Below are 68515 nucleotides of genomic sequence, written 5' to 3' on the forward strand. Positions count from 1 at the left end.
GTTTTCAGTCTGAATTAAGATAACTCGAAATTTTCCGTGTTTAGAGCACGTCAATACACCATTTTCATAGGGAATGGATCAATGCCCACGAGAATCATGAGCATTCCGATGATCCAAATGGTGTTACTTTGCTAGGAAACTAACATACCTGCAGTAGAAACAAATGCTGAATAATCACAACTGAATAATCAGACGTTAAACTTAGAAGAGCACCAGCAAGCATTGAGACCGTACACGAACTTTTCAGGCCTGTCCAAAGTTTGAATCCATCCATTCTTCCAATCGCCTCGGCCGGCCGGTAGTCCTCAAAGGCTCAAACAATTCCCTTTCAGATAGTTTGTTCTCGCTTTCTAGTCCAACTGAATCTGCACAAGCAAAGGGAATCCACGTATAAAGCACCCCTGCACAAAAGCGCTTGGAAAGCTCAAACTTCTAAAGACCTCAAAAGGCAGGCAACCCGAACCCGAATGAGTAGCAAACTCAAGGTGCCATGACTCACTCCAGTTTGAACCATTGTCACCTCCTCCTGTTCTCAAGTCTCGACAGTGCTGGGCGGGGCCTGCTTGCTTTGTGCAATTGTGCACCTCTTTGTTTCTTGAGCTAGCTGGGGACCGTAGAATGCAGCAGTCATTTGAAATGACAGTTCCTGCTTAAAATGTATATAGGGGAATATGTACAGCATAGGTTTGTACTGTGCAGTGGTAGATGTACGCAGTAGAGCTAGAGCAGTGGGTCCTACTTGTCTGGTCCCCTTCTTTCACCACTAGTGCATGATGGAATGCGCATCGGGAAATATTTTATAAACTTGCAACATGATGCCATCTTCTTGCATGCATATATTAATCAGAGGAAAACACAGAATCATAGGCAGATTAAACTGACAGGCGAGGCAACATGACTGCGCCTGCAGTGGAAGAAGGCAAGAAGCCCCGGCCGGTTTGTTTAGGCCTTGTTTAGTTCACCCCCAAAATCTCAAAAAAAAAAAAATCAAAACTTCTTGTCATATCGAATCTTCAGACGCATACATGAAGCTTTAAATATAGATAAAAAATAACTAATTGCACAACTGTAATTTGCGAGACGAATCTTTTGAGCCTAATTAATCTATAATTGGACAATAATTATCAAATACAAACGAAAGTGCTACAATAGGCAAATCCAAAAATTTTCAACAACTAAATAAGGCCTTACTCCTGAAGATAACAGAGAGTACACAAGGCATCAATGATCGAGCACATGAACCATGAATGACCTTCAGTTCGGTGTAAGCTCCAGCAACTGCCGGCACTGTTCTTTACCTCGCCGGACGGTCTCTCCTGTCCTGTCCTAGCGTTTGTGACCGTGAGAAAAAACTGGGCAATTGGCCATGAGTTCATCGCATCAGCCCATCACATGGTCAGTAACTCCTCTTGGCCGATCGATGTCAACTTGTTTATGGCTGCATGGCAGGCTGAACTGATTACTCGTAGCTGGCTACTGACACGCAAATGATTTCCCCAAATTGAATAGTCTCCCCCTGTCAAGTGCCCTCCCAGCAAACCTGCAGTGACCTCATTTATTGGGCGGCTATAATTGTGATCTACCGACAGGAAAAGCCAATGGTAGGTCGAAGCCGATGAACAAACAACCGCTAAAACCTATCTACAAGTAAACCCATGGTTTTATTTCAGTTTTGCTGGTTTAGTTCCCCATTCAACTGCATTGACGCAAAAGTGCTGGTTGCGACAGGCCATGAGCTCTTGCTTGGCATCGGAGGAACAGAAAGAGATCAAAGCTTGTAAAGCAGGGCAAGGCTCAGGAGCTGTGCTTTGAGACCGGAGCAAGCATGATTGCCTGAGTTGGGCGGCCACTGACCACAGTCCTTATCAGAAATACCAGTGGATAATGAAGGAATGTCTCCGCGTACTGCACTCAGCAACAAACAAGCAGCCGTCGTCCCCGGCCTCGGCCTGGATGGAGATGGACCCCTGGGTTCGGAGAACCCATCAATCATGGCGACCTGTTTTGGAGTACAGACACACAGCGGTGCAGATCGTGTCCTGAATTTTTATGGCTCAACAACTGCTTTGTACTACTCACTGGGTTAATGGCACAACTGCTTTCACAGCCGCTCTGCAGATATATATATATAGATTATAAAATTGATTTAGTTGTTGTGACATTTGGTACAGCAGATCACTACAGTCTCACGAGCACTGGTAGCTTTACTACTCTGGGGAGAATTCAGATGAAAAGAAAAACCATTACCTTTTTTGTGGGATGGAAGTTACAAGACCCAAAATCATCACAAAAGGAAAATTCCGACGCATCTAATCGTCAGGTTTACTTACCGCCGACTGCTTTCTGCTGATAACCTGATCGCATGATAACCCAGTTGCTTGGCCTTCCAATTCCATGCCCTTGTCTGCACAAATGCAAATATGGCTGCAGGATGCAGAGGAAGGAACCGTTTAACGTTTTCAGCAGTAGATGCAGTATAACCTAATCAGCCATTTAGCAGTATTTTTCTGCCAGCTATTCAGTACTTTTACAATAAATTAGCCAATGGCTTATCAGCCCAACGAACAAAGCGACATAGACTGGTCGGCAGACCTGACGGGCTGAGTACGGAACAGCAATATAATGTGGTACTACTCCGTAGTATACGTAAAATCAGGAAGTCAGTGCAGATGGGCCTAACAAATGTGACGCCACAGTGCCATCCCAGGCCCATGAAGCCCAATAAATTAGGCCATACAGAGCCCGACTCCATCTGATCGTTAATCGTGATTCGTGCATCGTCACAGTATATATATGCATGTGTTCTCAACTTCTGAAGCTCTGATGAATCTTTACTGGTCATCTCTCAACGGTGTGTGTGAGTGAGGCTTGCTTGCAGAGTTAAACCATTTCTGTTAAAATGAAGCAGTTAGAGCTCCCATTCATTCACCAGGGATCTCTCGAGGTTTTGTTAAACAATTTCGCAACCGGATATGGTGCATTCGTTTTCCACATTAATTAGTTTAATTTCTTCATTGGTTTAAAAGTCAATATTTTTATATTAAAAAACAATAGAACTACACGACAGAATCGAAGTTTGTTGCAAGTATTCTTACTTCTTTCCGTTGTAACTTCTCTTTTTCATTGTGTATTCTAAAATAAAACATAGTTTTGAACATGAGACATGCAGAACATGATATTCAAACATAATTGTTCGAACTTTCAGAATAAAAGAATGTCTCTAAATCTAGCATGGTTTTTGATGAGTTTATGCCACAGTTTCCAATAATCCTAATTAAACCCTAGCCACATCTCCACTGTCACTGTTTTTAGGGCACTCCCAATGCAGAAACCATCATAGTTTCTATAGACATTAATTATGGTGCCACCTAAGCATTTTACTGATGTGGCAAGGTAGTTATTGAAGAGAGAGAACAAAAATCATAGAAACTGGATCTAACTTAGAAACCATGTCTACGCGAGATCCAAGACATGAAGTAATATGATTGGTTGAGAATGAAGAAAGAATGAATGTGATTGGATAACAAATTATTGTTCATTAGACTATAGTTTCTATACATAGTGTCTACTAAATGTAGTTTTTAGCGTTGGGAATTCCCTTTCCGTCACCATATCATTGTTGGCCTCAACACTTCGGTCTTTGCGTTTGGGTACGGAAGCCACAAACAACGCATGTGCTCTCTCTCTCTAGCTCACCTATAAACTCGAGCCACCTCTTTGAGCCCTGCACCGCTTTTTGGTTGTTCCCTGACGACAAGATCTCCCTCGTTGAGTTTGCTAGCTCAGAGATAATGGATAGATCTACATAGCTATTATTGCAAATGATAATTAGAGTATGATGTTTTGCAATAATTTTCAAGATTTATTGCATGTGTCTTATATGCGATGAATAATTTTGGAGAGACTTGTGTGGAGCATCGATTTCAATCCAATTATAGTAATGGAGCAAAATATCGCCATCATCCTACCTCCGATCGAGGTGTGGCATACATATACGATCCTCAAGAATTGGTAGGATCACAAAGGATCTTGACCCTAACATTAAATTCATCGTCTAAAATTGTGTAATATCTATGAAATTATGTTATATCAATCTAATTTGACGTATTTTTGTATGGAATGACATGTTGAACTAACGTAAGTTTGAATACATCTGACTCTTCAAAATGATTTATATGATTAACTAATGTGAAACATTAACGTCAACTGAGTTTGGCATGAATAAGTGGACTCTCAACTTTAGAATTTGATAAATTTATTATCAAAACCAGGGGCATAAATCTTCCAATTTTAGCAGATATTTACTGTTCATATAAAATAAAATATATGCATTTTCAAAATATGATAGAATCGTAATTCTGCAATTCGAGCATGTCAAACATAAGTGTACTACTCCTTCCATCCTAAATTAGAAGTCATTCCAAGAATCTTGGAGAGTCAAAGAATCTCAAGTTTAACCAAATTTATATAATAATATAATAATATTTATAATACCAACTAAGTATTATTAGGTTCTTCATTAGTTATATTCTCGTAGTATCTATTTAGTGTCATAAATCTTTTCAATTTTTCCTATTATGTTGGTCAAATTTGAGATGTTTTGACTCTCTAATATTCTTGGAATAACTTATAAATTAGAATGGAGGTAATACTTAGGATAGTGGTAATGTTAGTTGGACGTGGCTACAACAAACAACCGAAGCCTTGTTTGTTTGGCTGATAAGTCATGATAGAAAACACTGTTGGCTGATTTGTTATGAGAGAAAAACGCTGCTGAATCCTCGAGCTTGTCTAGAAATGCAAGTTTCGATTGGAGTAGGGTGTAATAATTAATTAATTTGGAAACGGCGTAGGCTGGTAGGCATATACTACTATGCCATCTCGTATTGCACTTGCACCTCCCATATTGAGAATTAGCACCACCCGGGAATGGTGTGGAACTCCGGGCTTTTCGGTCTTTGAATTGAAATTATCCAAACCAATCGTTGCATGCATCCTCAAGACGCTTGCTACTCCAACCGAACCTACCAGCAGGCAGCAACCCATCCATTTCCAAGGCCCCCTATCGGATCGACCACAGGAGCCACCTAGCTAGCCCTGTGTGAGGACGGAACGGCGGCGATGCAGGCGGCGGCCATGCGCGGCGCCCCGCAGTGGCTGCGCGGCCTGCTATCGGAGGAGTTCTTCGACGCGTGCGCCGCGCACCCGGGAGAGCGCAAGAATGACAAGAACCACTTCTGCATCGACTGCGCCGCTGCGTTGTGCCGCCATTGCCTCCCTCACGAACACGCACACGACGTCCTCCAGGTACCACACACCCGCGTCGCCGGCACGCCGTTCTTCTTTCCCACGTCGTCGCGGTTAATTCGACAACCGATCGACATGCATGCCGGCGTGATGGCCGGCCACACCCCACCTGCTTCTTCGAACAAACCGATCTCAAAGCTCTTTGTGTTTGTTTATTTGACGGTGGTGTAATGGATCGAACCCATCAAGATATGGAAGTACGCGTCCTGCTTTGTCGTGCGCGTTGACGATCTGAAGGTCTTCGATTGCACCGGCATCCAGGTACGCTACCGGCCGGTCACCGAGGCGCGGACACCAACCGCCGTCGTCACCGAGGCGGTTGATCAGAGGCACTCCGTTTCCATACGGGTCTTGATTCGCAGCGTTGCATGCAGTCGCACACGGTGAGCGACCACGAGGTGGTGTTCCTGAACGAGCGCACGGCGAGGAAGCGATCCGCGAGCGCGGAGAACCCCTGCGCCGCGTGCGCACGGCCGCTCCTCTCCGGCCACGACTACTGTTCACTCTTCTGCAAGGTAAAAAACACATCAGGTCGATAGGATCATAGACTCTTGATCCTGACCAGTGTGCGTGCGTATGTGTTGCGTTTACTGTTCGTCTGTTCGCTTAGCAGATGACTGAAAATATTGTTGGCTGACATAATGGGTCGCACGGATTGGCGCAGGTGAAGCATCTGGGGGAGAGCGAGCACGGGCTAAGGCGCGCACTACGCGTGAGCCGGCAAGAGGTGGCTCCCACGTCGGAGCCGCAGAGCGGGAAGAGGAGGCCGTTGTCGTCGTCGTCGTCGGACTCGGGGCCGAGCTGTAGCGGATCGTTCCGGAAGCGGAGTCGAAAGCAGTCTGAGCCTACGCAGGCGCCATTCTATTAACACCTGGGGGGGTTCTGTGGCTAGGTTGATGCATGCATGCATGCATGCTTGCCCTTGCGGTTGCCTGGCTAGACAAAATCGAATGCATTTACAGGCAGCATATTTCTCCCAGGCAAATGATTCAGGGTTACAACCATGCATGCCCTGTTTTACCTGAGCCGAGAATAACACTACATAAGGATGCGAGAATTGAATAGGTAGGAGATATGTCAAACAGGTTGTAAATTTGTTAGGAGGACGACAGTTAGTTACTTTTTTCGGACTCAAGTAGTACACGCAGAACTAGTACCAGGAGCTGGCTCTATTATTGATTCATTACCATATTTGATTATATTAAATCTAAATCGTTGGGAGGAAACATGAAAATTCAGAATGTTTAAGCACTATTTCTCTCCATCATGTAAACAGGTTGTAAATTCAGTTTATGGTCCACCGGTATATACTACATCTGTTTTTTTAAGTGTCACATTTGGTTTGTCCTAAGTTAAACATTGTAACCTTTGGCAAACTATTTTTTAAAAAATATTTATAATTTAATAATATATGAATTATATACTATGATAGTATCTCTTGTAATAAATCTAAAAATCTAAATCTTATGATATGAAATTATATAACTTTTTTAAAATCAATGATTAAAGATACACTTGACTTAGGACAAACCAAATGTGGCACTTAAAAAAATTTGACGAAGTATAGAATAAACCCTAACAATTTAAATTACCTCATAAACACAGCGCACTGCCATATGTGGTCGTGAAGCTAATGAGGCTCAGGCACAGGCACAGGCACAGGCACAGCTTTGCTAGCTGGATGTCAAGAGCAGGTGCCAAGTAAGGTTTTGTGTGGAGCAAACTGAAAAGTTCCAATTCTGAACAGAACGACGTGAAAGACCGAGGCCCAAAAAGTTGGACCGGTCACCCTGTTCATGGTTTGGGTTTTGCGGCTTTTAGCGGGTTCGCAACCCAACCCAGTTTTTTAGCGCATAGAGTGGGTTGGTCTGGTTTAAGGGCCTGTTTAGATTGGGAACGAAAATTTTTTGGTGTCACATCGGATGTGTCGGAAGGGGTTTTTAGAAACTAATAAAAAAACAAATTACATAGCTCGTCAGGAAACTGCAAGACAAATTTTTTAAGCATAATTAATCTGTCATTAGCATATGTAGGTTACTGTAGCACTTAAGGCTAATCATGGAGTAACTAGTCTTAAAAGATTCGTCTCGCGATTCTTAACTAAACTGTGTAATTAGTTTATTTTTTTATCTACATTTAATATTCCATGCATGTGTCCAAAGATTCGATGAGATGGATGAAAAAATTTTAGGTGGGGAACTAAACAGGGCCTAAGTGGTTAAAGAACGGCTCCGACGTCGTAGCCGGATTGGCTTGGTCTGGTCTGGCACACGGGCCTCCAACTCAAGGGCCTGAGCGAAGATGTCATGTTCAACGCCGCCGCTGCCGCGGTCGACCTCGCGCTCGCTGGCGCCGCGGTCGACCTCGCGACTGCCGGTGCTGCGCCCTCCTACGCCACGCTCGCTGATGCCGTGCCCTCTTGCGCCACGCCCACAGGCGCCGCGCTCGAGCTCGCCGGTGGCGCGGCCGCCGCCGCCGCTGCCGCGCTCGCTGGTGCTGCGTTCGCATGCGTCGCGCTCGCCTACACCGCGTTCAAGCCCGCGCTCGCCAGTGCTGCGCCCGCCACTGCCGCGCTCGAGCTCGAGCTCGCGCCTGCTGCCCCCACGCTCGAGCTCTCACCTGCTGCCGCCGCCGCCGCCGCCAGGCATTTTTTTGGGTATCGATGGTTTAGCCGGTTTTTTACCGTGACCAGGATAGAAGGCTCTCGAAGCCTAGTTGGATACACGGTTCTAGCCCAAACCAGGGAGTAACCATGACGATGGGTTTGGCTGGGCTGGTCATGGGCCGGCAGCCGGTTTTGTTAAACCGCTGTTCAGGGTGACGGACCGGGCCACGAATTTGTCGCACGAGTTAGATGGCTCTCAGTCTCAGCCCACCGCTGTCTCCCATCCTTCCCTCCAACTCCACAGAACCACCACCGACTTCCAAGCGGCGAACCAACCGCCGACACCAATCACCACCGCCGCGGCCTCCCCGGCCCCGCCGCAACCGCAGGCATGCCGCGGCCCCCGCCGCCGGGCCGCGGGACCCCGACGGGCGCCAGGCGGCCGATCCGGGACTTCTTCGCCGCCTGGCTCGCCACCCTCCGCTCCCCGCTCCTCCCGCTGCTCCGCCGCGCGCTCTCCTCCTCCTCCTCGTCCGGCTCCTGGGACGACCCGCTCTCCTCCGTCGCCGCGGCCGTCGAGGCTCACTTCCAGGCGCACTGGTCCGCGCTCGACGCCGCCGCACGCCAGGACCCGGCGCGGGTCATCGCCGCGGGGGACTGGCGGTCCCCGCTCGAGCTCCCCTTCCTGTGGCTCGGCGACGTCCACCCCTCCCTCCTTACCTCGCTCCTCCGCACTCTCTCGCCCTCGCCGCGACTCCTCGCCGCCGTCGATCGCGTCGACCGCCGGATCCGCGCCGCCGTCCCTGCCGTCTCCGACCGCCTGCGCCGGGCCCAAGAAGCCTTCGTGGCCGCCGAGGCTACCGGCGCCGCCGACGTGGAGGCGTTCTTGGAGGAACTCATGGGCGTTGCACTCCAGGCCAACCGGCTCCGTCGAGGCGTACTCTCGGACCTCGTCGCCGCCGCCGGGGGGTACCAGGCGGCGCTGTACCTCGAGGCGCTCTCGCGCTTCGTGTTGTCTATGCACGACCCCGAGGTGCTCCGCCGCTTCGACCAGTGCCGCGCCTCGCCCGGTAGCTAGTCACCTTTCTGTTCCCAAGGTTCGTGGCGTTTCTTTTTCTGTCGCTTCACTAAATCACTTCTTTCGGTTGTGCACAATCTTGGTTTCTGTATTTTGGGGATAACAGGTCCATGTATATAATTCAAGAAAATGCCGCACAAAAATATTGTACAATGGTTGTTATGTGTATAGCTTAGTGACAGTTTGTGTACAACCTTATTCTGCAAATCATTTGCTGAAATCATCGATGAACTCAATGAGGGAATGATACCTAGGCCCGGTGATTTCTGACAAAAATGCTGCTTATGTCACCACTGTTCAATGCTTATTTGGATACATTTTGGCATTCAATTGTCTGCAAATTTCAGATACTTTAATAGTTTGAGCACTTGGGCATCTTATTTGAACTTGAGCATCTTATTTGAAATGTGTATGCTGCAGACAACACATGTATAGTCTATAGGTTGCTCTATCGGGTGTTTAGTTTGAGGAATCACCTCATCTAGAATGGAATGGTTCATCATTGGTCATCCCATGAACTTTTAATGGGATGAAACCATTCCTCATTATTAAGCTAACCATGAAGCTTTGTGAGGGAAACATGGTGATGGATCAACCGATTTCATTCAAAAAACTGGACAAAAATGTCAGTCCGAAGGTGCAACTCATTCCTGAAACCGAACACTCCATTAAAATTTGCTCGCGTGTATATTTGTTTTGTGACATCTAAAATTGACTTATGCAGGTATTGAGTGACGTACAAAACACTTGTTTCATTGTGCATGTTTTTCCTGATTTTGTTTTCCTTCTTTAGTACAGCTGCACGTCATCGTATTGGAGATAAGCTATTAAGCTTTGCCTGGATTGCACTATGACCTCACAATTAGTATCTTTTATGTCTAAACCTGAGATCTAGTGTGCACTGGTTGCTTACAGTGCCAATGTTTTCCTATGCCAGTCCTTTGTAAGTCAGTTTTAATCGCCTCTTCTGCACTTTACTTGATTTGGAGTACATTATTACAGTTAAAAGTAATTTGGAAATACTTTCTGCCTGCTAGATGAATAGGATGACAACTCACCGTATCTTAGACAAATGGGTCTCAAGCGTAATTCACACATATAAGTGATATGCCACCAGCCCACCAGATAATTTCACTACAAATGATAAAGACAGCAGCGCTTCAATGTTGTCGTATTTATTAGGTATTGTTGTTTAAGTGCCTCTTTGTCCAACTCCATCAATTTGCCTCCAAACACATATAACTTGTTTGGTACATTGTTTCAATGGTCTAGCATGGTACTGGTATTCTGGAACAAGTATTTATGCCTGTGGTAGCAGAGGCCTTAACTGAGGTTCCTAGTATTTGCTGCCTACTGTTAATACGTCAATTGAAAGTATAGCCACCTATGAATTTATCATCACTGACAGTTTTGCTGGTTAGGTCCAGCACTTGGTTAAGCTATCAGTAGGGAGTCTATTACTTACTAAATTGTGGGTTCAAAAAATATATTATCAGAATCAGGAACTTTACTAGGAATTGTGCATTATCCGCAGAGCTGCACATGGTGGGTCCTACTTCATTAGCACTCTATTGCCTTGGGTTGTAACAAATCTCAAACATAATATAGATCATTACATCTAGGCACTACATGTAAGACTTCAAATGGATCATCAAGCCGTGGATTCTGATAAATCACATGGCTAGATCTGTGTCCAGATCTATCCTTCATAAAGGATCCTTAGTGGAACTTGCACATGCATACGCAAATTAATCCTGAGAAAATTCTTCGAGGTTAAAGCAGTTCAACCTACCACCACCACTACAATCTTTTTGAAGCAGCGAAGATATTTGGTAGGGACTTCTGCTAGTTACAATCTGGTATGTAGAGCTTTAAGAAAATTGGCGCTTTGACTTAAACTGAGCACTATTTCAAGGTGAAATGTTTATATCACCCGCTAAAATACCATGAAGAACAACATCAATGATTCATTTGCCTGCTCATATAGTGTATTATTCTGCTGAGAAAGGTATTGACCATAGAGCACATCTAAAAAAAAATATATTATTAGTGTTCTTATCACTTCAATGAGGAGCACAGCAAAGTTTACAGCCATGAAATGTCTCTGACCTGACACAACATTTGGTAAACCTTAATTGAAAAAACTCGATCAAGGGAGAATGCATCATGTCTTGGATGCACACTTATAGATTCTCAGTTCTACTTTGTCCTTTTGACCTTCCTTTGTATAACTGTATGCCGCTGGGCTAAATTTATCTGTGTTAGACTTCAGAATTATTTATCGAGAAACTGGACCAGTTGTAGCATGTAGAATTTGGTTAAAAAAGACTAGTTAGCACAGAATTCTATGCTTTATGTGGTCCAAAGCAGCAAGAATTCATAGTAGTACAAGAAACATGGAAATAATATGTATACTGGATACTTGTGGTCCAATGTAAGTTCAATATCTGATCTACGGTCTTATACTAAGTAAATAATGAAGTCTGTGTTGGTTAGCATCAGGAACTTGTCATGGTCATAAAGAACAGTATCTTTACAGTTCTTCCATGTGGCATGTGAACAGCGCACTGCTGGGTTAGGTGATGGTCTCCAAAAGTGCACTCAAAGGTCCCGATATTCACATAGTAGATCCATTGGTTGAATGGACCTACTTTGGAATAAAGGCCTCTGGGGTTCATGTAGTTTCCAGTCTGGCAGTTGCACATACAGGTGATTATAAGTTTAAAGCTGATTTTGCTGAGGTACTGTTCATTATTTTTGTTGTTTTCCTCTGGTTGAGCCTTAAGGTCAGAAATTGGTTCTCTTGCTTGGTTCATACAAATGTATACGGCAGCTGTTGATGTTCTTTTCAATTGTTGGTAATAAAGTGGTGGTGCATTTCTATCGCATCTGTTTATGATACATTTTGCCTTTTAAGCTATGAAAATTTCCTACTGTAAACATTCTAACTGGTTGCCTTTTGCATTTTATTCTTTATTTTTCCATAGATGCAAAGTGTCTAACTGTTCATTGTGTCTTCACATGTTGACATTTCTGTATCTTTTCATGAATCATTCACCAAGAATGCCATGTTTTAACACCATATTGAAGCTTTTAGGGTCTTATGTAATTTTCACATTATATAAGCGCATCAAAAAGGAATATCCTTCATATGCACATTTAGGTGTCAGAGTAAAGGATGGATGAACTGCACATTGAGTTATTTTCTGATCTGATCTGATCTGCCAAGTCGCACCAATTTGTCATATGGCCTAGCCTTGACTGTTGACTCTCAGTTTCAGTCATGAGCCTCCCCTAGTAAATGCCTCACCTGTATGCTGTTGCAAGCTGTTGCTTCTTGTCGCGTGGGTTTGTTTGCAGCGTGACAAGAGGAAACACCTGATTGTTTGCAACGTGACAAGAGGAAATACCTGAACCCTGCATTGCATTTGTCTGTTTCATTACAGGACATGTGGGGTTTGTAATCATGATAAGGTAAACTAAGACGATATAGCCAAAGAATCTTTGCCAGCTTCACTTATTTAGTCATCTATGCTCCATACTTATCTGAACTTGCACAGAACAATGTTCAAATGTAAGCAGTTAGTGCTAATATTTCCTGGCCATCATATTCTTGTTAAACATACTCACAACATTGTTCTTACAAGTTCTGGATGGACATATTACTACAACACTTCATGTTCTGCTCCAATTGGTGCTGATATTGTCGTTGGTTGTTAGATTCATCTATGCTGCTAGTAACTGAAGAATCAGTACATCTGGAATGCTTCGTGAATCGGATTTCAGAGTCTATTGACTACTTATCACTACGTATTGACTGCTTGTGCCTGTTGATTATGCAGGCATCTTTGGGAAGCACGAGATGGGCTAGCAAGTGCTGAAGCAGTGCGAACCAAACCAAGACGATTAAGTATAATATTGTTTGATACTCTTCTCCCAGTTATTAGATACGATTGGGTACATATACAATGGCTGCCAATTGTCAACATGCAAGTTTTCATAACCGATGCTCATCAGAGCTCATGTTCTTTGCTTGGCAGTGGCCAGTTGGGCGTTAGGTGGCGGTGAGCAACTCGAAAACGTTAGCAGCAGCATCCCCCTGTCCCTGTGGGCAGCTGCGCCCTCGTGCATCCGACTCGGACTCCAATTCCCTACAAGGAACCATGTCGCCAGCAGTCAGCAGAACCATGTCGCCAGCAGTGACGCTTCAGTGTTAACCCCTCCCCGAATTGACGTGATACCAGAAATCTTTTAGTTGGGCAATGCAATGAATAACGAAAGGCGATGCATGAGAAGATTTAAAGATGTCGCACGTTCGTTTACAATGACTTGGGTTAGCATCTGCATGAAATTGGCTAGCCACCGACCAATTAAGATTGCAGTACTCTGTTGTATCTTGTGCATAGTACTTTTTAGTTTTTATGGAGCAGAAGTTTCTTGACAAATGTTGACAGAGATATGCCATCGAATCTCTTGCATGGTCCCGGCGGCGGCGGCGGCGGCGGCGGCGAGACATATCAGTGACTCCTAATTGGCCATTGGAGGATTTGAAGGACACTTGAAATGCTGATGCTAATGACAGCATCAGCATGGTTTTGAGTCCCGGCAAAGGGAGCATCGGTTATACTGTTGAATGCCTTGTTTATCGGCACAAGATTGACATGAGCATTTGTTTATATCATCTTGTTCGTCGGGGACGGGGTTCATGCACTGCACGAACCAGCTGCTGTGGTGTCCGTCAGGCGCATTTGGCACCTCTTGTCTACCAGTTTCCGAAATAAACTTATCGCCGCGGCCTTCTCGCCGCCGAAGAGCCAGGCTTGCGTTGCCCCTGACGCACACAGGTTACAAGGAGGATACGCCGCCTCCTTCGCCATCGACCTCGCCGGCGCAGCGCTCGCTCGACCGACTGACAGTGGCATCGCCGCAATATCAGCCGCCGGCCCCCCTTCTGTGGAAGACTGACTGAAAAGACAGGCTACTGCAAGTTGCCGTCGTGCTCGAGACGACCACGTGCTGCGGACAGCCACGGCGCGGCGACGCTCTGCCTGTCATGTGTGTATTTTTTTTTTTATGATGAGGGCCGATGTGCCGCATTTCGCGGCGGTCGCGTCGGCGACGGCGACGCCGCACTCGGTCTCCACCGTTCAGCGGAACCCGTCGCGGTACAGGCAGTAAAGCGCTAAAGCGAACGCTGCCGTCAGTAACCGTGGACGCGGACGCGGACGCCGGCCGGGTCGGCGGACCGCGACTCCGTCCGCGAGGTGGTTGTTTCCTGGCGCCCCGCGGCGAGGGCCACGCCATGCCGAGGTGGCCGTGGATGGTGTGGTGACTGGTGTGGTGAGGCAGCGGGCTTCCCTCCACCGCGGCGGGCCCGGCGCGTCGACGCTGATGCGACGCCAGCTCCGTGCTGAGAAGGACGCGGCTACGGTCGAGGGCGACGTGGGTTGCGTGGTCCCGGTTGTCAGTGGACAGAGGTGGGCGACCCCGGGGGCGCTTTTGCAGTGGGCCCGGGCTACGGCTACGCGTCAGCCCGGGAGGTGGGTGGTGCCGTGGTGGTGTGCGGTTGCTGGCAACTAGTTCCACACAAAAAAAATGCTGGACGCACACCAAATGACTTCCCTGCTCGACACATGTACTCAATGCACTATCATTTTTTATATTATATCTACTCCATCCATTTAAATTATAAGTCATTTTGACTTTTTTTACATCTATTTTTCTAAGCATTTAGATATAATAATATACTTAGATACATAATAAAATAGAACAACTTATAATTTGAAACTATGATAGATATAACTAAAGTTTGAAAATAGATATGAATATTTATTTTCCCATTTTATACTGCTATAATATAAACATATGAGTTAATTAGAGTGCAATATAAATAACAAAAAATAGCATGAGCGCCCAGCTACACACGAAAAGCATGACACATATGTTTACCACTTATGTGGATTCACACTGACATAAAAAAATGCGTGACTTTTCCAAGTTACAAAAATGGGTGGTCTATAGTTTAGTGATATGATTGAAATAACTATAAAAGGACACAATTGTATGTGAAGACTGCAAGCCATTTTTTTCCTGATGTAACTCTAAATATTGAAATAATACATACATATTTACTAATGATGTCTTTGTTTGATATTTTTTCTTAGAAAATTCATCCAATGCATCAAAAATATGATCGCACGACCATAATTATTTGGATGCATATAGTCAATTTGCCTATGCTTATAAGATTAATATTAGATAGTTCAGATTTAATAAACTTTCAAAATTTAGAAATATTTAAGACAAAACCTTTGAGTTTCTCCAAGAAGAGTTTTGCCAGTTGCCACCACGTACGCAAAATCCTGTGGACTCCAAGCGGAGGGTTCCTAGCAATTTCCCCGTAACAAAACAAGCAGAGGCGTCATTGAATTCTTCAAAGATTTCTTCTCCTCCTTCCTTCCCCTCTTCTATATATAGCCCCTTGCATCGACGCCATTCTCCTGTCCTCCGGTTCTTCTCTCTCTCTCTCTCTCTCTGTGGGTTGCTTCATCACACAAACACACATCTCGTTTGCAATTCAACAAGCCCTTCACTAAGGTGTGCATCTCCTTCTCCTAGCCCTAGGATTCTTTAATTTCGGTCGTCTTGATTATTTCCTTTTGGTATGCGATATTTGTTCCATGTTCTTGGGAGTTCGTTCGTTCGTTCATGTTCTTCTTCTGCAAAATTTGGGCACAAAAAGTGTACAGACTACAGTGCCCCTTCCTGCAAAACAAGAGATGCATTATTTCTGTTTGTGGGGAGAATTTGGCTCAATTATTTGATGCTTCTCATGTAGGTCCGCAGATAATATATGTGAAATGCCACAAGTGGAGGGGAGAGGTACTTTCTTGTAGGTAACTGCGGTTATGTTAGCTGCTGTGTTTAGGGTTGGACTCTTTTCTGCTTAATAAAATACACGCCCATGTGGGGCGTGATCGCAAAAAAGAAATGCCACAAGCCTAAAAAAATGTGTCAAATCTGAAAATTTGCGTTAAAAAATATCTCATGACCAGAACTTGTTAGAGTGGGGAATGAGATCGATTTACTTGTGTCTTTGTCACCTGCAGGTGGGCCTGATGCTCATCAGACCCACCTGCCAGAGACAAATGCAACGTATGATTCCGCTAGAGGACTCAAGCCCCCCAACAGTTCTTGGAACAACTTACCATCTGTTGATCTACACAGCTACCCTAGAGGGAGAGATGCTGTTGTTTTGCTTCTGCGTGACTGCATTCAAAGCCACGCACTGGGCCATTCTCTTTTCTTGACCTGTTCCTGCATTCAAAGTCTAGTATTCTTCTTGACCTCTTGACGATAAAATTCATTCTGCACATGCCGTAGCACGGATGCATGCATTATGATTTGTCACCACGCGTATACAACGACTTGTGCCCATTTAACGAGTGGTTGTTTTCGTTCTTCTCAGTGTGCCTGTTTTTTCTCTCAAAAGAAGTCAACGCCAACGTTCTCATCTAATATTTCGCAAGTAATTGGTGAAACATTTTCTTTATCTAAAAATTTCTCTGATTTTTTTCCTCAATAAAGATCCGCACTCCGCAGCATGACGTTCTTGTGCTTACATCACATTTTTACTACTATAACATACAACTGACGTTCTCATATGTCATATATATGCTTTCTATCGCAGCTTAATTATAGCAATACAACTGCTTTTGCATGGTTGGCAGCAACTATTAAATTGTATACTGAACATAGTGTTAGGTTTACCTACCATAACTCTAGGTCGGAACACTCATCAAGACATTAAGCTAGCTATGGGCCCAACACACACATGGCCCTAGTGATTAGGCGAACATGTAGTTATGCTAGCTAACTCCTTTTCTCTATTTGTTTAAAAATGTATGCACAGTCAACCTTTTGAAACTTCAACAAATGAATCTTACGTACTTGTGACATAAAACATTTCAATAGATTTTCCATCAACAGCACGTTTTCTATGAGATCACGCTTTTAATGATGTTTTCCAGAATATATTTCCCTCCTAAAACTGTGTCAAAAGTGTATTACACGCACCGTGTTAATGTCCAAAATAAAGAATAAAGCAAGAGAGAGTGCAGTTAATAACTTACGTTAAGTCTCTAACTGCGCCGATGGTCACAGGTTTTAATTTTGCAAGCGTATTGCTCAGTTTCTCCTTAATTTGTGCAGTGAAACTTTATGAATATCAAAGTGCTGCCATAGAGCTGGACTTTTATGGCCATCCCTATGAAGCACTCCGGATTCCTGATATAGATGTTTCCTTGTTCTGAACATGAGAAGGTTCAGAACATATCCTCAGCCACCTAAACTCCTTTCTCATAGAGTAGTTGATGCACTTTCTCTGACATTATCCTTTTCTTCTCTGATCAGTTCTCAGGTATTCTGCTGTTGATGAACTGCCTCCACACCTGCAGTGACAAGAAAACGCTGAAGAAGTGGTTTTTCATCGACAAGACAGTAGGCTAAATTTCAGTTCAGAGAACAAAACAACACTCCACCACACAGCTCTTCTCTTCATTGTCCCGATGGATATGAGCAGCAGCTCACCTGTTATCACCGATCCAATATCAATAAGCCCACCACTGTTGGGAGGCTTGACATCAAATCTGATGCCGTTTTCAGTCATGTCTGGAGGTTGCTCCAGTCCTAGTATGACCGCCAGTAGGCGTAAAATTGAGGAGGTCCTTGTTAATGGCCTGCTAGATGCAATGAAATCCTCGTCACCGCGCAAGAAGCACAATCTCGCCTTTGGACAGGATAATTCACTCGACGAAGATCCTGCTTACAGTGCATGGCTGGTAAGTTGCATATGCAGTTCACGGTGACGTACTTTCTCTGAACATGAATGCATGGTGTAATGATGGGGTGTGATGTTGCAGTCAAAATGCCCTTCTGCGTTGACCTCCTTCAAGCAGATAGTAGCCAATGCACAAGGCAGGCGGATTGCTGTGTTCTTGGATTACGACGGTACCCTGTCACCAATCGTTGATGATCCCGACAAAGCATTCATGTCCCCTGTGGTAAATCAGAACAGCCTGTTCCAATTACTTAGCATTACTTGATCAATGAACAACTGCTTATACTTTGTCTGAAAACCTTCTTAGATGAGAGCTGCTGTCAGAAATGTTGCAAAGTACTTCCCTACTGCAATTGTCAGTGGAAGGTCCCGTAAGAAGGTACTATTGATATCTTTGCAGGTTCTTTTTGAACAATTATATGTTTGCATGTATTACTGTATGAACCTTAAGACAATAGTTATATGCAAGTTGTCTGATCTGACATCTATTATGTAACTTCTCATTTTCTTGTAGGTGTCTGAATTTGTGCAACTGAAGGAACTATACTACGCTGGGAGTCATGGGATGGACATAGTGACATCTGTAGCAGCACATGCTACTGAAAAGGTGAGGCCTTCTCGCTCATAGCACTGAATTCAACATTTTCCTTATTCACTGGCATACAGTTATATGCACAATACTTACAGTCCCTTGAATTCTACTTGCAGTGCAAACAAGCCAATCTCTTCCAACCTGCTTGTGAATTTCTTCCTATGATTGACGAGGTGTGTTTTGTTTTATAACTACTGCACTAATAAACTTCATTGCTTAGTCCAGTTGGTCACACTATCTCTATTTGATCTATCTGAAATTCTGTATCTGTTCTTGATGGGTCTATCAAAGCTATGTACTAATGCTGAGCCACACTTCTCTCCAATAGGTTTCCAAGTCCCTCTTGGAGGTCACGAGTGGAATTGAAGGTGCAAGGGTTGAGAACAACAAGTTCTGTGTATCTGTACATTACCGCAACGTAGCAGAGAAGGTAAAATAGTGTGCCACTAACTCTCATCTTTCAGTGCTCCTGCCTCTCTCCCTTTTTTAGAGAAATGGATGAAATTACGGTTTCAGCGTCCTCTTACTACTAGGATGCATCAGACCACAACTATTACAATAAAGTATTAGCAAAATCATCTGAGAGTTTTATGCTATTGTTTTTCAGGACTGGAAAGTGGTTGCAGGCCTCGTAAAACAAGTATTGGAGGCCTTTCCTCGTCTCAAAGTAACCAATGGGCGAATGGTAGGATCCTAGACTATTCTACTACGACTGTCATAAATATTGATAACTGCTCCAAGATTTAACGAAAAATCTTTTGCAATTATGCAGGTTTTAGAGGTTCGCCCAGTGATCGACTGGGACAAGGGAAAGGCCGTCGAGTTTCTGCTTCAATCACTCGGCTTAAACGACTCTGAAGATGTGATTCCTATCTACATCGGAGATGATCGCACGGACGAAGACGCCTTCAAGGTTGCTACATCTTCTCAGTGAACTTTGCGGTTGTACTTGTGCATCTCACAATCGCATGTTTGATTGTTTGAGGCGTTCTGAACTCAGATTCTTCTGTTGCCTCTCACTCCAGGTACTTCGAGAGCGAAAATGTGGATATGGAATCCTAGTTTCGCAGGTGCCCAAGGACACTACTGAAGCCTTCTACTCGCTGAGAGACCCATCTGAAGTAAATCTCTCGTGATGTTTTTTAAGTATTCCTTGATCCTTCTACCCTGCTGGCTTCGTTCAATCTAGTATAGTGACTCTAATCTGCGTTTGCTCGTCATACAGGTGATGGGGTTCCTCAATTCCTTGGTGAGATGGAAGAAGCACTCACTGCGACGAAACTGAAGAAAACAGGATGATCGATCCAGAAGTCGTAAAGTAACTGTAATTCGTGCGGCGGCAAATTTTGTAGAGTTGGACGCACCGGGTGGTGGTTCATTCTTTCATGGGTTTGTTCATTTTTTTCTATTGTCCGTGTTATTCGCCACTGAGATCTGAGAAATGATCAGTGGCTGTCTCATCCTCTTGCAACTGTAATTTGTAAGCAAGAGGCCCCTCTTCCTGTTCAGTCCATTGAATAATAAAACTGGGACGCTTTTTACCTTGCCCTGAACTTGTGTGTTGATTCGTTACCAGGCGTGTGTCATCAATCAAAACTTAGAAGTGTCATGCACTTGACCGTGGCATGCTGATGCTTTGCTTGCTGCTAGCCTGCTAAATGCTTCTGTGCCAATTGCCAAGTTAAACTGAAACGACAAGGGTTCATATGGCAAGAAGGGAACACAGGGACACGGTTTCTTGCGATGAATGGTGAAACCCAACAGCAATTGAAGTGGTTTTGCACTGCGATGAGTAAAGATTCAGAGTTGAGACGCCGTTCAGAAGTGTAGAACATTTGTTTCCCGAGAATTTGATCCAGGCGTACCCAGCCGTTGGATCGGTCGCTATTTGCTGCAAGGATCACGATCTGACGGCTGAGGCCTGCGAGCGGTCTCATCCTTTGCCTGCCGACCAGAAAAAGGAATCCGGCTGCTCTCTAGTCTATGGCTCTGCTCCCCCTCTCTCTCCCCCCGCGTGATTATTCACGCCCAAACCCCAAATCGCACGCGTCATCCCAATGACCGGGATAAGTTTTTAGTTTTGAGTTTTTTTATTTGAAATCTTGAAGATGCTAAAAAAGTTAACAACATATTTACATTTAAGGATTTTTTTAATATGTAATAAAACGTAAATAGATATGTAATATTTCTATGATATCTTTTTTTTTGTTACAACATATGAATATTTTTGCTAGTTTTAATAAAGTAATTATATAAACATAGATTAGTTGTGTTCCATAATTCGAATATCTTGTTTAGTTTCTCCCAAAAGCTAATTTTTTTTCAAGATTTCATATTACATCAAATCTTACGACATAAGCATGAAGCATTAGATATAGATAAAAAATAACTAATTATATAGTTTATCTATAATTTACGAGACTAATCTTTTAAATCTAGTTCGTTTATAATTATCACATACAAACAAAAGTGCTAGAGTAGTCAAGCAAGAAAACTAAAAAAAAGGCCTTAGCAAAACACAAAACCGAACCTTTTTCCAACTCGTACGTGCTACGGCTTCGAATCGAACCGCATACGGGGAGAGGAGGGCCTACAAGTTGCGATGAGAGGCCGCCGCCCCTGCAAGTTGCGATCTCCGATCTGGTGCTACAATCAGCTATCATGCCGCCGCCTCCACCACCGCTGATGGACGAGGTCGTCGAAGAGGTCCTGCTCCGGCTCCCACCCGACAGCCCGGCGAGCCTCGTCCGCGCCGGCCTCGTCTGCAAGCGGTGGTTCCACTTCCACCTCGTCTCGGACCCAGGCTTCCGGCGTCGGTTCCTCGACTTCCATGGTCGAGCACCACCCATGCTCGGCTTCATGATGTACTCTCGTAGCGCCACTCGCTTCGTTCCCATGTCCGCCTCCGGCGGCCTGCAGCCCCATGCCAACCTCTCCGGATTGAAGGCGTGCGACTCGCGCCATGGCCGCGTCCTCCTCCGCAACACTGGGTCCGAGTGCCACAGCTCCATCCACATCGTGGTCTGGAACCCTATCACCGGCGAGCAGCTGAAACTCCCCGAGCCGCCACGGTGGAATCCACACGAGTGGACCGCCGCGGTACTCTGTGCCTCCGCCGCCGGTGCGTGCGACCATCTCAACTGCCATCGCGGACCCTGCATCGTGGTCCTTGTGGGCACCGCATCTTACAAACATTTTGCTTGCATCTATGACTCGGAAGCTGGCGCATGGAGTGAGCCAACCTTTGCCCCGCACTCCGGTAGCTCCACTATTGACAGATCCGTGCGCAGCACCCTTGTGGGGAATACACTCTACTTCGTGCTCCACGAGTTTGGGAGTAACCAGCGAAAAATCAGCCCGTATAATTACCAGAATATCCTCGAGTATAATCTGGGCACAAGGAGAATAGCAGTTGTACAGCTACCTAGATCGCGCAGCAGCTGGCTAATACGCGAACCCTTTGGTCCAATTGAGCTCACAACCATGGAGGACGACGGTCGCCTAGGATTCGTAAGAGTGGAGCATTACTCGTCGCTTTTCCTCTGGTCGAGGGAGGTTGAAGAACCAGCAGGATGGGTGCTAAGGAAGACCATTCAGCTCGATAATTTGCTCCCTGGCATCCCATGGAAATGGGCTTGCTGGCGTTTTTTAGTTGGCTCTGCGGAAGGTGCTGGTACTGTATTCCTGACGTTGAAAGATGAGCTCTTCACGATTCATCTAAGGTCTGGCCGGGTGACCAAGGTTTATACACATCGGGGCTCATGTCTCACCGTTCCCTACATCAATTTCTGCACTCCGGGTACAAAAGCATCCATGACGACCTGACAATATATAGCTTGCTTATTATTAAATTCTTAGAGACGAATTAGTTTAAGTAAATACATTACGACATTGTAAATTTGATGATAAGCATGTGCTATGTTCTTGTATTGTATGGAGCATTCTAGAAAAATGGTTGGGTGTGCAGGGGGTTTATTTGTGTGTATTAACTTCGTACTGTTGGATGGTTAAGTCTTGATAAGACCTCTATATGACTTCGTACAATTTGGCCAAGCTGATTTCTCAGATAATTGGTGTTAATTTGAAATATCTTGTACTATATTTCTGTAGTATTCAGAGCGCCGTGTTCAGTCGATGGGGACTGAGTACCTCAAAAATAGTGTTTGTTGATATATTGTAAAAGAAAAAATACTATCGTGTCTCGCAGAAAAAATACAGTTTATAAGAAAAATGAATGGGCTAACTTAGCCTTTAGATCTGAAATCTTGTTGGATTTCGCTAGTGTAGCACTTTTGTTTGTATTTGGTAATTAATGTCTAATTATAAACTAACTAGGCTTAAAATATTCGTCTCGTGAAGTACTGTTGGCTGGTTTGTTATGAGAAAAAACACTACTGAATCACTAGCAGATTCGGCTGATAAGCTCAAACGAATAGGCCTCAATTAGACATCGAATCTTGCGACATATGCATGGAGCATTAAATATAGATGAAAACAAAAACTAATTGCACAGTTTGCCTGTAAATCGCGAGATGAATCCTTTAAGTCTAGTTACTCCATAATTAGATAATATTTGTCAAATAAAAATAAAAGTGCTACAGTGTCAAAATCCAAAAACTTTTTGGATCTAAGGCTGTCTCCAACAGGGAGAAGGCAAACATGACACCTATTCCTTCATTTGAGTCATGTACACGGAAATAGTTAGTCACCCAAAATCTCCCTTCTCCAACAGCGAACCAAAAAAACTCCCAGACAGCGCCGCAGTGGAACTCCTCTGCAAGTGCGGTGTTCCCAAGCACAGCGCGCGCCACGTCGGGAGCGAGCGAGGGGAAGGAGAGCACGGAGGCGACGACGGCGGGGACGTAGCGCTCGATGAAGGCGTACCTAGTTGAGCCCGTGGCCCGTGAGGAGGTTGCGGAGGAGGTGGAGGCGCAGGAGCAGGAGGCGCGACGAGGAGGCCGGGAGGAAGAAGAGGGTGTCATCGAGCACATCGGAAGAGGGCCGGGATGGAAGAGGCTTTCCCGGCCCTTCAGGGTCCTGGAGGCTTCTATGAGCGTAGCGAGGGTCTCCTCGCCGTTGTTAGCTTGCTGTGGCCACCGCCGGGACGAGAAAGTGTGATGCGGCCATGGACCGCCGCTGCCAAGTGAAAGGCGTCGCTGCCGGGAGACGAGGGAGGCGCCACTGTTGGGGGTGTGGGGCACCATCGTTGGGAGCGAGGACGGCGACGCCTCGACAACACCGAAGATTTGGGTCGTGCATTAGGAGGACGCATTTTTGCCTTCCCTCTCTCCTATTCAAAATGGGTTCTCTGATTGTCTACTTTGTTGGAGGAGTTTTTTCTACTGTGTACTATGCATTTTGGGTTTGGGTGGTCTTATGCATCTGCTCTTGGAGACAGCCACAAGGCCTCATTCTTTCATGTGTTTTGTTCAATTTTTTTATTGCCAGACGTCACGAAATGATCAGTGGTTGTCTGGTCCTCTTGCAGCTGTAATTTGTAAGGCCTTGTTTTAGTTATTTCCAAAAGTAAAAAATTTTTTTAAGATTTTCTATCACATTGAATCTTGCGGTATATATATGTAGCATTAAATATAAATAAAAATAACTAATTGCACAGTTGCTTGTAATTTGCGAGACGAATCTTTTGAACCTAGTGAGCAACTCCAACAGTTTTGTAAATTTTGTTTGGCAAATGTTGTTATTTGCCAACTGCCAAAACGATACGGAGAGAGAACAATTTACTTAGCAAAAAAATCCTGCTTCCGGAGATCAACAAAGAAGCATCAGATTGTCAACTTGCTATAAAAGCGCGTGCATGCAGTATGCCAAGCCTAGTCCAGGCGCGCATAAATGACAAGAAAAGAGAAGAATTTACCAACTTGCTATAAATATCAAGCCCAATTGTCAAACTGTTGAATAAGAGATTTTAAGAGTTTTGGCATGCAAAAAAAAAGAATGTCAAACCTATTTGTAAAACTGTTGGAGTTGTTCCCCAACCGTGTTGCAAAGTTCGTTTGGCAAATGAGGGAGTTTGCCAAGTCCCAAATAAATATGGCAAAGGTGAAAAGAGACAATCTTTAATGGTTTGACATTAATCACTTGGCAAAAAGAAAATCTGGCGGCGGAAGGAGGGAGTAGTCGGGCGACTACGCACGGGGGCGATAGATTTCGCGCGAGGAACGCGATGCCAAGCGCGGAGGGGCTTGGCATATATAAGAGTTATTCCCCTCTATTCGCTAAGTTAACAAAATTGAAAAACCCACTTGCAAAACTGTTGCATAGGTGTTTTTTTAGATTTTTTTCAAATACATGAATGCAAAGTCTATTTGCGAAATGGTTGGGATGTTCATAGTCCATGATTAGATAATAATTACCAAATATAAATGAAAGTGCTAAATTAACCTAAATTTTTTTCGTGCGAGAACTAAAACAAGTGACCCCTCTTCCTGTTCAGCCTATTGAATAAAACTCGGACGCTTTTGCCTTGCTCTGAATTTGCATCCTTCTCATGATCAACATAATAGATAAAAGTAGAAGAATAAATAGATACAAGATAGGGAGACTATTCTTTATTTCTCTGAATATCGGTGATTACAACATAGAGCTCCTACATATATATAGTCCTGCCAAGGCCTAAAAGTTTTGGTAAGAACCCACATACAAACGGACTAGGATTAAGATTTCTTCTCCTTTCCTTCTAGGATTAAGTCTGTATGTTTTACAACACTCCTCTTTGGGCGATTACCACGATATGCATGTGCAATACAATTAACGAATGTGATTACTCTTTTCTCCAAGAACCGTTTTTCCCATTGGATTTTCGGATAGAGTTTTTTAATGAGGCATGTGCATATTTTGTTAATCGCCCAAGGGGGAGTGTTGTAAAACATAGGAACTTAATCCTAGAAGGAAAAGAGAAAGAGGAATCCTAATCCTAGTCCGTTTGTATATAGGCTCTTATAAAAAAAATCTTAAGCCTTGGCAGGAGTTATATATTGTAATTATCAATATTCAGAGGAATAAAAAATAGTCTCTCTATTTTGTGTCTATTTGTTCTTCTACTTTCATCTACTATGTTGATTATGAGAGATGGAGAGGAAAATGTTCTAACCGGTGACAACATATTTTATAAACCAAGCGCGTGTCAAAACTTTGATTTGTAATTTGTATAGAAAGAAAAACATTGTTGAATATTCGACAGATTAGTCACATGAATTATCTAGATGACATTTGACCGTGGGATTCCTATGCTTCCCCGCTAAATGCTTCTGAGTTGAAGTGTTAAACTGAAACGACAAGGATTCCATGGCATTATATGGCATGGCAAGAAGGGAACACAGGGACATGGGACTTCTTTTTTTTTTTTTTTTGAAACTAGGGACATGGGACTTGCGATGCCGATGCATGGTTTGTTTCCGAATTTTATTCCAGGCGTACCCAGCCGCCGTTGGATCGGTCGCTATTTGCGGCAAGGATCACGATCCGACGGCTGCTGCCTGCGAGCGGTCTCATCCTTTGCTTGCCGACCAGAAAACGGAATCCGGCTGCCGCCTGTGTGCTCTCTACTCTCTGCTCCTCCTCTTTCTCCAGTCGCGTGTTTTTATTCACGCCCAAACCCCAAATCGCACGCGTCATCCCAATCCCAACCCAATTACGACACGCCTGCCGCGCCGCCCGAAATCCGGAGGGGAAGCTCCGGCCAGTGGCAGCTCGGACGATGGCCTCCTCCAACTCCAACTCCAACTACAACGCCGCCGCCCCGTCTGCCGCCGACGGGGGCGACGACCTCGACCAGCTCCTCGACAGCGCGCTCGACGACTTCACCAGCCTCGATCTCTCCGCCTCTGCTGCCCCCAAAAGGTACTAACCCCTCTGGCGTATCCTCGTCGGAGCCAGAATCTGCTCCCCGCTAGGATTTTGAGCGAATCACTGGCTCTCGTGTCTCGCTCTACAGCGCCGGCGAGGCGTCGGGGTCAGGATCGGGAGGCAAGGGGCCGGTGAAGGGCCTGGGCCTGGGGCTGGGGCTTCCGGACCCCAAGGCGCCGAAGCGGCGCGCGGGGGCGGGGAAGCAGCCGCCGCCGAGGGGCGCGTGCGCGAAAGAGGCGCTCGAGGAGCTGACGCGCGAGACGCGGGAGGCTGTGCGCGGGCTCGAGACGGCCACTGGTGGTGTCCCATCACTGGATGATGACGCCATGATCGAGGAGTTCGTCAAGCAGTTCGAGGAGTTCGCAGGGGCACAGGTACCGTTTCTCTTGCCTGTCTGTTCAAAGAAAATTACAAGCAAAAGTATCCTATTGCTTCTGCTCACTATAGTATCTACAGTTTTTCTTTTTCTTCAAAACAATAACTATAGTTTATTACTTGAAGCTTGTTGGATACTCCCTCTGCCCCAAATTATATGCCAAACTTATCCTAATTTTAACTAAGTTTTAGAAAAATACAGCAACATTTACAAATTATAACAACACATTAGTTTCATTAAATTCCCCATGAAATCTGGCTTGGTAGTGCATTTATTTGAACTGTAGATGTTAATATGTTTCTTTTTCAACACGTGGTCAAAGCTTGACTTAGGGCAAACGTAAACTGAACTATAATTTGCAATGGAGTATGACTGAACCATTGGATATTTCATGCTTTGTGTTGAAAGGTGTTGTCAGACTGCTTTGATGTCTGCGCGGTGGGGTGGGGTGGGGTGGACATTAGTACTTGTGTGCATTGATGTATGATGTATTAAGGTTTCTTTTCAGACTCTTTACTTGAAAAATGCAAAATGAAGCTACCTGCGGAGGGAGAGAGGTCAGTTTGTGAGCAGCTGCAGTTGTGATCTAACTAATTTGCTATTTATAAATTGGATGTGTTAGAGCATATCTAGAAGTTCGGTATAGTTTATCTATACTAAACGTTAACAGAAGAAATAGGAACCTTAAATTTTGTCCTTCTCCAACATTCTTCTATAATAGCTTCCTAAACGACTTTGCATTGGGAACCCTGAACTGTTTCTAACCAACTAAATTTTTTTAATAGTTTCTTTGTCTCTTACTGCTTTCTCATCTAGAACCCTTTATTTTCTTAATTTTTACTCATGCATCCAATTTACTCTGATCTACTGAGAAAAATGCCAGACAGGGAGCAGATACAGAGTTCCTCTTGACTGAGTTGGAGAGGATGGCAACTTTTTATTTTTAAGGTGCTCTTTTACCAAACTGTTGGAGGGCACTTTTTTTCCCTTTTTGCTAAAAAATCAAAATTGGGAGTTGTTTTACAAAACTCCGGGAGATGCTCTTACAATCACTCAAACAGCCATTTGATAAATTGATAAGTCCAATGGGAAAAAGAATCTGTAGCTGCACATTGGCAATTTGGTCTTGGATAATTATATTGATGTATAAGCTGCTACAGTTTACCCTGACCCTGTATTCAACCGTGCAATGAAACTGTTGCAATTATCATTCATGAATTTCGATACAATTAAGACAACACAAATAAGATTATGTGGCTTCCTATATGCAATAGGGTTTCTGCTTAATGTGCTCCATTTATGGGATATAAGAAAGCTTTTGTGGTACAACAAGTTCCTATCTTATTCTGCTAAAAAAAACAAGTTCCTATCTTATTCTTATATTATGAAATTAGCATAAGAGCATCTCCAGGAGACACTCTAAATTTCACCCTCCATATCTCCATCTGGCTATCCATTTCAAAAGAACCCCTCTCCGTATTATTCCTTACACCTGCAGATGCTCCAAATCTTACCCCACATATCCTATTATCCTACACTTAAATGATATTCAAATTAGTTGTAACAGCTAGATTGTACGGGTATAATTTATAACATATATTAATTTTCTTCGCAACGGCTCTAACTTCCATTATTTAAATTGCATTGAAATTAACACGCTGAACAACATATATATTTGAAATCTTGCACTTGAATTAAACAATATCCTTGACACACAAGTATCGTGATTGCATCACTTAGCCACTGACAATACCCAAAGCTGCAGGTTCCATCGTCAGTGCGAATAAACTAGAAGCACAACCGTTCACTCATTCTTATCCTCTCTCTGTCACCCCCTTCCTTCTCGTTTTTTAGGTCTGTTCCTTGTTCTCAGCTAATCCATGGAGTATGAACAACCAATGGACAAGCGTATGCCCCATGGCTGAGTTGTGCCAGAGCCAGGGGCTGAGAGGCGCAATGGAGCGTGGGGGTAGAGGCCCAGCAACGCCAGGCAAACAGCATGAACGGGGAGGGTGTGCGGGATGTTGGGATAGTGAGGTGCTACTGGCCAGCCAAATATGCCATGGCAAGCTCACTGAGCCGTGACTGCTGGAGCATCATTTTTTTTGGGTTTGGGGCCAAAAATAGCAATGGCGAGTGCTTTGGCATAGCTGATGGAGATGCTCAGTGAATCAGAAGTAACTCCAAGGCTGTTACTTATATGGGAAGTGCATTCAATGTGACTGAACATTAGATATTTCACTTCCTTTCATATCTCATCTGAAGGAGTTATCATACTACTGTTTGATGTTAGAGCATAGTTATTTTACAAAGTAAATTTCACAACATATATTTTATGGTCATGGATTTTGAAAACTACATGCTCTTGATTAGTTGGCAGTTGCAACTGATAGATTCTAAGGGCATAATATATCATTAACCATCACCCTGATTTAATTGCAGTTCAATAGCCCATTAGCCCTTTGATACGTGCCACTTATTGGTCCACTCTGTTTACCAGGATGCAATGTTGTGCCACTAGCAACTTCTTGGTTTTTGTGAAACCTTATCACCATTGAACCTGGGATAATTACACTAGCTAAAAGCAAAAGGCTGGGGCTTTCTTCAATGACTGATGTGGAACATGTGATCCACTCCACTTTTCACTTTGGACCTGTATATTTATGAGCTATTTTCTTTTGTCATCCACAGGATATGGATTCCATCGTTGAAACAATGATGCAGCAACTTTTGTCCAAGGAGATTCTTCATGAGCCCATGAAGGACATTGTGGAAAAATATCCAAAATGGCTGGAGGATAATAAAGATAAGATAAGCAAAGAAGAATATGGGCGTTATAATAATCAGCTTGAACTCATGGTGAAGCTTATTGAGGTCTATGAAAATGATCCTGAGAACATGACTAAGATTTTTGACATCATGCAAAACATGCAAGAATGTGGTCAGCCCCCCAGTGATCTTGTCCAAGATGTTGTACCTGATCTGGATCTAAGCAAGTTGGGACAACTGTGAGTTTTTCATGTCTTTCCTGTAAACCATTCTACCATTAATTTCATATGCATGTCCATGTCAAAAGAAGTCTAATCGATAGGCTTGTGGGGTTATTTTCTCTGTTTCAGACAGCCTAGGATGTGTTTTCTTGATAAATCTTGGGGTTTTTTTCGTCCAACAATGTTCTAAATACATTGTAGCTTGGTCCTACTAGAATATTATTCCTAGAATTTACAGTCTAATATTATTCCTAGAATTTACAGTCTAGATCTGCTTCTAAGGATTATGGGCCTGTGGTTAAAAAAAAAACTCATGAAATGTTCCACGCCACGCAGATCATCGATGGTGATATAGTTTGAATGCATCTTTAACTTTTAGTCACCTGCCTTTCAAATGTGAATTATCTTTTTGCTGGCAATTTTTTAATTGTACAACACTGCCCTGTGCCTGTATTGACAATAATTACATCACAGCCTGACAGGAGCAAACCCTGTAGCACTTACAAAGATGGGTTATGCAAAGAAAATGAAAATGGCATGTACATCATGTTATTGCATTTGAACTTCGATTTTGCTTTAACGTGTTTGAAAGAAAAATAATAATCGCCTTCTCCACTTCCCTGCTTGACAATGAAAGTAGCTGTCTTGTAGATCGAAGTTTTCACTTTTCCGTCAGTAGGTGGGATGATTCTTTTGTCCGGTTCTTTAAAAAAATGAACTGCCATTTTTTTTGTTTTCTATATGGTGATTGTACCTATGGCAAATTAGTCAGTCATTGATGTTGACTAGCAATATGAACAGTTATGTAGCACACGGCAAGATGAATATTGGTGGTTAGGATGGTTATAGTTGAGTATCAATTTTAGCTTAGCTCAATTTCCATCTGTGGCAATGTATTATAGTATAACTAGGGTTCGCGCCGCTCCACTATATTCACAAAGTAGATGTTTTGCCTTATGTTCATCACAGCATATGATATATGGTACACATCGGAATGACATCCCATGTCTAACTATTTATGGTTCTGTTGTATTACAGGTCTCCTGAGATGCTTGAATCAGCACCAAATTGTTGCATAATGTGAAGATCAAAAGCATTCCGTTTGGGATTCAAATTCCATGAAGTTCTCTTTGCCTGTACGAAACCCCCCTACTGGCTTTAGTAGATTCATCAAGATAATTTCCATCAGGATAACCTGTAAAGCCTTGCAAATATATAATGAGTTCAATGTTCTTTATGGTTCTTGAATGGAAGCTATATTCTTTCGGTTGATGTACTGTAACACTCCCGTCGCTCCTATACAATGAGTACATACCTTACCTTTCAATGCCACTCCGTTTTTGTGACGCATTTTTCTGTCACGACTATCATTTGCTAACACTCAATTGTTCGGAAAAAAATTGCTACCACTCCGGGGTGTGCATGGATTTTGCAATCCACCTGTTCTAATCCTAACCACTCCGGGGTGTGCACAGAAGTACAAAGAACTCTTTTCTTTTTGGGCCTGGGTGCCTTGTACTTCCTTCCTGTACCCATTCTTTTATTCAATTATAATGGAAAAAAAAGGGTGAGGGACTCCCTCACCGGTTCATCAAAAAAAAGAAGGATCAAAGTTGTATTATGCAAAACTGCTACTACTATCTGATCTTTATTTCAAAGTTAAAAAAAAAACTGACGACAATTCTAAATTTATATTTATGATCTAATTGATTGAAGCAGTTTGCTTGGCGTGGGATGTATTCCTCCTGTTTCAATTATATAATCCATTTTAGCTCAAACTTCTCCAACTTTAACTGAAATTCTTGAAATATTTATCAATATCAACATTATCAAATCAGTTTCATATGAAATATGTCTTGACAACACATTTATTGAACTTGTAGATGTTATAGTTTTTCTAAGGACTTGGTCAAAATGAAAAAAAAAAAGGTTTAACTTAGGACAAAATTAAACTTAAACTGTAATATAACTCTCGTGTGTCCAAATTAACAGAGCGCACATGATCCGCATGACAGCAAAGGCCACCTTCGTGCCTAATCTAAACTGGCATTCTTTTAGTGTCAGAGGTACCAAGAGGTTACGCGCACGCGCGCTCTCCGCTCTGCCTAATAAAGAGAGACCTGCGGCTTCAATTGTTGTCAGCTCAGCTGCCTCCAAACACCAGTAAACCACCAGTGCTGGAGCTTGGCGTCTCTGCAGCAGCCACCACCTCGCCGTTCTCCCTGCACTGGCCGCCGGCCGCTTCCCCGCCGCTTGCGGAGGCTCTGCATTGCATCTGCATTCTTCTTCTAGTCCTGTACTGTACCCGTGTGTACGAAAGCCTGAAATCCATTGTCCGTCGCGGAATCACACGCAGATTGTCTGTGTTCAGACAGATCATCTGCGCTGCCTGTTTGTGGATCTGTCGGTCTGCCCCCTTGTGTCCATCAGCATCGGCAGTTTTCCTTTGCAGGTGAGGTGGCAGCACGGAGCCAGCGACTGTGACAAGACGCGACTGGCATGCTGAAATGCTGTGCCGAATGTGAAGTCGATCCTTGTGAAATCAATGCATTTTTTTCTTTTCTTTTTTGATATCGTTTCTGCTTCGTGCTTTGTATACTGCCCCAGCAGACTCACTGTTGGGGCTCGAAGCATGATGGTCAAGTCCCATTTTCTCTGGCTCTAGGAGCTCATAATGGCCAATCTCCACCGGTCCTTCCACTCATGCCAGTCATTGGGACTTGGGAGTTTATCAGAGTTCCATTTGTATTTAATAAGTTATCAGTTTGTCACATAAATATTTTTGATAATGTGATAACGTTTTTAAGAAGAGAGAAGAAGTGAGTTTCATAAAGATCAAAACTGCTACATAAACTCTTTTGATACGATTACCAACTATCTCGACGGCATCTAAACTTGTTCCAAATCTGCTTTACCAAAGCTTTATTTAGCCGATAATGTGCCGAACAATCTCAAATGTCACTGTCGTTTTCTAAAATTCTTTCAAACGTAACGTATTGGTCAGGAGAGAATTCTGGTTCTTCAAGAATCGATGTACCTAGAGCCTTATTCAAATCATGAATGATCATCTTTCTTTTCATCTTCTACTATCATATTATATGAAGTACGATGCAAGCTAGCACAACATTGTGGAGTTGATTCCGGTAATATAGACGACTAAGACGAGCTGGTTGCTTTTTAGGCAAGAAGTAGAAGCATCCATAGGGTCCATTTTCCTTGCAATTGCCATCCCTAGAAACAAGTCTACTTGCTATTTTACCTAATCTTAGCTAGAGTGATCACTTTAGAAAATATCTAAAAACTGTGAGTTGATAAAACTCTTCGAAGGAAATCTGCTGAAAAAGGCTCTTGTTTTGGTTCTCATGTGAGGGACTTGAGTTTAAAGTCATGTTAAATAGGAGCTAAATTTAGATGGCCGAATGGAATTGGACTCCGAGGAGTGTTATCAGTAAGCACTAATGCTGTGATTTCGACTTCACCGGTAGAAAAAGGTGTCGCGGTATCAGCACAAGATGGATGGTTGATGTATCAGCAAGTCCCTAAGCATGCATGCCGCTGGCAGTGAGGTGCCCCTCTTCAAAAGTTCGCTTCTTCTCAGTGGCGGAGCTAGAAATTTTATAGAGCCTGGGCGAGACAAAACGCCTTACTAATAGTAAGATCACTTCCAACGTAGAAATCATATGATTTTTAACTAAGTAAAAAGATGATGTGACACTATGATTAAAAGAGAAAGATGACGACTTTGGACTGTCTTTGTTTTTAGTATTTGTTAGTGTATAAACAAAGGTATATAATTATATAATACACAAGCAAAATTAGACAACAAAATAGTATTAAGTTTTAAAACTAAAGTAATCACTTAATCCTAGGCAGCGACTACTCCCTATCTCATCTTTTATCATCTTTTCTTTTGAGCAAAGTCTGAATATAGCTTTTTTTTGTTTGAGGGAAGTGTACAAGTAGCTATTGATGTTTGCAGCAGCCAGGAGAGAGCCCGGCCACTGGCCCAGGTAGCCGGGCCTTGGCTCGGCCCATGCTTCTTCTCAGCCACAATCTGGGCACGAACTCCCCCCAACATGAAAGAACCTACCGGAAACCCCAACACATTTGTGTAAAGACTGTAATTTTACTAAACAAGTCTGGACCTCGCTAAAGGTTTGGTTCAACTTGTCAGTATTAGACACAGTCAATACTAATGGATCGTTACACAGCTATTGGCGCAAATGTCGTGCGAAGATAGACAGAGCCCACAGGCGCAAGTTTGATGGCCTGATGATTTACTTCTGGTGGAACCTGTGGAAGGAAAGAAATAGAAGAACGTTTCAAAATAAAAGCCTTCAGCCAAGGAAAGTGGCCTTTCTCTGTAAAGAAGATTTCGATCAGTTCGGGATGGCCACAGCTTCAGGGGACGGTGTTTCCTCTTAGTCAGTAGCTCCTAGTGTTTTAGGTTTTTCTCTCTTCTTCCTCTTGGCACCGCAGGACCTTTAGGGTGCTAGGGTGGTCGTCAGTAGTTGAGTAGAGTTTTTTTCTTGACCTTTTCCGGTGTTTTTTTCACCTGTTCTTTTGTATTTTCTCTCGTCTAATAAAATTCCGTCAAAAGCTTTTTGCCGCCTTTCGAAAAAAAAAGTTCTGAGCCATTGTAAGATATGACAAGAAAATCAGCATTCATAGGATCAGAAAAAACCATATGGCGCAAGGTGAGTGTCGAACTCTAGAGACATTGTTACCCTTGATCATCGGGATGCACTTTCATGCATTGGGTGCCTTTAGTTTAGAGGTGAGAGCATCATCACTGTGACCCGCTTCTAGGTTTTGTCCTCTGCCAACTGCTTCTTCCTCCGCTTCAGAATTGGAACCGAGGGGTCTGGCTGAGCAGGGTAACATCAGATGTCACTCTTTGCTCCTCCGTCCTAGGGGCGAGTCATAACTATTAACTAGAGGTGGTAGTGGATTTGGATAATCCAAAATCTAATTGGACTCTAGTTGCTTTGAATGCATTTGGATGAGAGATATTTGGATTTGGATGTCCTTTTTTTTTGCGAAATGGATGCAAAGGGCACGAAGAACAAGAAAATTAATAACACTGTCGACACGCCTCGACCTTGTGCAGAATCTATGCAGTTCCTGCTCCTACTATCTGCTCATCTCGTACACGACATTTTCGTGCGCCACAGTGGCGCCGAACTGAACGTACTTGGCGTTGCAGCGGCATCTTTCATGTGCGGCGAGCGAGACGCCGATTCTATTCTACAAGTCGACAAGGAGCCTTCCCCCAGGATATATAGGAGAGGCACCATACCTCCGTCCGCGAGGAGATGGAATTCTGCGCGCGGCAGCAGCAGCTTTTCAATCGGTCGCCGCCGCCTTCGACCACCAAACGATGCCAACGCCCGGCGGCACCGTCGACGGCGAGAGCATCTTGGCCGCGCTCCCGACACCCAGCTGTTGGTCTCGTCTGCTGTCCTAGCCTGGCGGCACTGCAGGTCACCACCGCCTCCACGACCACGAACGCCGCTCGTTCCTCAGACTCTGAGGGCATCTGCTTCAAGAACATCATCCTGGACACGAAATTGCCAAGGTGCATGCATGCGCACTCTCGCCCTGCTCCGGCCGGGTGCTGGGTGCACGCAGTCTGCATTGCCCATTAATTGCAGGCAGCAGGGTTTTCACTTCTTTAACCATTTTTTTTTAAAAAAAAATCATGTCTGATATTACTACTTTTATTGATGATCGATCGATCTTTGGTGCGAAATACAGGGAGGGCAAGTTTTTCGAGTTGGAGATGACGGTCCGTGACTGCGACCTCGACGTGTACGGGGTCGTGAACAATGCTGTCTATGCTGGTTACATCGAAACAGGTCTGCTACGTACTCTCTACCACCATCCAAACAACTCCAGAATTATATATATGTACCGATCGATATACATAGCGTACATATATAATTACCATGTTGTGTTGTACTATATCTCTCGTTATTCATTTCCAAACCCCTGATCCGTACTGGTACGGTAACCATGCAATTCCCAGCTCGTCAAGAGATGGCTGCGAGCCTCGGCGTCTGCACGGGCTCGATCGTACGCACAGGCCGTGCCATGGCGCTCTCCGAGTTGAACGTCAAGTACTTCGCGCCACTAAAGGTCCACGCCTGCAGCATGCATGTGAATATAATAGCAGATCCTTTTTCTATCGAAGAATTTTACACGTTTTTTTTACGGTCAAAATTTTTTTACACGCTTTGCGTCGCATTCTATGCTTATATATTCTTCAGCGCGGTGCCAAGTTCGTCGTCATGGTGAGGATTGTCCAAATCAAGGGTGTGCGGATGCTCGTGGAGCACTTGATCGCGACACTGCCGGACCGCGAGGTATCTCTCGATCGTCTCCCCGTCTTCCTATGGCTATGATCGAATATGATTATGGCCTTGTTTAGTTATGAAAAGTTTTTGAATTTTGATATTATAGTATTGTTATTTTTATTTGACAACTATTGTCTAACTAGAATAACTAAGCTCAAAAGATTCGTCTCGTAAATTATAGATAAACTGTGCAATTAGTTTATATTTTCGTCTATATTTAGTGCTCTATACATGCATGTGCCATAAGTTTTGATGTGACAAAGAATTTTGATTTTTTTTTTTATTTTGGAGTGAACTAAACAAGGCCTACATGCATATGGCAGCTCGTGCTAGAAGCGATGGCTACTGTCGTCTGCCTCAACCAAGACTACCGTCCAACTCGCATGTTCCCAGAGATAGCGAACCTGCAGCACTTCTTCTCTCATCCTAGTAATTAGCTAGGATCAATCATAGCAAGCTGCTTTATCTGCTGATAGAGGATTTAATTTGTTTGGTTTTACTATGCGCTGTGGAAAAACTATCGTGAGCTATGTATCATAGAAAAGTTGTATGTTGTTTGCTTCAAGCCAATATAAAAGCTATCGTATCTTCCTTTAAACTCTTTATTTCCATCTATTTCGAAACAGCTCTACTAGTGGCCCAGACATTTGGATCTAGGGGTCATCCGGATGCACCTAGGATCCATCCACCTCCCACACGAAACGCTTTCATACAAAACGCCCCTCTCCTTCCGCACGGAACGCCCCTGTATAGAACGCTCATCCCTCGCATGGAACACTCCCCACACAAAACGTCCCCCTTCCCCGCACGGAACACCCCCGCATGAAGCAGAGCAGAGCGGGATGGGAGGAGAGGGAGCACGGAACAGAGCAGAGGACAGTGGATTCGGAGGGAGGCGCGGAGCACAACAGAGCAAGATGGAGAGTCGAGCCGCATCAGCGAATAAGGCAAGCGTGCGTCTATCCCGCCATCCCACCCCGCTGCCCGTCACACTACCATTTTGTTGCGCCGCTCTATCCCTTGCCACGTCCCGCTAGGTGCGTCGTATCTTCACCATGGAACAAAATCTACTACAACATCGTAAGAAAACGACTGCAACAACAGAACAAAAACTACTGCAACATGAGATGCAAGAATACAAAAAATAAAAAACTAAGGCAACAAAGGAACATTACTTGTTGTAACACCATAACAAATACTATTGCAACAAAAACATAATAAAAAACAAATGCAAAAAGAGAACAACACCAAAAAAAAGACTAATGCAACAAAGAAAATTTACTTGTTGCAACAGAGAAAAAATGCTACTACAGCAACAAAAAGAGAAAGACACATGCGAGATGCAACATCAGGAAAAAAAAGTAATGAAACAATTGAAAAATTACTTGTTGCAATAGCAAAACAACACTATTGCAATAACAGAAACAAAAAATCAATGAGAGATACAACATAAAAAAAGACTAATGCAACAAAAAAAATATTGCTTATTGAAACAGCAAAACAAGCCTACTGCAACAGCGTTCACTGGAACCCTAGCCACCGCGGCGTCGCTCAGATCCTGATCCAAAAGGAGCAGGAGGATGAGAAAAGAAAGAGAAGGAGGAGAGCTCAGATCTAGAAGAGGAGACGGAGAAGAAGGAGAAGGATAGTTCAGATCCAGACCTACCTTGCCGTAAACCACCACCGTCACCCTCCTCTTCGGTTGCACTGAGGTTGCGGGAGCGAGGGAGGAAGGCAGGTAGGGAGGGAGGGGTGGCTCGTCAGAAGCCAACGCCGCCACTCTCCTGCCTCTCTAGTAGCATGGAGGTCACGGAGGGAGGGAGGAAGGGAGTGCGAGGCGAGGTAGCTGCGAGCTGGATGCAAGCATGGCGCAGCCGTCCCAGAGAGCAGCAGTAGCGAGCGCAGTGGCAAGAGCAGCGGTGAGCGCAACAACAGTTGCAGTAGTGGGGAGAAACAGAGAGGAGGAGCAGACTAGCAGAATAGAGAGTGGGCGTGGGAGTTCACGGGGATAAGATGGAGCGCGTCGTTTCCCTTTCCGACTTGGTCAAGTGAAGGTCCGTTTGATAGACAGACGTCCTACAGGGCACAACTTTGACGAATAACTTAGCGGTGCTAAGTTATATAGTATTAATTTTATTTTTAGCGCACAATTTATATTTTTAAAAAAGCTACGAGAATAATATTCTCTTTAGGTTACATAAGTTAATAGAAAATGTGGGAGCGTGTCGTTTCCCAGTCATGGCGAGTCGCTTGTGTTGGGAAAAGGCAGTCCACACCTCCTAACAGTACGATGGGCGAGAGGCCTGCTCACACGCGGTGGTGTGGTTCCATTGACACTAATTCAAAAGGTCCAGTGCTTTATATGGACTTGACTACTTGACAGGTAAACCAATCCTTAATTTTTAGTTTCAAGTTTATGGTGTGGGACCCATGTATGTATCTAGTCACACCAACTGCACAGCGAGCAATTGTTAACCTCTTAGTGGTGACCCCTCTCAAGGTCTAGGTAATGAAATGTGAGATGAGTTGGAACAAACAAAGTCTACATAAATTTTAGTTAATTTAGCTAAAATTTTAAGGCATGGACGCGAGGTTTAATTTTTTGTTTTAGGCTCTGACTTTGATGTGGAGCTAAATTTCAGTTAATTTAGCTAAATTTTTCAACCAATGTGTTGCTTCGGGAATGCATGCCGTTCTCAATGGTCTCGTAGCGGAATTCTAATACAATTCAAGCACTTATACTTTGGGCCATTCCTCGATCATTCGAGGTGCTTTATGGATTCCCTCCTTGTCATCATCCCTACTTCAGTGTTCTCAGTACCTGAGCTACAAGAATGGGTGGAGGAACGCGCCTTGAAGCACGCCCTTGTCGTGCTCAGCAGCTCATGAAGCGTCATGCTGATAAGGGCCAGATTGATCACTCCTTCACTGTAGGTGACATGTTCTTCTTGAGGGCTTTGCTATGGTACTCTCAAATAACTGTGATTCGTTCATTGATTTCGATTGGATAGTTACGATGAACTATTACCTCCTAGGAGGATAGATGAAATGTATATTTAATAATCTTTTATTTTATAAAATAGGTTAAATAAGGAAAGTTTTAGATATAAAAATTCTTTTTCTAGATTTGATTGATGCATGCATGATCTCTAAAAGTGATATGGTAAATCTTTTTATTTTAAGACTTTAGACACATTAAATCTTTTATTTTATACGTGATCTCTAATTAATTGATGCATGCATGGGTAAATCTTTTATTTTATATGTGATATGATTTTTTACCGTGTGCAATATGATTAAAATTTATAGCATGACATGGGTAACTAATGTATGCATGGGTAACTCGTGCATGACATGATTTTATACGTGCAAATTTTATGGTGTGACACATTGAAGTTTTATGTGATTTGCATGTGCGTGCTTGTGTTAGTGTGTGCTTGTGTATGCATTTTAAATGAATGGATACGTGATATGCATGCATAGTGTTAGGTGAGTGGGTAACGTGTTAATGCATGTAATGTAATGTAATTTCATTTGTAATTTTATAATTTGAAAAAAAAAATACTGTAACTTTATGATATGATAAAAGTTTCTATGTTAATTAATTTAGTGATAATTTGTTTTATTTTATTAGAATAAATAATTATGTATAATCAAATTTAAAACACATCTCCACGATATTTTATTATAGGAATCGGCATGCGGGATTTCCCCTCCCATCATTAGTGGGTTTGTGGGGGGTTTTATTTTTGTTTTCCTGAATTTATTAATTTATTTCGTAATTCATTAAATTGTAAAAATCAATAGTTCAGATTAATTTAAGATATTACTTTCTCATAGGCAAAAAATGTACCTTAGCATTGCTCTCTTCTGGAAGCTTCAGGAATAATATGTGGAATCCTCAGTGGTTCGTGGCTCGGACAACAAGCTCTGTTTAAAATTCTTTGGTCCTTACAAGATTCTCTATATATAGACGAAGCTGGTAGCTGGATGCCTGGGGGCCATGCTGACTCTGAATACCAGGGGAGTGTCAATGTTGCTGCATCCACTGATAATGTATATACGAGTCTTGTAACTGACGGTTGGCTATATCGCAGATGGAAGAGAGTGCGCATGCATACGCATGTTAGATTGTGCTTTTGCTACCAGCTGGCAATGGAAATATAGATTCCGTGCTTGCCATGGATGCAAAGGGCACGTACAGCGGCCTGCCTCTACAAAAAAAAAAAGGGGGAATAACGAAGAACAAGAAAATTAATTAATAACACTGTCGACACGCCTCGACCTTGTGCGGAATCTATGCAGTTCCTGCTCCTACGATCTGCTCATCTCGTACACGACATTTTCGTGTGCCACAGTGGCGCCGAGGCGTTGCAGCGGCAGGTTTCATGTGCGGCGAGCGAGAGCGAGACGATTCTATTTCTATATAAATAAGCCAGAGACGATGACAAGTCGACAAGCCCAAGCCTCCCCCAGGATATAGGAGAGGCACCATACCGCCGTCCGCGAGGAGATGGAATTCTGCGCGCAGCAGCAGCTTTTCAATCCGCCGCCGCCGCCGCCTTCGACCACCAAACGATGCCCAAGCCCGGCGGCACCGTCGTCGACGGCGAGAGCATCTTGGCCGCGCCCCCGGCACCCAGCTGTTGGTCTCCTCTGCTGGTCGTCACGTCGTCCTAGCCTGGCGGCACTGCAGGTCACCACCGCCTCCACGACCACGAACGCCGCTCGTTCCTCAGACTCTGAGGGCATCTGCTTCAAGAACATCATCCTGGACACGAAATTGCCAAGGTGTGCATGCATGCGCGCTCTCGCCCCTGCTCCGGCCGGGTGCAGTCTGCATTGCCCATTAATTGCAGGCAGCAGGGTTTTCACTTCTTTAACCATTTTTTTAAAAAAAAATCCTATCTGATATTAGGCCTGGTTTAGTTTTGAAAATTTTTGAAAAATCGACACTGTAGCACTTTCGTTTGTATTTGAAAAATATTGTCCAATTATGAACTAACTAGGCTTAAAAGATTCGTCTCGTCAATTCCGACCAAACTGTGCAATTAGTTTTTATTTTCATCTATATTTAATACTCCATGCATGCGTCTAAAGATTCGATGTGACAGGAAATGTGAAAAATTTTGCAAAATTTTCTGGAAACTAAACAAAGCCTTACTACTTTGATTGATGATCGATCGATCTTTGGTGCGAAATACAGGGAGGGCAAGTTTTTCGAGTTGGAGATGACGGTCCGTGACTGCGACCTCGACGTGTACGGGGTCGTGAACAATGCTGTCTATGCTGGTTACATCGAAACAGGTCTGCTACGTACTCTACCACACCATCCAAACAACTCCAGAATTATATGTACCGAACTAGCGATATACATGCATAGCGTACATAATTACCAGGTTGTGCTGTACTATATATCTCCGTTATTCATTTCCAAACCCCTGAGCCGTACTGGTACGGTAACCATGCAATTCCCAGCTCGTCAAGAGATGGCTGCGCGCCTCGGCGTCTGCACGGGCTCGATCGTACGCACAGGCCGTGCCATGGCGCTCTCCGAGTTGAACGTCAAGTACTTCGCACCACTAAAGGTCCACGCCTGCAGCATGCATGTGAATAATAGCAGATCCTTTTTCTATCGAAGAATTAATTTACACGTTTTTTTTACGGTCAAAATTTTTTGACACGCTTGCGTCGCATACTATATATATATATATATATATATATATATATATATATATATATATATATATATATATATATATATATATATATATATATATATATATATATATATATATACTTCAGCGCGGTGCCAAGTTCGTCGTCATGGTGAGGGTTGTCCAAATCAAGGGTGTGCGGATGTTTATGGAGCACTTGATCGCAACGCTGCCAGACCGCAAGGTACGTTGCCACAGCCAGTAGCCACACATGCATATACATGTACACGTCTCTCCTGAGCTGATGATTGCTAATATGCATATGGCAGCTCGTGCTAGAAGCGATGGCAACTGTCGTCTGCCTCAACCAGGACTACCGTCCAACTCGCATGTTCCCGGAGATGGCGAACCTGCTGCACTTCTTCTCTCATCCTAGTAATTAGCGCGGATCAATCCTAGCAAGCTGCTTTATCTGCTGATATAGGATTTGTTTCGTTTTGCTATGCACTGTGGAAAAACTATCATGAGCTATGTATCATAGAAAAGTTGTAAGTTGTTTGCTTCAAACCAATATAAAAGCTATCGCCTCTCTCTATCTTCCTTTAAACAGCTATGACGAAACAGCTCTTTATTTCCATCTAGTTCGAAGAGCTGGTAGTCAAAAGTCAAAACCAGGGTTCGAGTTGCTTCTAAAATTGTACTACATGAAATTAAAGTAGCTGCTTTAGAATAAAACAGCTTTCATTTAGAACTCACCTGTTTTAGTTGGATTTCTACTTTTTTTTTTGGCACAGAAGATCTTTTGAGAAGCTCAACCAAACGTAACCATAGTTTGGAGTCCTTGTCTGTTGTTGGTAGAATAGATTTACTTTTTGAAGGACCAAAATGATGATCAGAATGGGATCAATGGGAGCTGATTAAAAGTCTTCTCAGAAGAATTTGGTCTATATCTTTATAACTCAACACGTCCTTCTAATTATGGAGGTCACATGTCAGTTAGTGATATATCGATCTTATAAATAATTAGAAATATCTTAAAGTTTTTCTAAAACAAAAAGTATCTTAAAGTTGTGCGGAAGCAAAACGGCAAAGCATGTATTGAATTAGTCGCTTTAAGCTAGCTAGCAAAAAGACATCACTAAATCACGAACGTTCATTTAGAGAAAAATGAGCGATCAATTTTCGATCAACATAGTTGCCTTAATAGGAAACCAATCATTTTCTTTTTCATTTCACTTCATTTCACTTCTCTTTCTCTTTTTGGACTGGTGTACTCGCGCGCAAGTATTTCAGTTCTCTTTCTCTTTTCGCAGACGTGTTGGATCTCACGCGCTCCCACATTTTTTTTTATTTTTTTCAGAACCATGGACACATAAATTAGAAAATTGAATTACACAGAATAACTTCGACGAATAACTTAGTACTGCTAAGTTATAGATTATCCTTTATTTTTGCGCAAAAAAATACATTTTGAAAATACCTGCAAGAATAACTTAGATAGTTGAGTTACACGGCACAACTTTGACGAATAACTTAGCAGTGCTAAGTTATATAATATTAAATTTTCTTTTAGTGCACAATTTATATTTTAAAAATAGTTACGAGAATAACATTCTTTTTAGGTTACATAAGTTAATAGAAAAAGTAAGATGACTACCTAACATAGACATGAAAAAATACAAGTTAAATACATCACTCTAAAAAGTAAGTTAATTAAATAAGGTCGGTAGTATAGACATGAAAACATAAGTTAGATACATAACTTTGTACAACAATTTAATCAAATAAGTTAGGTAGCGTAGACATAAAAATATAAATAAATTTGATACATAACTCTGTACAACAATTCAATAAACTAAGTTAGTTAGCATAAACACAAAAATAAAAAAGATTAAAAACTCGGTTATTTAATATAGCATCAAGAAAAAACTATATAGAACAAATGTATAGAGCAAAGTAACAAGCAACATTTATTGAAGAATCCAATAAAAACAGAAGAAACTATTACCAAAACTTGAATTTGGAAACAAAAAATTTATGAAATTTTTATATCAAATATAACTTGTGTACATAAGTTATTTTATATATTTTTATACATAAATTATATGTTATAAGTTAGTACATATAAATTTATATTATCTAAAATAAAATTCTTCAAAACATATGGAAGTAAAGGCTAATTTTGTTTGCCTTGTCATATAGAACACACGGAGAAGACAAAATAAAAAAACTGACCTGCCAAATGCGTATGACTGCGAAATATATTTGTTATTTCTAAACTTTCGCTTGTCATATATATCATATCGTCCTCACTAGTTATCCTATACAAAGACTATTGTGGAATTCTATGTTTTGAGTGAGTTTTTTATTTTATACAATAACTAAATTTTGTAGTTTAGAATATAATTTTATCTTGGCCCAGGAGTACACCAACAAGTCGGCAACTGCCGGGCTCCCTCCTCGGCGTCCGCTCCTGGAACCTGGATACGGCTATCTGCCGCCGACCCACCAGCTATCAACGGGCGCGGCGCAACAAAGTCCGCTTATCACCGTCACAACGACTGACGATGATCACTCCACTCGCCGGTTTTTCTGGAAGACCGGCCGAGCCCGGGCGGTTTGTTTGTTTATTGCAGCCGTGCCAGGCTAGCAAAGCCGAGCGGCAGGTGCGGTACGAGTGGTACGTACACTACTCCTCTCGTGTGAATCGTGGTCTACTCCACCTGACATGGATCGTGTTAATTTGTGGCTGTGGCCGTGCTCGTACGTACGCTGAGAGCTGCCATGTATGCATCGCAAAGGAATCGCAAAAAAAAAAAAAAAGTATGCATCGCAAAGTCCTCCGGTTCCCGTGGAGCATGTGTCCACCACACAGCTTTTGCACACGGAGTACGGCTGTTCGTAACAGACTACAGTACGGCGGGCTATAAATCATTCACCGTATTTTTTTTGTTCAACAACGTGGTACCGTCCGCCCGTCATTGTTGCCGTATCGCCTGATCGCCAGATCATCGTAGCACTAGCTATATAATTTTCGCTTTTCAAACCATGTACGTTACAATTCATTTAATGCAAGTTTAGATCGTACGCATTCAAAAAGAAAAATAACATTGGAAGAACAAATGCCGGCCATGCATTCATCAGGAAGTGTCCTTGTGCTCCGAACAACCGAAGACATGAATTAGATGCTCACAACAGTTAGGTCAGTGTCAGTCAGGCCTCGTTCGGTTGTTGGGGATTAAAAACAGGCCTGCTTTTATTCCTGGACTGGATCAAGTAATTCTGGTTGCTTCACTCAAATCTGGCCCGTTGTTATTCCACACCTATGATGGTCCATTTTAATTTTGGGCATAAAAAGAGAAAAAAGACCACAATCGACCCGTTTTTATTTCGGGCCGTATCTAAACGAACGGCCATTTCTGGTCTGACATGACTTGGAGTCGAGCTAAATTGATCCGGGCGGAATAGGCCGTGTTCCGGGCGGTTTCAGCCCAAAACGAACAAGGCCTTAAGAGTTTCATATTACAATTACTAAGATAGTCACGTCAGGTACTAAATGCAAATAAAACTTATACTGAGATTGGACTTAGAAATACATATTTGTAGAGCCCGTTTACATTAGTTGGAGTTTGGCTAGAAATAAAAAGTCTGTTGATTATGGGGATTGTAAGGCATGCACTATACTGTTATGATCCTTAATTAAATTGAACGAAGACTATATTTTCATATTAATACAAAATTAGCATGTACACTGTCAAAGTTGTTTCCACAAGTTGTCCGTATAGATCAGGGCCATGCTAAAGTTCTTAATGAGCGTAGACTTTGAATACAAGAACCTCATGCTACACGGTTAAAGAAAAAGAACATGATCGACAAATTAAAGTATTGGATTCCCTCCCATTTCCAATTGATACACTTGGGTGCTAGCTACCAAAAGGCTCTTCCGTAGTTCATATCTCACGCAGTGTTACACATGTGCATATTGTGGTAAAGTATAGCAACTAGATGATTTTTATAAAGAATCGCTTAAGCTTATTAGCCGAATCTATCAGCCATTCAATAATGTTTTTCCCTCACAATAAATCAGCCAGCAGTACTTTCTATCAAATACGTACGACCGCGAATTATTGGTCACTTTCTCAGTCCTTTCTTTGTTTTTTCTCTTCTTGCTTTTTTTAAACAAAGTATAAGGCCTTGTTTAGTTCGCGAAAATTTTTGAGTTTGGCTAACGTAGCACTTTTGTTTATATTTGGTAATTATTATCTAACTATAGACTAACAGGTAAATTATGTGATTAGTTTTTTTTATTTTTCCCTAATATAATTGTGAAAATTTCAGTTGACTGTATCTTTATATGTCTGCCGTTCTAAAAATTAATTAAACAATGCTCCTCTCGTTTTGGATCTGGTTTTCTATTATTTTTAGTTTATTTTCTGTTTATGGCATGAGAACTTCTGGTCTAATTAGGTTCACAATTTATTTTACATTTCGTTTCTTTCCTCTCGTTCATGCATATGTCTAAAGACGCGAAGAACTAAACAAGCTCAAAAACCAGATTTCTCGGTCCTTTCCAAGCTCGATTGACGACCTGCGACAAGAACAAACGTACACCTAATTAATCGAAGCCGTCGCCGACCGGAAAGGTATCCGGTATTCTATTTCGATTTTTTAACGTAAATTTTATTCCGATTTTCACATCTAGGTAGCTTAATTGGGGGGCGTGCGTGGCCTTGGTGTGTGATCGATACTATCCAGGAAAACGTCTGACAACCTCATCCTAAGCAAGTCTTGTAACTGACGATTGGCTATCGCATGCAGCTGAAATAGAGTGCGCATGCATGTATGCATGTTAAATTGTTAGCCTGTGCTTACCTTGGATATATAGATTCCATGGATGCAAAGTGCACGGCCTATCCTTTTATTAAAAAATTAAAATAAGAAGGAAAATAAAATTCATAACCACTGTCGACGCGCCTCGACCTTGTGCAGAATCTACTCTATGCAGTTCCTGCTCCAGCTCCTACTAGGTACAGCTAGCTAGCCGTGGAAGTATCTGCATGCTGTCCTACACGACATTTTCATGGCGCCGCACGTACTTGGCGTGGCTGCGGCAGCTTTCATGCGCGCCGGGCCGGGGATCTATATAAAGTCGTCAGAGACGATAACAAGTCGGCGATCGACGAGAGCCCAGCCCCAGGATATAGGAGAGAAGAGGCACCGCGCCGCGAGTACGCGAGGATCGGAGATGGAATTCTGCGCGCGGCAGCAGCAGGTTTTCAATCTGCAGCCGCCGCCGCCGACTCCGACCACCAAACGACAGCCGGCACCGTCGTCGGCGAGAGCAGCTTGGCCTCGCTCCCGACGCCCCGCTGTTGGTCTCCTCTGTTGGTCGTCACGCCGCCATAGCCTAACACTGCAGGTCACCGCCGCCACGACCACGACCACATCCACGAACACCATCTGCTTCAAGAACATCATCCAGGACACGAAATTACCGAGGTGAGTACCTCGATCTTCTTGCAGCTCCTCTCCGGGTGTAGTGCTAGTGCAAGTCAGGCATTTTACTTCTTGGCCTTGTTTAGTTCCGAAAAGATTTCGGATTTCGGTACTGTAGCACTTTCGTTTGTTTGTGGCAAATATTATCCAATTATACACTAACTAGGCTCAAAAGATTCATCTCGCGATTTACAGACAAACTGTGTAATTAGTTTTTGTTTTTATCTATATCTAATGCTTCATGCATGTGCCTAAAGATTCGATGTGACAGGAAATCTTGAAAAGTTTTTGGATTTCGGTGTGAACTAAACAAGGCCCTTGTTCGTTTGGTTAATAAATCATGACACAAAATACTATTGGCTTATTTATTGTGAGAGAAAAAAATACTATTGAATGTACTTAACTTCTTTGCATGGTGCGGAATACAGGGCGGGCAAATTTTTCGAGTTGGAGATGACGGTCCGTGACTGCGACATCATCGACGTCTCCGGGGTCGTGAACAATGCTGTATATGCTGGTTATATCGAAACAGGTCTGCTATATATACCATCCAACAACAATAACCCCCAGAAAAATATATAGTGTACAGAGTTACGAACTTATGTTGTACTGTATCACGTTAGTCGTTTCCAAATACCTACCAACCCCTGATCCGTGCTAGTATATACGGTGACGACCATTCCCGCTATATGCATGCAACCAGCTCGCCAAGCTATGCTTGCAAGCCTCGGCGTCTGCACGGGCTCGATCGTGCGCACAGGCCGTGCCATGGCGCTCTCCGAGTTGAACGTCAGGTACTTCGCGCCACTCAAGGTACGCGCATTCACATGTGAATATATATAGCAGTTCCTTTTTATTCAAGAATTTTACACGCTTTTTTTGTGCTTTCGATCAAAATTTCTACACGCTTTGCGTCCAAACTTGCATGAATGAATGCCTATATATATATTTCTTCAGCGCGGTGCCAAGTTCGTCGTCATGGTGAGGGTTGTCCAAATCAAGGGTGTGCGGATGTTTATGGAGCACTTGATCGCAACGCTGCCAGACCGCAAGGTACGTACGTCGCCACAGCCAGTAGCCACACATTGCATGTACACGTCTCTCCTGAGCTGATGATTGCTAATATGCATATGGCAGCTCGTGCTAGAGGCCATGGCAACTGTCGTCTGCCTCAACCAAGACTACCGTCCAACTCGCATGTTCCCGGAGATGGCGAACCTGCTGCACTTCTTCTCTCATCCTAATTAGCGCGGATCAATCCTAGCAAGCTGCTTTATCTGCTGATATTGTTTGGAGTCTTTTATCTACTGTACTGGAGGCACGAAGTTGCAATTAGAGTGGGCGGCTGGAAGCCGATTAAAATTCTTTGCCGAGAAGAACTTAGCCTATGTCCTCGATTATAACCCAATACGTCTCTATTCTAATTATTATGATCACATATGTCAACTAATGATATGTCGACCCTAGAAACATTTAGAAATTTCTTAAAGTTGTGTGCAAGCAAATCAGCACCTTGCACAACAAGAAGAATAATCCAAGACCACGGGTCAGTGGTGTCTCGGTCGCATGGGCGGCGACGCCACCACCGTCCACCTCTCCTCCCTCTCTCTCTCTCTGCCTCCTCGTCGCCGTGGCGGCGAGGCCCTTACTCAGCCTGGTCACAACAAAATACCGAGAATCGAGAACTTAACTGAAAATACCAAAAATCAAACCGAAAGTACCAAAATCGAATTTTTCGGTACCTTGTTCGGTTCAGGGGAACCGAATTTCACGAAATGTGCTGAGTTTGGGTGTAGTTATATTATTATAGCACTATTTTAGTCCATTATATTTTATACATGTGGTACTATACTCATATAATTTTGTGGACTTGTATATGTATGTATTTGACACTATTATTTTTTAAGAATCATTTCCAAATTATGTCAAAATTAGCTTTTGAACTTGCTATTATATGTTCATATGATCAGTTCAGTATTTTTCGGTAAATACCGTAACCGAACCGAAAGTACCGAAACTGAATTTCCTCGGTACCGATTTTTGGAAGGAACTGATGGGTACCTATTTTCCGAGGAACCAAATTTCCATAAGAACCAAAGTACTGAACCGAACCGAATTGAAGTACCGAATGCCCGGGTGAGCCCTTACCATGTTTCTTGGTGTTGGTTGCCCGGATGGCTGATTCTCGGATCCACACCACCAGCGACCGGATCTAGTGCTCTTGAGGCTAGATCAGGCGCCCTCCACTTGGATTTGGTCGAGGCATAGCCGGCATGGGCAGTAGCGCACGAAGAGCCCGAGGTCATTGGACGGCTCATCGCGTCGGCCGCTTGTGGACGGTGTGAGAGCCAGCGGATCTCCTTCTTTACTTGCCGCTTTCGAGCCATGGCGAGTTGCTTGCTAGGAGACATCGGCTACCGCGGTGGTGACGACCTAGCCACATCAGGGAGCCGCTAGGCGCAGTTGGCATGGGTGGTGGCTCGCGCAGGGGCCGGGGTCAACGGATAGCTTGGTGCGGCGGCCGGCCGTGGATACGTCGGAAAGCCGCTGGCGGTGGCCAGCCACACGTCGCGCTCACGCGGGTGGCAGTGCCTATCACTCTATCATCCTTGGTCAACAACTGGTGTAGTAGAAGGGTCATGACTACTACCGCGCACGGGTCTGAGGTGCCATAGTGATAGCCTTGTCCCTCTTGGGCCGATGATGGCGACGCCTTCAGGCGCCATTTTCTTGTTGGAAGCATTCATCAAATGGCCCTCCCCTGTGTGCAGTGTGTCTTCCCTAGGTGAAAACCCTGACCATTTGGTCAGGCAACGGCAGCAGAGATGTGTCGTGTTCCTCCTTGGAAGTGTTGTTTGGGAAGCTTGTGCTCATGTCTACAGCGGTAACTAGCGTCGTGGCGAGGAAGATGGATGCCTAGTTGAAGATTCAAGTTTGCTGTGTCCATGACGGAGGAAGGAAATCACGAAGAGGGCGGTGGCGTAGCGATTGGAGGGCTTTGCATCTGTTTGGCGATGGAGGGCGACTGTTTGGTAGGACCGTACGCTAGTTGTGACTATGAAGTTGGCAAGGTGGCCGCCGTGGAAGATAGTGGCCAGCATATTTGAGTTGCCGAGTTGACCTACGTGGTATGATGGTGGGCAGTCCCACACAGTGGTGGCTGTTTTCGGGTGTAAAGAGGCATTATGAATAGCATCTAGAGGATGTGGGGGGCACTTTTATCTTCAATGAGGCAACTAGGTCCTCGAACTATGTAATTCTGTAATAAAAAAACATTTATATGCATTGGTCGATGCAGAAGCTGGCTAGTTAGTCACTAAAAAGCTGGCTAACAAAAGCTCTAATGAGCAAGCAAATATTAAACAAAGAGCCAATTAGGAAGAACAACACAAGCTGCAGTTGAACTGAACTGAACTTAATAAGACCCTTAAAATTAATTAACGCTCACAGCTAACACAACGCAACGCTGAAATCCACACCACGAGATCGAGCTCATCGCCACCAGCTAGTGATTGGACAAAAATGGCGTGATGCTGCTTGAAAGATCAAGTCATGTCAGCGAGACAAACTGTCAAGCAAAAACAATACGTACTCTACTGTAGCTGAACAAAGACGTCTCACAAGCTAGAAAATTCATATCCAACGTTTAGCTCGAGAGCTGCTGCTGAAACACGCACTCGAGACGCGCAGTCCGTTCACCAATAGCAGCGAGCTGAGCACGAGAAACTGAACGGACTCCAAATCTGAAGTGAAGAAGAGGCACCGGAAGGACCGGTGCTGAGAGAGTCCAAGCACCGGCACAGACGAGCTGAAAGTGCCAAAAATGAGGTGGCTCGAGCTGGTTACTGATCCTGAACTGAAAAAGAAAGATGGATTCCCTGAAACTGAAACTGAATTGCTCAAGCTACACAGGGTGCTCTTCGAATTGCTTAGTGGTGGTGCAGCTTCTCTTCGTATTGCTGGGCCTCGTTTCAGTCCGTATGTAGGCCCATCCTCGATGAACCTAGCCATCGGGCCATTGACTTTGCCATTTGTAGCCCGGTCCATGACAAATAGGTGGGCCCTGGTCGATGGCGATGCCACTTCTTCCTGCTCGTGCTGTCAGTCTGTGACAGATACGAATTTACGATACAAGTAGTGTATATACCTTGCATGAGTGGCATCCGGATTCCGAGCAGCGTTTTGTTTTGTCATTGCCTAGAGCAATGATGATAGCCTGTTGGCTGTAGAACAATTTCTGAAGGTATCGTATTTTACTGCCTACTACTCCTCCGTCTTCGCAGTTCTCGATCTTTCATACCGACACCAGCGACGACCGCGCCTGGCACTGGTGAGTGGTGACTCGACAACACGACGTTCAGAAACGAAATCATTCCATCTCTGAAACGGCCCAGACTACAGTGGTGTAGGTACTGTAGAGAAGAACAAACTACGATGCGTTCTCTCAGTCTGTACCGCCTGCACTTACGAAGGATAGTGACGAGAGGATACGATGCACCCAAGCATCAGCAGCGCAGAACCGAAGCAGGCACTTGTTGCATCGCTCAGGCATTGCTCAAATGTCGTCTCGTACGAGACTCGGCGCCACCTCGCCTCACGCTGCGTTTTCTCGCAGTCGCCTCATGGCTTGTCTTATAAACCGATTTTTTTTTATCAATTAATAATGTTTTTTCTATAATAAATTAATAAATAATATTTCTTTTCACAGTAAACACGCAGATGCTTTCGCGCAGACACGCGTATGAAAAGAATTTTTTTAAGTGTCATGTTGAATATGCTGACACATATTTAAAGTATTAAATATAGATTAATAAAAAGTAAATTACATAGCTTATCTGAAAACAGCGAGAAAATTTTCTTAAAACTAATTAATTCGTTATTAACACATGAGTTATGGCTAATCATGGTCTAATAGGTTTAAAAGATTCATCTCGCGATTTATAACCAATCTATGCAATTAGTTTTTTTTATCTATCTTTAATGTTGTATGCATATATCCAAAGATTCGATGTAATGAGTGAAAAATTTTTGATGAGAAACTAAACAATGCCTAAATTAAAGGTTACTCTCTCTGTCCCTGAAAACTTCAACTTCTAGAATTGTCCTGAATTAAAATTTTAAAACTTGGATCGAATTTCTAGAAAAAAAACATTAAGATCTATAGTACCAAATTAATATCATTAGATTTATCACTGAATATATTTTTATAAGATACTCATTTTATATCATAGATATTGATGTTCTTTTCTATAAAGTTAGTAAAACTTAAAAAAAGTTTAACTAGCACGGACTCTAAGAGCTTTTAGGGACACAGGTAGTACTTTTTAGTGCATCTTTTTTTGATACACCTCTATCTTACTATATTTTTCCTTCTTGTTTCTTGTATACGTATTACTTATATCTTTTTCACTCTTTATTAATTCTTGTGTCTAGAGCTAGAACATCGTCTCTCATAATCTTATATCTTATAATGAGACGGACGGAGTAGCTGACTTCTAAGTAGTGGACGGAGTAGTAGCTCAAGAGCAAGCTGAGAGCCTGAGAACGATGTGCGAGCACGGTGATACTGATGATGCACATACAAGAAAAAAAATACTGTTATGTGGCTAGAAAAATACGGCTAATTCTGGCCAATAAACGAACATGGTGTCATCAGAGCAGACTTGACCACTGACGACTCTGCTTAATTATTTCCTGCTGAGAGGTGAGATCAATTCAAGACGGAATCGTCCTCCCAAGTTCTGCTGCTGCACTCCTTCCCCATAACAAGCCTGATCACAGATGCTTCCTGCTTTTGCTGTGCCTGGCCGATTCCAGCGTCGCTAACCCGTCGCTGTCCCTGTTTTGACGCACAGTAGGTTTCTGTTTATAGTTGTACTCACCGGAAGAGCAGCACACATGCCGCTTGCCGTATCCAGTGTTCCGATACACAACTCGGAACGTAGTACAGATGAATGTGCATCCAGTGTTCTCCTGGAGTAGGCTGTAGCATGGCCGTGGTAGTAATTGGGAGGTAAAATACACATTCAAATGCATCAATGCATGCATGGTTTAACCAAGGCCTTGTTTAGTTCCTTATAAACTTTATAAAAATTTTCACTCCTCCTCACATCGATTCTAGCGGCACATGTATATGGAACATTAAATATAAATTTAAAAAAATAACTAATTACATAATTTGTTTTTAATTTGCGAGATTAATCTTTTCAGCCTAGTTAGTTCATGATTAGACAATATTTGTCAAATATAAACGAAAATGCTATTTTTTAACAAATATTGTCCAATTATGGACTAATTGGGCTCAAAAGATTCGTCTCACAGATTACAGGTAAACTATGTAATTAGTTTTTATTTTCGTCTATATTTAATACTTCACGCATGTGTCGCAAGATTTGATGTGACGGAGAATCTGAAAATTTTTAGTAAAACTTTTTCGGAACTAAACAAGGCATCGGTCTAGCAAGTGCGTACTCTCTTTATTTTTATAAAGAACATAGTTTTGGATAAGATTTTAGTCAAATATTGACAATATAAAATCCTAAATAACTTTTAAGTTGTTGAGTTTTAAAATATAAAAACCACATGAATAGAGTTTTGTCTTAAAAATATTTTTATAAAAATATACATATACCACTTTTTGATAAATATTTTTATAAAAATAAAAAGATAAAGTTAGCCTATAGAAACTATATCGCTGTCCTAAGCGATTTTTTTCATGGTACGAAGAGAGTATCCCTGTCGACCTACGGCCGGTAGTGCGTGGTGCCTGCCGGCGCTCCCAAGTCCCAACGGCGAGACGGCAAAAGCGTGTCAACGTACTGAAGTGATCACCGATGCAGTGCTCCTGCGCGTCCGGCTCCGGCCCGGCAGCCGTTCACGGCTCCCCTTCGTGCCGAGGCCGCCAACCATGTGAGCGGAGCGCTCGGGCAGGACAGGAGCAGGACACTCTGCTCGTGCTTGCTCCACCTCCACTCCACTGCTCCTCCTGCCCGCTCCCGATCCATCACACATATTCATACGGAGCAACCCCATTAGTGGCCATTGCCCAGGGCTTTCATATATCAGATCAGTCCATCGCATCGTAGCGTACCGAAATCTAATAAAAACATTTTCAGATTTTCTGTCACCTCAATAGAACATTAGATATAGATAAAAAGAATAACTTAGGCCCTTTTTAGATTGCTGATAAAAATTTTCAGAGTGTCACATCGAATGTGTCGGAAGGATGTCGGGAGGGGTTTTTAGAAACTAATAAAAAACAAATTACATAGCTCGTCAGGAAACTGCAAGACAAATCTATTAAGCATAATTAATCTATCATTAGCACATGTGGAGCACTTAAGGCTAATCATGGAGTAACTAGGCTTAAAAGATTCGTCTCGCGATTTTCAATCAAACTGTGTAATTAGTTTATTTTTATATATATATTTAATGTTTTATGCATGTGTCTAAAGATTTGATGGGATGGATGAAAAAATTTTAGTTGGGAAACTAAACAGGACCTTAAGCTAAGCTAGCATTGGAAGAACGATCAGACTCCACTAGTCACTATGTATGGCATGCGACCTGTGTGAGCAACTTTACAAAAACAAATCGGTCGAGTCACGCGTGCATGCATGGAACCTGCCCAGCACCTACACAGTACACACTGCTAGAGAAAACTACAGAGATGTTGGTGACAGGTTGCTAGGCGTTAGCTCTACCAGGCCAACCCACGTACGTGCACTTTCGTAGGCGTCACTAGACTATAGTGCATTTCCAGCGCAAGAATTCTCTGGTCCGGCTCTCCACGGGGATATATTTCCACCGACCACCGGGATGCAGAAATTGCACTGGCCAGGACTGAGCCGTAGCCCGTAGCAATGCACCACGGTTACGTTCGAGCACTCGCTAGACACGGACGAGCAAAAGTGAAACCGTCGATCGGAGGTCTCTCCAATCCTGCCACAGACCGTGACGACCCGTCCACGTTACTTACGAGCACGGACCATCGTCGTCGACAAACAAAACCGACACAATTTTACACTATCTCTGTCCTTAGAAACATGCAAACCTTTATCTTTCGTGTCCCTTCACTCTTCATAAGAGCATGAGTCCTACCTGATTTCACTAATAGTAACAAATGTAATGGATTAGATATTAGGGTCCTAATTAGTTTCTTGTCATGTTTGTTTTTTCAACTCATGATCCATATTCATATGAGTTATAATAGCATTTGTTCAACCATGACACAAAGTCTGATTCTGAATGGATACACAAAATACAAACTCACTTGCAATGTACAAACATATTTGATACTCCCTCCGTCCACGAAAGAATCAATTCCTAAGATCCGTGCCAGTCAAACTTTTTAAAGTTTGACTAACTTTATGAAAAGAGTAACAAATCTATAATATAAAATGCACATTATATAAAAATATATTCTATGATGAATCTAATAATACTATCAAATACGTACTCTTAGATTCATCATCATTAAATAATATATATTTCATATTGATTTTTATGTTATATAATTTCTAATAAACTTGATTAATAAATGTTGATGAAAATTGACTAGAGATAAATCTAGAATTAGCAGCTGCCGACGGAGGCAACCTCTTGCCGGGAACAAATGGAATGACTCGTGGAGTGCAGCTACTGTATCCTGAACGCTGTTGAAGACATGGCAGCAGTATATGGAACAGTGAGCAAGCGCGGCAGTACGAGTACACAGCCGGGGGCGACGGGGGATGGCGACGAGACATGACGGCGTCGCCATCAGCGCTCGTCCAATCAGGATCTGACGGCCACGGCGGTGCCTCCACCACGTCACTCCCACTCCCGCTCCCGCGGCCCCGCCCCCCGCGCTTTATTCCGGCCCCACCACGTCCCGGCTTCCCCACCACCGGGTTGGTGCCCCCAGTGGCCAACGCCCACCTGGCGCAGGGCTGGCCCCAGTCGTCATCCGCCCATGACCAGCAGATGCGCCCAGCCGTGCGTGCTGTTTCGCGCGCTCGATCCGCCTCGGGGCGTGCGCCTCTCCAGCTTCCCCAGGATCCACAGATACGGCAGGCAGGCAGCCGCGCCGGGCCCACGTGAGAGAGTCAGAACGCTGCGCGTGACAGTAGACCACGCGCTAATCACTAGTAGTAGGAGTACGTGTTAATTAATTATTAAAGAATAATAACCCTGCTAGATAAATGACCATCCTGACCTGCCAAATTCCGTCCGTCCCCGCACGAGTACTTGTGGGGCTGGAATGAGAAGACCCGTAGTCAGAAAGTAGGGGAGCGCCACGTGGACACGGGCGGTGGGCTAGGGACTCTAACGGCCTGCCTCCAAATGTGGAGTGCAAGTCCTATAAAATCGACTGCCGTTTCACGGTAAAGGATAGCTGCCAATGTACTATCTGTAAAGTAGCACGATGGTCGCAGTCGTACACGAATACTGCTAGTGGTATTATTATACCATACTGGCACACCGTATCCCTGTCTGGTCTACGTACGCAATGAATACGTACAGGATACTAAGCGACCGTGATCCGGACCCCACTTGCAGAGAGAGACAGAGCTGCGGGTGCGAGCGCGAACAGGTAGCGAGCAGGGGGGGCACGGCACGAGGAGCTGTTCATACCAGCAGTGGAAGGAGCGGCGCATGCAGGTGGTGTTGGCAGGGGCGCTGCTGCCGAGCCAGAAGGCAAAAGAGAGAAAAGGGCAGCAGCAGAACAAGACAAAGTTGCAGTAGTGCTGCTAGGCGTTGCCGGTGTGGCTGTGGCTGGCTTTCAACACTACTGTCTACTGTATGCTGCTGCTGTGCTTCTTCAGTGGAAAGGCAAGCTGCTGCTTGCTCCTCTTCGTCTTCTCCTACATTGCTAGTATAATCCATGGAGCTTTTTTTTGCTTCTGCAATGCTGATGCTATGGATGGATAAGCAATAGCATACTCCTACCGGAGAATGCAACGGAAAGCTATGGTTAAGCTACCTCTTTCCCTCATTGCTGATTTGTTTCGATGGGGGTGCTGCTGCATTTGGATCAATAGGCCAAGCAAGAACCAGCGCCAGCTTTGCTAGTTGCTCATACTAATTTATTCCCATCTACATATATGTATCCCATATAATCCAGTCGCGACAAACAGGAAACGAAATTAACAGCAACGAACACAGAACATTGTAATCACAATTCACAAACCAATGGAATAGAAAAACGATGAGCAAGCTACCATTATAACCTACAAAAGATGTTTCTTTTCTTCACCTCCGTTTTTCTTATTTTTTTTTACCTTTATCTGCCCGACGATGCTCATCCCGAATCACCTCCGGCAACGGAATCATCCAGAATGATGTCGCTAATCTGCCTGCTTCTTCAGCTTCAAGCGCCTGGATTGAAGTGGGGATCTGACACGGCAGACAGCTCCGCATCCTCGGACGGCGGCGCCACGTTCAGATCGATCATGCAGGGACAGTTGTTGATCGGGGACGGAGGAGTGGCAGCGGGTGAGGTGGTGGAGGCGGTGGCGGTTGCGGTGCCCGTGCCGGCAAGGGACGACGCCGCGGCGGCGGCGCCACACACATGGGACCTCTTGTGGCCCCCGAGAGCCTGCCCCGAGGGGAACACGCGGTAGCAGTGGGGGCACTCGCGCGGCTGCTGCTTTGCATCCATATCCATGTCCTCGTCCTCGTCCCCGTCCCCGTCACGGTGCTCCGGCAATGGCGACAGCGGTGGCTGGGGCTGCAGGGGAGGAGCCGGAGCTGGGGCCGGGGTCGGGGCCACGGGAGGCGCGCAGCAGCCGCCCCTGCCGCCGCGCACGTTGCTGGCGCGGTGGCCGCCGAGCGCCTGGTAGGAGCGGAACACCTTCTTGCACGCGACGCACATGAACTGCGTCCGCTTCTCCACCGGTGGCGGCGCCGGCGTCGGGGCCCGCGGGAGTGGTGGCGCGGGGGGCGGCGCGTAGCCGTCGTCACTCCCGTCGTCGGAGCCGTCGTCCTCGGCGAGCACGGCCGACGGCCAGGAGTCGCGGGAGAGCATCATGAGGGATAGCGCCACGTCCTCCGGGGTCGAGACCTCTGACAGCGAGCTCGCCGGTTCGGGCTCGCCCCAGACGGGCGCGGCGTTCACGCGCTTGGCGTGCGGCGGGGTGGACTCGGCCTCGCTCTCGCGATCCGAGAAGGCAGCATCGGCCACGCGAAGGCTGCGCTTCGGATTCTCACGGAGCCCGTAGGTGGACGCGGCGGGCGTCTTGAGGCCGACGTCCTCGTCGGCGACGGCGGCGAAGGAGGTCGACGCGGAGGACGCCGAGGAGATCTGCTGCTTCGCGGCCGCCGCCGCCGCCTGAGCTCTGGCGATGGAATGAGAGCGCATGTGCCCGGCGAGAGCGCGGGGGCTGGCGAAGCGGCGGGAGCAGAGCTTGCATGTGTTCTTCGCCATGGCGAGAGAGCTTGCGCCTTCCGGACGGAGCTCGGTGAGCTCTCTCGGCAGGCAGGAGCGAAAATGGTGAGGAGAGAGAGCGTGAGCCAGCGAGAGAGCTGCGGGGGAGGTTAGAATATAGCGGAACAGCCAGCTTCTCTCTCCTATTTAATTTTCTTTTCAGGATTTTTTCCCTTACATTTCTTCACATTTTATTTTATTTTTTTTTTTGGTTTCCTCGTTGACACCTTCAATCGCGGTGAGGGCGTTGGTGATGCTTGGCTCATGCAAATCGAAGCAGTCAAGCAGAGATATTTTTGCTGCTTTGACGGCTTGAATTGCTTCCAGTTTTTTAGGACCGGACCCATCTGCTCCTGTGTTGATATGGAATTACCACAATTCACAACTAATAATGCCTTATATTTGCACCAGAGATGCTAGACCCCATATATGTATAGATGCTAGATAAAATAAGTTTTGATCCTCTACCAAACAATCATGAATGCAATTTTCGGTTTTGCTTGCGCAGATGATCCCATATTAAATGGATGGATGCCAAATGGTCAAATCTCTCTCTCTCTCTCTCTCTCTCTCTCTCTCTCTCTCTCTCTCGTTTAGGATACATAGCCAGATTAACCTCTCATGCTAGTGAATATATGATTTTTCCCAACGCTTCTATAACATTATATTATGCTAGCAATTATTAAGATTTTTGTCCTTTATTGAAATACACATTTGTAAAATTGCATTGATATGTGATTCCATATAGCTAATTTAGGTAGCTATAAACATATTATTAGAAGTAAAATTTAATAAATACAATTGTTCAAGCTATTAAACATCACAGAAGATAAAAGAAGTTATAATAATATATAAGGCTCATTTTTAATACAAGCTAAAATCACACACCTAACATACTCTCCACTCTGTGATATCGATGTACCCATGCGCCCCGCCTCGTTGGACTTGCTGGATATCTAAGTATGCTATAGTTTCGTTTGAAGCGTAGGAATTTCGTGGGAAGCATATAGAATCTCAAAAGAATCAATTTAATTTTATAGGAAACTGCAAGAACTGAGAAAAGTTATGGCATTCCAAATAAGGCCTAAAATCTCTTGAAATTATCAAACTCAAGGAATAGGAAAAATGCATCATATGTGTGTCCATGCAATTGAAATCATACTCAATGTGGATCCATAATTTAATAAAACTACAAAATAAAAGCATAATGATGATTAGGAAACATATATGAACCAAACCCTAAGACATAAAGGAAAGGAAAAATTAAGATTGTGCTTAATTTTCCTTTAGTAGATCTCATTTTTTTCAAAAGAATTTATAGGATTCTATCATTTATTCAGAAAGGCCCTAATAAAAAAATCTACATCAATTTATTCATTTAAAATCCCTCGAGTCCTACTACGTCACAATGGGGTCCTTACGTGCATACACAAGTGTGCATACGCCAAAATCCGATGAAAAACCAATGTCCAGTCTGTGACTATAACCGTATTTTTGTTTGACGTGAATGGTCGCATCCTGACACTAGTAAGTCACTCACACGCAAAAACTCTACACGCAAAGGGGTTTCCAAATGTACTATAGTGTCATGGAGGACATACAAGTATCCTCTACAAATCGATGGGCGAACCCGTTGGATTGGTGCACAACTATACATGGAAGCAATTGATAGCTTCTTGTGATCAAAGTCACTAACTATACATGAAAAAGATCTCACGAGTTTTTCTTTGTTGCATCGTAATCGTGGAAAAGAACCCATGAGATTTTCTTTGCTGCATCTTAGTCACTCCTTGTGCCTCCTCAGACCCAAACGCACACATAAAAAAGTTTAGGGGTGAATGGACATAGCTCGACTGGCTAAGGTGCAAGTTCGAACACTAAAAACTCTACAAATGGCCTCGCAAAAAAATCTCTACAAAACCTAGACCTATAATGTAAAAAAAAATAAAATAAAATGTTAGAAAAATGTTGCTGCAAGCTCTGTCTGTTTGTTATAGATTCCTAAATTCCTTATTTTCCAAGTTTCTAGCAATTTGATTTGACTAATAAATAATATTTTATCGCTCCAAATTATAAGTCCTTCTGATTTTTGTAAGTACAAAGCTTTACAATAAACTCCTAAACTTTTAATTTAGAATGGACAGAGTAGTTACTATAGACGATGGGAGGGGCCCGGCCGGAAATGAAGCGCAGGGAGGGCCAAGTAAAAGTAGATAATTAAAGTGCAACAAACACAACATTAGTTCGGTAGTAAGAATGTGAGTACATTGCGGTGCCCGTTTTCGTAGCAAATTAATAGTAGTACGCGTTAGTACTAGCTAGTATACATTCACCCTCAATTCAAGTATTGCTGGCTCGGAGACTTATATGGATCCAACCTTTGCAGAGAAAACCACATGCGATTGATCTGCTTCCAAGGATTTTATAGATGAGCACATCGAGCGACAGATTCAGACTCTGCGTATCTCCGGTGTGCGGTGCGGACGTACGTACGGTGGCACGCAACGCCTTTGGTGCGGTCGACCTGAAGCGTTTCCATCCGCCATGTCGACACAACAGTTTCGCACCCGCCTGCCTGGTCGTGGAGTGGGTGACACATGATGGATCAACGAGCGGACAAATCCACATGATTACCCCACCAAGTAGGAACCGGCGCGGCCGGCTAACGAGTATACAGTACAGTGGTAACTACCAACGCCGGTCCACCACCACCACCACCCTGCAGCCCTGTAGGGCGCTGCGTGCAAGTGCTGCTGCGTCGGCGAGCCATGGCATGCGTTCGAGTAGCTTCTTCAGCGCTGCATGGTGAAGACGACGACGCTGCCGCTGATGATGACGCCTCCTGCATGTTACTGCCCTTTTGATCAGCTTCTGCCGCTGCAGAATTTAATCCGGCTGCCGCGTTAACTACCGCGCTAGTGGTGGTGGTACTAGGAACTCCATTTGTTTCCGTTTCGCTTTCCTCAAAGTCAAAGTCAAGTGGTGTGCATTTGGCCTTTGCCTGTGCTGTGCTGTGGATGGAGTGGTGGTGGTGGCCCGCCTGGTGGGGTGCCGATGACGGGATTCTACTCCTATACGTTTCACCATCGGTGTCTTCAATTCGTCTCGTTGTTCTCCGCTCTCGCTTCAGCCCATTTATCTCTTTTCTGATCTCTTCTTGCATTCCAACTCCGTAGCTGTAGTTATCGCAAAAAAAAAAAAAATCCCTCCATAGCTGTAGAACACGAGTTTTGTGCTCTTTTGTCTGCAGTCTACGTACGGAGTAGTATTCCATAGCTGTAGAACACGAGTACCAGAAGTCCAGCACAGCCCTGCAACAGCCATATATACTAGTGGTACGTACTCGTACTCCAGCGCGCACAAGGCAGAATGCCAGGATGGATGACAGCGGTACACGGCAACGGGCAACGACCTGGATGCGTGGCTGCTCAACTGGGGAAGCGAGGGAGGTCAGGCCGAGTACTGTGCAGCACAGTACATGTCATCGGCCTACTATGCAGGTCAAGGTACGAGTAGGTGGCCAGTCCAGTGGACAAACACCCAAACGGGACGCGTGCGGGTGCGGCGCTACTGCTGGGCGGGACCGGGACCGTGCCTCCCTCTGCGTCTGCGTGCGCCCGCCGTCTTCCAAGGGCGTGTTTGGTTCCCCGCATGCGGGCGAACCTGGCCCGTGGGATGCAACCCGCACCTGTTTGGTAGCCTGTCTCCCCCTCCTAGCCAGGCTCCTCTCGTGCAAATCCTCCTCTCGGGTCTGGCTCAGAAACAACGCCCGATTTGGGCGTTCTTCTTCAGCCTGGCTCGCTCGATGCTCTGGCGAGCGCGCGCGCGTGCCCATCCGTGCACGCAGAGATGGCGCGAAATTGTTAGGGTTACCTCCCCCGTTCCCGCCATTCACCGTCTATATATCTTCCTTCCCGCCTCCTCTCTTCCTCTTCTTGTCGCTCCCCATATGCGTCGCCGGTTCGTGCTCCATCTATTCTTCCTCTTGTCCGCTGTCGTTCTTGCTTGATTCGTGCCAAATTAATACTTCTCCTGTGTCTCGATTTGTTGTAGGTGAAGTGGATCTGAAGGTTCTCCATTCAAGTGAATTTTCCCCTAATTTTTCTCGATTTTTCTCTCCGATTTGGAAACCCTAGGTCACCTTCTGTTGTTGCTCTCATTGCAGGGACACCAGATCTGCTTTGTTGTCTGTTTTTGCGGTATGGATCCGTGTGCTTAGGTCTATTTTTTTTGTTATTTTGTAAAAATCCAATCTTGTATATGCTAATCCCCTTTGCTTTGCTTTGTTTTTGTGTTTGCAGATTTGTCCTCCCTCACCTGCTGTTGGGCTTTGGCTGGTGGCCCTGCTTGTTGACGTGGGTATTTTGTACATCTATAATCCCCCTCTCGCCTCTCTATCTTGGATTCGGATGCATGTCCTACTTTTTTAGATTCTGAGCAAGTATCTTAAGTTGCCATTTTTGCTGAGCTATTGCCCTAGTCTATGATGATGATAATTTTTTTCTGAGCTATTGCCCAAGTCAGTGATGATTTGTGACTTAATCTGAGCATATGTCAAGTTTTGGTATAGCTTAAGTATTTGTCGTTAAAATGCATTTTTTTCTAGATGGACCTGGAAGAGAAGCGACGCATTCTTTTTGCTCGTGCTGGTGCTCTTATCACGGCTATGTATGCCCTACTGTTTGCTAGGCTTAGAATGATTCAGTGTGAGCGTCCTGAGATCAGTTATGGTCCAATGAGCATTTGGGATGAGGAGCGCCAAAGGAATCTGAACTTAATTTATAACTACAATGACATAGAGTGTGTGAACATGCTTCGTATGAGAAGAGCCCCCTTTTTTAGTTTGTGCAACTTGCTTAGGGACAAAAAACTACTTGCAGACAACATAAATTCTTGTGTTGAAGAGCAACTTGCAATGTTTCTTCATATTGTCGGTCATAACCAACGATTTAGAGTTGTCAAGCAAAACTGGAGAAGGTCTATAGAGACAGTCCACCGCCACTTCAAAGATGTCTTGTATGCTATTGGTGAACTTAGACAAGAGATGATTAGATCTCCAAGCAATGACACACCACTAAAGATTAGCAACAGCCATAGATGGTATCCTTACTTTAAGGTAAAAAAATTGTCATATAGCTATTAGGATTGTTGCATTAGATCATGTTAATTTACTATGAAATTTTGGATGCTATGTAGGAGTGTATTGGGGCCATTGATGGGACTCATGTCTATGCCAAAGTTCCAGCCAAGTTGCAAGCTGCATTTAGGGGTAGAAAGAATGCCCCCACTCAAAATGTGCTAGCTGCAGTTAACTTTGACTTGAAATTTACCTATATCCTTGCTGGTTGGGAGGGATCAGCACATGATGCCACAATTCTTGCTGATGCATTGCAGAGGCATGATGGGTTAAGGGTTGCACCAGGTAACTAAATCAATTGTACACACTCTGTGTCATTCATCACATCTGAAGGAACCATAAACTTTACTTAGCAACAATTGGGTCTATGACTCAAGGTGATGGCAAGAAGTTTATGGTCCTCCAGATGCCATGGGTGCCACAAATGTTTGGAATTTGCATTATAGCTACCATGAACCTGATTGTTTTTAATATTTCTTTTAGGGAAGTTCTACTTAGTAGATGCGGGATATGCTGTAAGACCTGGATTTCTCCCTCCTTATCGAGGCACTAGATACCATCTAAAAGAATATGGCAATTGGAATTACCCAACCAACCCCAAAGAGTTATTTAATTTGAGACACTCTAGTTTGAGAGTAACTGTTGAGAGGGCTTTTGGCGCTTTGAAGAATCGTTTTCGCATCATTGACACCAACAAGCCATTCCATCCGTTGAAGTCACAAGTCAAGTTAGTTCTTGCTTGTTGTATCTTGCATAACTGGATTCTCAGTTTTGGGGTCGATGAGGTAGTTCCAGAAGAGTTTTCTTGGGTCCCCAATGTTACTAATAGTCAGCCCCCTCCTGCTCATATGGATGACAATGCAGCTTGGGCACTAAAGAGGGATGAATGGGCCAACCATATGTGGGCAAATAGGGGTCTTTCAAGAATCTAGGCATGTTTGAGTGCTTTGTAATATTAACTTTTTTTATCATTACTGCTATTGTAAGATTGTTCCTTTTTATGTGGCACTACACTTGATCTGAGGCTTTGGGCAATAGCAATGATGTTCCTTTTTATGGTACTACACTTGATCTGAGGCTTTGGGCAATAGCAATGATGTTCCTTTTTTTATGGCACTACACTTGATCTGAGGCTTTGGGCAATAGCAATGATGTTCCTTTTTATCTGGTACTACACTTGATCTGAGGCTTTGGGCAATGTGCAATGATGTTCCTTTTTATCGGGTACTACAATTGATCTGAGGCTTTGGGCAATGTGCAATGATGTTTCTCTTTTCCTATGATTACTATGCTTGTGCTGAGGCTATGGACATGTGCAATGATGATTCTCTTTTCCTATGATTACTATGCTTGTGCTGAGGCTATGGACATGTGCAATGATGATTCTCTTTTCCTATGATTACTATGCTTGTGCTGAGGATATGGACATGTGCAATTAGGCTATGGCTGAGGAGGTGATGCCTGCTGATGACCTTGTCTTTCCTAGACTGGATGGTGGGTATGGTGCTGCTGACAATGAGGTTGCTGGGAGTGAACCATCCGGTTTCATTCCAGCTTCACAGGTCCTGGCTCAGCAGAGGAGTACTCTGAGGTGGACTGAACCCATGTCTGCATTTGTACTGCGCCAGATGTGTCAACTCATTACCACTGGTGTGAGGACTGACAAGGGCTTCAAAGAAGTGCACCTTAACAAGGTTGCCAAGGCCCTGCAAGAGTTTTGTGGCAATGAGGTTAGCGGTACTCAGGTGTACAATCACTTGAGAAAGTGGAGACAGAGGTGGGTTAAACTGTCCAAGCTGAGGGACCTTAGTGGTGCTCAATGGGATGATGACAACTGCATGATTGTTCTTGAGGAAGAGCACTACAATGGCCATACCAAGGTTTGTCACATAATAAGCTCTAACATTCTTTGTAGCCCTCTTTGCTCTTGTTGTCCTGTTAATAAGCTCTAACATTTTAAATTTTTGTTCAGGACCACCCCAAGGATGCTGAATTTCTCAACAAGCCCATACAACACTACAAGGAGATGGTGATCATTTTTGGCAATGGTCAAGCAACAGGCAAGTTTGCTATGGGCTCTAATGAGCCACTTGGCACACCATCAGATTGTGCTGAGAGCTCACTGAAGACTGAGGCAACTGAGATCCTCAATAGTGGAAAGACAGACACAGTTGATGCAACCAAGACTGAGGGTGTAGTTGGCAATAAGAGGAAGAGATCACTGCTGGCAGAAGAAGATGTGGTCTTGTTCAGTGGCATGTCAGAGGCAGTCAAGGACGTTACAAGTGCTATTAGGTCCACCAAGGTTGAGGATTGCCACACTGACCTGTATGGAGCTATCATGTTTATTCCAGGCTTCACTGAAGAAGCACTCATGCATGCTTATGGCCACCTCCTAGACAACAAGGCATTGGGCACTTCATTTGTGCAGTGGTCTGACTCTCACCGTGTGCTGTGGCTTAGGACCCACTTGGCCAAGCACTACTACATATGATGGTGCTTGACAGCTTGAGGTTGATCCTTTTGTGCAGTGACTGCATGAACATGGTGGTCTTTTGATGCAGTTCCTGGCCCTGTGGAGTGGTGGCTGCTTTTGTGCATACCTAACTACAGTTGGTGGCTGTGTAGTGGGTTGACCTTCTCTTTTGTGCAGTTGATCTGATCCTGCATTCTTTACTTACTAACACTAACATATAGTTAGTGTCTTAGAAAACCCTGCCCCTACTCCCTAGATCAACCTAGCTGGTGGAGTCATTAGAACAATGTGTTGGCAATCTGAGCATATGTCCATTGCCTGTGTTGTGAACTTTGTGATCGTGATGTTTATTTTGGGCACATGCCTTATTGCCTTTGATGTTTCTTTTATTATATCTGAGCACATGTCCATTGCCTGTGATGTTGTTTGACTGATCTGAGCACATGTCCATTGCCTGTGATGTTTTTGGCTGATCTGAGCACATGTCCATTGCATGTGATGTTTTTTGACTGATCTGAGCACATGTCCTTTGATGGTTGTTTTCCCTATGATGGTTGAAAATACATTCTGAGGTGGCTGTGTCGCTTTGTTTCTCAGTTTTATCATGACTGTCATCAGGACATGGGATACGTCCATCCCCAATGCAACAGGTGTATAATTTGGCACCTGATGGCTGAGGATGGCGTATCCCATGGCCCCATGGCAGCCATGAATGTTATATTGTCCTAGATTGACTCATTTTTTGCCACCAAGGATGAATGTCAATATACTCATTTAGTTGGGAAACCAAAACACCTGAGGCCCCTTCCACATCTTCATGTTGCCTTGTTTTATGTTTGGCCTATGCTGATTTATGTTTGAAGCTCTTGAGCCACCTCTGCTTTGTCCATTGAATGTAGGGGGATGGCATGGTATGTTGTTCATGTTGGGAGGGTTCCTGGAGTATACTCTAGTTGGGCAATGGCACATGAACAAGTGCACAAATACCCTGGGAATTGCTACCAAAAATACAGCACAGAAGATGAGGCAATGCAAGCTTTCAATGGTGCAAATGTGTTGGATCCTCAAGATGCCCCTCTACTTCTACCACTGGAGCAACCTCTAGTCCAACCAACTGTCAATGAAGCACCTCAAGTTATCCAATATAATTGGAGTGGCATTTGGGTCAAAGTTTTAATAGCAATAGTTATTGTAGCGTTGTTAGGTTATCTGCTTTTTAAGATGTTGTAATCTCATTTTATTTGCTTGTAATCAGCTCAAAACTAAGTGAGCACTAAAAAATGGTAAAGACTGGTGGTAACCATACCACAACCAGGAAGTGGTAACTCCACCACCATGCATGCAGGCAACCAAACACCGTTTCTGCATGTCCACATTTTGAATCTGCCGAATAAAAAGTGAACCAAACACCATCTTCAACTGGCCAGGCTGCTGGAAACCAGCCAACCAAACATGCACCTCTGCATGCCCTTAGCCTGGGCAAAGATGTCCTGGCTGGGCGGATGCAGCCTGGCTCAGGGCATACGGCAACCAAACACGCCCCAAAGTTCCAGCCGCGCCCGCGCGTGCTTACGTCGTGCGTGTGGACTGGACTACTGGACGGCTGGAGGACCTGGATGGACTCGCTAAGCCAATTAAGCTTTGCTGACCCAAACTGCTAGCAGCACCTACTCCTACTTAATAAAATCTCTGCCTCTCTAAAATTTGGAAGGTACTCATGGCTGTTTAGTGTTTACTACCGTGATGTAGGGGGGAGGTTGCACAAGTTGGATTCAATGTGACTGAGAAACTTTGTCATTTTGAAAAATGGTGAAGGAACTAAACAAGGCCCTAGTTGATTTGGCCCATATCACAAAGTTTCTGCACCGAGAGGGTATCCATCATTGCATACTCATTAGTGGGACCGAGATGCGGTGCTAGTTACGGTGATGCATGGAATGTGCCTGCATGACCATATCAAGCAAAGCAATATGCTACTTGAAATATGATAATATAAATAAAAGCAAACATATGTAGCGCACATCACAAGTGCAACGCGAGGCACGTGCGATAGGCTGAACTGGTGCCACACACCCAAAATCTACATTTTGTTTTGGGATGTGACTAGAAAACACTAAATAAAATAAATAATTTAAATATTTTATTTTATTGTCAATTGGAAATTTGGAAAATGTGGTTTTATAAGAAATTTTACAAGCCAATGTAATATGTTTGCTTCCATTTGTGCTTTCGCATTAGCTTTTATCATCACATGGAAAATAAATTTCTAATGAAAAAGGATTTGTTATTTTATTCAAAAATAAAACTTCAAATTAAGTTTTAGGAAACTATTA

General features: G+C 43.9%; 11 protein-coding genes across 19 annotated transcripts; 10 read left to right on the top strand and 1 right to left on the bottom strand.

Annotated features, from left to right (window-relative positions):
- On the top strand, nucleotides 5038-6506 carry LOC8076220. The gene is made up of 4 exons (XM_021460592.1): nucleotides 5038-5307; nucleotides 5497-5568; nucleotides 5682-5822; nucleotides 5972-6506. Exons 1-4 carry the CDS (start codon nucleotides 5122-5124, stop codon nucleotides 6173-6175), a joined length of 603 nt encoding a protein of 200 aa, XP_021316267.1. The 5' UTR covers nucleotides 5038-5121; the 3' UTR covers nucleotides 6176-6506.
- Nucleotides 7614-8057, top strand: LOC110434848 (ice-structuring glycoprotein-like). Its single transcript, XM_021459603.1, has one exon. It carries the CDS (start codon nucleotides 7614-7616, stop codon nucleotides 8055-8057), a length of 444 nt encoding a protein of 147 aa, XP_021315278.1.
- On the top strand, nucleotides 8204-13700 carry LOC8076221 (protein INAPERTURATE POLLEN1). 3 transcript variants are annotated; one of them, XR_002451924.1, is made up of 3 exons: nucleotides 8204-9009; nucleotides 12833-12900; nucleotides 13031-13700. XR_002451924.1 is itself a non-coding variant. In XM_002452752.2 (2 exons), the coding sequence occupies exon 1, from the start codon at nucleotides 8304-8306 to the stop codon at nucleotides 8988-8990; it is 687 nt and encodes a 228-aa protein (XP_002452797.1). In that variant the 5' UTR covers nucleotides 8204-8303; the 3' UTR covers nucleotides 8991-9009; nucleotides 12833-12998. The 3 variants fall into 3 exon arrangements, 1 of the variants encoding a protein (XP_002452797.1); XR_002451925.1 differs by lacking the exon at nucleotides 13031-13700 and having other exon boundaries at nucleotides 8204-11699; nucleotides 12833-12998; XM_002452752.2 differs by lacking the exon at nucleotides 13031-13700 and having other exon boundaries at nucleotides 12833-12998.
- On the top strand, nucleotides 15437-19974 carry LOC110434966 (probable trehalose-phosphate phosphatase 1). 6 transcript variants are annotated; one of them, XM_021460090.1, is made up of 13 exons: nucleotides 15468-15587; nucleotides 15829-15886; nucleotides 17202-17312; nucleotides 17403-17830; nucleotides 17912-18052; nucleotides 18137-18208; nucleotides 18344-18436; nucleotides 18538-18594; nucleotides 18750-18851; nucleotides 19029-19106; nucleotides 19194-19334; nucleotides 19447-19542; nucleotides 19647-19974. In XM_021460090.1, the coding sequence occupies exons 4-13, from the start codon at nucleotides 17558-17560 to the stop codon at nucleotides 19704-19706; spliced, it is 1113 nt and encodes a 370-aa protein (XP_021315765.1). In that variant the 5' UTR covers nucleotides 15468-15587; nucleotides 15829-15886; nucleotides 17202-17312; nucleotides 17403-17557; the 3' UTR covers nucleotides 19707-19974. The 6 variants fall into 6 exon arrangements, with proteins under 6 accessions (XP_021315768.1, XP_021315766.1, XP_021315765.1 ...); XM_021460089.1 differs by having other exon boundaries at nucleotides 15829-15872; XM_021460091.1 differs by lacking the exon at nucleotides 15829-15886 and having other exon boundaries at nucleotides 15441-15587.
- Nucleotides 21083-22246, top strand: LOC8076222. The gene has a single exon (XM_002452753.2). The coding sequence runs from the start codon at nucleotides 21083-21085 to the stop codon at nucleotides 22244-22246; it is 1164 nt and encodes a 387-aa protein (XP_002452798.1).
- Nucleotides 25996-31023, top strand: LOC8076223 (peroxisome biogenesis protein 19-1). The gene is made up of 4 exons (XM_002452754.2): nucleotides 25996-26281; nucleotides 26376-26661; nucleotides 29355-29671; nucleotides 30692-31023. Exons 1-4 carry the CDS (start codon nucleotides 26139-26141, stop codon nucleotides 30735-30737), a joined length of 792 nt encoding a protein of 263 aa, XP_002452799.1. The 5' UTR covers nucleotides 25996-26138; the 3' UTR covers nucleotides 30738-31023.
- Nucleotides 34875-36607, top strand: LOC8076224 (acyl-acyl carrier protein thioesterase ATL4, chloroplastic). 2 transcript variants are annotated; one of them, XM_021460424.1, is made up of 5 exons: nucleotides 34875-35231; nucleotides 35411-35511; nucleotides 35682-35791; nucleotides 35923-36018; nucleotides 36333-36607. In XM_021460424.1, the coding sequence occupies exons 1-5, from the start codon at nucleotides 34969-34971 to the stop codon at nucleotides 36444-36446; spliced, it is 684 nt and encodes a 227-aa protein (XP_021316099.1). In that variant the 5' UTR covers nucleotides 34875-34968; the 3' UTR covers nucleotides 36447-36607. The 2 variants fall into 2 exon arrangements, with proteins under 2 accessions (XP_021316099.1, XP_021316100.1); XM_021460425.1 differs by having other exon boundaries at nucleotides 36301-36391.
- Nucleotides 40494-42270, top strand: LOC8076225 (acyl-acyl carrier protein thioesterase ATL4, chloroplastic). The gene is made up of 5 exons (XM_002452756.2): nucleotides 40494-40800; nucleotides 41216-41316; nucleotides 41488-41597; nucleotides 41815-41910; nucleotides 41996-42270. Exons 1-5 carry the CDS (start codon nucleotides 40523-40525, stop codon nucleotides 42107-42109), a joined length of 699 nt encoding a protein of 232 aa, XP_002452801.1. The 5' UTR covers nucleotides 40494-40522; the 3' UTR covers nucleotides 42110-42270.
- On the top strand, nucleotides 47026-48541 carry LOC8076226 (acyl-acyl carrier protein thioesterase ATL4, chloroplastic). Its single transcript, XM_021458192.1, has 4 exons — nucleotides 47026-47165; nucleotides 47591-47975; nucleotides 48120-48215; nucleotides 48300-48541. The coding sequence occupies exons 2-4, from the start codon at nucleotides 47856-47858 to the stop codon at nucleotides 48408-48410; spliced, it is 327 nt and encodes a 108-aa protein (XP_021313867.1). The 5' UTR covers nucleotides 47026-47165; nucleotides 47591-47855; the 3' UTR covers nucleotides 48411-48541.
- Nucleotides 57247-58664, bottom strand: LOC8076227 (zinc finger protein ZAT1). The gene has a single exon (XM_002454485.2). It carries the CDS (start codon nucleotides 58567-58569, stop codon nucleotides 57514-57516), a length of 1056 nt encoding a protein of 351 aa, XP_002454530.1. The 5' UTR covers nucleotides 58570-58664; the 3' UTR covers nucleotides 57247-57513.
- On the top strand, nucleotides 65149-66200 carry LOC110434849. The gene is made up of 2 exons (XM_021459604.1): nucleotides 65149-65586; nucleotides 65679-66200. Exons 1-2 carry the CDS (start codon nucleotides 65149-65151, stop codon nucleotides 66198-66200), a joined length of 960 nt encoding a protein of 319 aa, XP_021315279.1.

Source organism: Sorghum bicolor, chromosome 4 (genome assembly GCF_000003195.3).
Source record: "Sorghum bicolor cultivar BTx623 chromosome 4, Sorghum_bicolor_NCBIv3, whole genome shotgun sequence".
Taxonomy (NCBI): Eukaryota; Viridiplantae; Streptophyta; class Magnoliopsida; order Poales; family Poaceae; genus Sorghum; species Sorghum bicolor.

Bases quoted from the DNA above. Each gene is read 5' to 3' on its own strand.
- LOC8076227 (XM_002454485.2), bottom strand. From the start codon at position 58,569: ATGGCGAAGAACACATGCAAGCTCTGCTCCCGCCGCTTCGCCAGCCCC.
- LOC8076226 (XM_021458192.1), top strand. From the start codon at position 47,856: ATGCAACCAGCTCGCCAAGCTATGCTTGCAAGCCTCGGCGTCTGCACG. The intron at 47,976-48,119 runs GTACGCGCATTC...ATATTTCTTCAG, and splicing joins GGTACTTCGCGCCACTCAAG to CGCGGTGCCAAGTTCGTCGT. The intron at 48,216-48,299 runs GTACGTACGTCG...TGCATATGGCAG, and splicing joins CAACGCTGCCAGACCGCAAG to CTCGTGCTAGAGGCCATGGC.
- LOC110434849 (XM_021459604.1), top strand. From the start codon at position 65,149: ATGGCTGAGGAGGTGATGCCTGCTGATGACCTTGTCTTTCCTAGACTG. The intron at 65,587-65,678 runs GTTTGTCACATA...ATTTTTGTTCAG, and splicing joins ACTACAATGGCCATACCAAG to GACCACCCCAAGGATGCTGA.
- LOC8076225 (XM_002452756.2), top strand. From the start codon at position 40,523: ATGGAATTCTGCGCGCAGCAGCAGCTTTTCAATCCGCCGCCGCCGCCG. The intron at 40,801-41,215 runs GTGTGCATGCAT...TGCGAAATACAG, and splicing joins CTGGACACGAAATTGCCAAG to GGAGGGCAAGTTTTTCGAGT. The intron at 41,317-41,487 runs GTCTGCTACGTA...TGCAATTCCCAG, and splicing joins TGCTGGTTACATCGAAACAG to CTCGTCAAGAGATGGCTGCG.
- LOC110434966 (XM_021460093.1), top strand. From the start codon at position 17,558: ATGGATATGAGCAGCAGCTCACCTGTTATCACCGATCCAATATCAATA. The intron at 18,209-18,343 runs GTACTATTGATA...ATTTTCTTGTAG, and splicing joins GTGGAAGGTCCCGTAAGAAG to GTGTCTGAATTTGTGCAACT. The intron at 19,107-19,193 runs GTAGGATCCTAG...GCAATTATGCAG, and splicing joins AAGTAACCAATGGGCGAATG to GTTTTAGAGGTTCGCCCAGT.
- LOC8076222 (XM_002452753.2), top strand. From the start codon at position 21,083: ATGCCGCCGCCTCCACCACCGCTGATGGACGAGGTCGTCGAAGAGGTC.
- LOC110434848 (XM_021459603.1), top strand. From the start codon at position 7,614: ATGTTCAACGCCGCCGCTGCCGCGGTCGACCTCGCGCTCGCTGGCGCC.
- LOC8076224 (XM_021460424.1), top strand. From the start codon at position 34,969: ATGGAATTCTGCGCGCGGCAGCAGCAGCTTTTCAATCGGTCGCCGCCG. The intron at 35,232-35,410 runs GTGCATGCATGC...TGCGAAATACAG, and splicing joins CTGGACACGAAATTGCCAAG to GGAGGGCAAGTTTTTCGAGT. The intron at 35,512-35,681 runs GTCTGCTACGTA...TGCAATTCCCAG, and splicing joins TGCTGGTTACATCGAAACAG to CTCGTCAAGAGATGGCTGCG.
- LOC8076223 (XM_002452754.2), top strand. From the start codon at position 26,139: ATGGCCTCCTCCAACTCCAACTCCAACTACAACGCCGCCGCCCCGTCT. The intron at 26,282-26,375 runs GTACTAACCCCT...CTCGCTCTACAG, and splicing joins GCCTCTGCTGCCCCCAAAAG to CGCCGGCGAGGCGTCGGGGT. The intron at 26,662-29,354 runs GTACCGTTTCTC...TGTCATCCACAG, and splicing joins AGGAGTTCGCAGGGGCACAG to GATATGGATTCCATCGTTGA.
- LOC8076221 (XM_002452752.2), top strand. From the start codon at position 8,304: ATGCCGCGGCCCCCGCCGCCGGGCCGCGGGACCCCGACGGGCGCCAGG.
- LOC8076220 (XM_021460592.1), top strand. From the start codon at position 5,122: ATGCAGGCGGCGGCCATGCGCGGCGCCCCGCAGTGGCTGCGCGGCCTG. The intron at 5,308-5,496 runs GTACCACACACC...GAACCCATCAAG, and splicing joins ACGCACACGACGTCCTCCAG to ATATGGAAGTACGCGTCCTG. The intron at 5,823-5,971 runs GTAAAAAACACA...GGATTGGCGCAG, and splicing joins ACTGTTCACTCTTCTGCAAG to GTGAAGCATCTGGGGGAGAG.